Source organism: Cornus florida, unplaced genomic scaffold (genome assembly GCF_030987335.1).
Source record: "Cornus florida cultivar Cherokee Brave unplaced genomic scaffold, ASM3098733v1 CherokeeBrave_3.0.0_Hap2_Chr06, whole genome shotgun sequence".
Lineage (NCBI taxonomy): Eukaryota > Viridiplantae > Streptophyta > Magnoliopsida > Cornales > Cornaceae > Cornus > Cornus florida.
The window spans coordinates 28,532,054-28,604,142 of NW_026775576.1; the positions used below are offsets into that span (position 1 = coordinate 28,532,054).

A 72,089-nucleotide genomic window follows, 5' to 3' on the forward strand; every position below is an offset into this window, starting at 1 on the left:
ACTCCGTTTTTTTACGTCATTTCTTTCGTTATTCATATTTTATCATTTTGAATCTTTTTCATTCACAGAGTTTTTCTGTTTGAGCGCGTTTGCTCAAATTTCACTTTTTCGGACCCGGCGGGGTCCGTTCGGGACACTTTTTGAGATTTTCTATAAATAGGAGGTTATAAAATTGAAAAGCCATCTTATCCTCTCATCAAGCACAACCAGCAGCTCCCATGGCTTCCCAAAGGGGGCTGCCACCCTTCTTCTCTCAAGTAAACCTCTTTCCCTTTGTTATAAAGTTATAGTGTCTTCGCGTTTTGTGCTTGTCTTGATGGCGCGCATCTTTCACCCTTATTAGAACCCGTTTTTGACCATTTCTTGAGTTCGGGTTTGAGGTCAAGTTGTGATTTTGATGGGACTTCTTAGGGGTTCATGTAGATCGTGTTGTCCCCGACAAAACCCGAAGTTTCGTAGAATTTGGAGCGGTTTCATTTTGGTGACTTTTGAGATTTTCATCTCCAATTGAGGTAGGGGATGTCTTAGGTTTATATTATTGTTATATTGATTGTTTTATAATCATATAAAACTTGTGAGCATGCCTTGTTCAAGTTTTTAGAATTTAATTTATTTATTTTCTTTATTTAGGATTTAATTCTAATAATGGTATATAATTTAGAATTAAATTGTGACATACTAGTAAATTAGGCCTTGGTGAGTTGTGTAACATATATTAAATTTGGAACATTTGAATAAGAATTGCAAAACTTATTTAATAATTATCTTTTGTGAAAGATTAAATTGCATAGTTGAAACAAACATGAAATCAACTTGTATTGTGATATTAAAGTAGGCCTTGGTGAGTTCTTTTACATATGTTAAATTGAGGTTATTTGGATATGTTTAAAAATCTAGAGAAAAATTAATTAATTAGCTTAATTAATTTTATTTTAAGTGTGTTAGTCACTTAAATTGATATTGGATGTAAGAGGTTGATAATTCCTTGAAATGTAGTCCGTTTAATTACCTTGTGAGCATACTACTAACTTGTTGTAGAATTAGTACTTATGGGCTTTAAAGATGGTGATTTGATTTAGCATGATATGTGATATCATTGTCTTAAATAGCTTGTTTAAATATATCTTATGTAGGTATATAGCTTGTTAGAATATTTCAATTATTTACCTTGAAAGCTTGTTGCTAAATTGAAACTTATTTAGTACTTGTGACTTAGAATGGTAATATGGATCAATTGTTGTAAGATATTCTTGCTTTTATATATATATATTGTATATTAAGGACATGACATGTCATATGCTATTTAGACTTGAATTCTAGGACATGATTTGTGTAGATTCAACCTTATTTGTGCGTGGAATGTGGTAACTTGCATTTGATTTTGTATAAGTTTTGAACTTATTGATTTTAGAAATCTTGTGAGGACATAATTTATGTGATGGCTAGGGTTTGGCTCTAGTACGTGGACAAGTGTTCTCTAAGTCATAAATGCGTACTAGGTGGTACCTTGTGGGTCGTAATAACCCGAAAATACCTGCTTGGTCTAGCAACCACATGTCCTAGTTTTTCCACTATTTGATTTCGCATTTAATTTCAAGTTGTTAAGCATGGATTACTTGTAACTTAAGAATTGATGCTTACTTGGGTATTTGAATCATGTTTAGTATACTTGAAACTGTATACTTGTTTTGTGTATTTAGATCATAATTAGTATACTTGAAACTGTATACTTATTTTGTGTAATTAGATCTCATTTAGTATACTTGAACTTGTATCATTGGTTGTGTATCTAAACCCTAATTAGTATACTTAAGCATTGCATGTTTGATTTGTGCAATCGGACTTCATTACGTATACTTGTGTCGTGTATGCTTGCCTTATGTGTACTTCATTTAGCTTAGTATACTTGTGCCTGTATACTTTATTCATGAGTTTTCCATGTAAATTGTATGTTTGTATATGCATGCTTAGACAATGCATAACTTGTTTAACATTGTTTAGTATACTCGAGCATGTATACTTGTATACCGTTGTTCACCTTATATTGCATGAGTAGCTTAGGATGCTCCCTGAGTCTCACTTTGACATAGGCATTAGGTGGCATAAGCCCCTATAACATGTTTCACCTTAAGGTGATATAATTGTAAAACGGTAGGTCGATGCATGCTCATTTCCTACGAGTAGCTTTATGTTACTCACCCACGTAGTGGGGACATTTTTCAGGTACAGGAACCTTGATTTGGGATGCACATTACGCTATGGAAGTTCGTAGACTTGAAGTATCATTTTCATGAAAATGTTGGCGTGAAATCCTATTTATAGCCTTGTATGACAAAACTTGTATTTTTGTTCCAAATATGTAATGTATTTGACATGTGTAACATGAGGCCAAGGGCCAAGCATGTTTATAATTGCACTTGTGCTCATTTGGTGCTAGATTTTGTCTAAAAATGTAATTTTCCCAACTTCTGAGGATTGACATGTCAAATTTTGTAAATGAATTGTAATAAGGCCATGGGCCATTGTAGCATGTCTAAAATATCATATTACACTTGCGTATATGTTCACACCATCACACAGTAGCATATAATGCAATTTGATCATGCAATGGGGGATTCATTCAAGACTTAGGAATTTCTCTCCATTTTTAGTGCATAGCAGGTTCATTCTTCACATTTTCAACTTGTTTCGGTCGACCGGTGGCTTGTTTTGGTCGACCGATGCTCTTTTGGTTTTAGTTGCACAGTAAAAAGTCCAATTCCAATAGCCATTTTTCATCTCGAGCCACAAACTAGTCGACCGGTTTGTCATTTCGGTCGACCGAAATGAAGGCTCATTCTTCTCCTTTCTCCTGGCTTACTTCGGCCGACCGAAGCTCCATTTTGGTCGACCGAAATGGAGCTGGCTTATGGGTTTTGTTTGGTTGGTTGCCTAGGCAGGTTAACTTCATTTGTTTGATTCCACAGGACCTTGTTGATCATGCTTAAGCCATCTAATGGCGTATATGGTCGAGTTTGAACTAGATCTTGCTCCTTTGGTTGTCATTGGTACCATAGGGTACTAAGTGTAATAATCCTAATTTTAAAAGGATAGTCTCAGTATTTATTTATTTATTTTAATTGTATTTTTAATTATTTAATTGATTATTTGACTAATTGTTTATGGGTGTAATTGAATTAAGTGTTACTTGAGTATTTGATTATGTGTCTATGTGTTATTTGTACTTGTCTTTGTGTTTATGTGCTTAAATGGTGTTTTGATTAATTGCAAATTAAATGTTTTCATTTATTTTATTATTTTATTTTATTTTTCTTTTATGGTTATGGTTAGTAATAATGGGCCAACCAATTGGGTCCCATGGACTAATTGGATAAGAGATTGGATGAGTACGGATTATTACCCATGGATAGTTGTGTGTGTATATATATATATATTATATATATATATAAAAGGAAAAATAATTTATTAATTACTTTTATGATAATTTGGGTGGTAATATTTAATCTGATGTATATGTTTTATATTTAAATAATAAAAATATACATAGATTTGATACGTGTTATGTTTTAAGTTACTTTATAATATTATGATAACTTAAGTATTATTGGATAATTCATTAATAAATAATGGGTAATTTATTAATTACTTTTATGGTAACTTGGGTAGTAATATTTAATTTGATGTATATGTTTTATATTTAAATAATAAAAATATACATAGATTTGATATGTGTTATGTTTTAAGTTACTTTATAATATTATGGTAACTTAAGTATTATTGGATAATGCATTACTAAATAATGGGTAATTTATTAATTACTTTTATGGTAACTTGGGAAGTAATATTTAATCTGATGTATATGTTTTATATTTAAATAATAAAAATATATATAGATTTGATACATGTTATGTTTTAAGTTAATTTATAATATTATGGTAACTTAAGTATTATTGCATAATGCATTAGTAAATAATAGGTAACTTATTAATTACTTTTATGGTAACTTTGGTAGTAATATTTAATCTGATGTATATAAATTATATTTAAATAATAATAATATACATAGATTTGATACGCGTTATGTTTTAAGTTACTTTATAATATTATGGTAACTTATGTATTATTGAATAATCTATTAATAATAATGGGATGTGTATAATTTATTTATTTAATAAAGATATACATAAATTATATACGTAACATATTTTACTTACCTTTTTAATATTTTAATATATATATTTTTTTAAGTTGACTTGGATTAGAAAAAGGGATATGGTTATTTTATTTAGTTTATAAATATATAGCTATAGCTTGTAAAAGGGGATTAGAAATATTCACGTGATATATTCTAGAGAGAGAGTTAGAGAAGGAATGAGGAAAATGAAGGAAGGAGGAGAAAAACCCTATAGAGAGAAGATCAAGGAAGAAGAAATTTAACTTTCGATCCGAAAGTTTAAGGCAAGTTCTTCTTCTATCTCTTTCCCTTTGATTCATATTTTTGTACATGCCTATGAAATTCCAAGATTTATTAAACATATAAAATTAAATAATTATGCATGTTTAATTGGATTAGAACATACGTTTATGAAATTGGTTCATATCTGTTCTTGTATTATGAATTGATAAATGCATGATTTTGATTCGATTTCTGGTATGAATTTTTACATGTTTAAATTATGTATTTTTCATATCTGTAGAATGATGGAACGTAGAAACATGCCTAGGATTCCTGAACATTAAATAGAGACTAAGTTTGGGTTTAAATAAATTTAAATAGGCTCAATCATAATGATGCTATTTGAATGTTTTAAACAAACGAATGGATTTAATCTTTTAAAATGTTTTAGCAATTGAGATTAAATGTGTAAGATGAATTGGATATAGAGAATGTTTATTTGACGGTATAATAAAATATCATCATGTATAAGATTCAGTTTGTGTAGAACATATGATATAGTAAGCTTAAATAAATAATAAGTCATTCCTATTTTGTAATAACTTGATATCATATTATCATAGTTATTTCTGAATTGTTTGATGTATTTCCTTAATCGTTACATCAATTGTTGGATTGTGTGGTTTAATGCACCGGTATGGGACGGTGGCATTCTGGGAACGGATTAACTTATCAGTTAAGTCCTACCTATTTTATATAAGAGAATGGATTAACTAAAATGTTAAGTCATACTTATATTCAAGTCAGGTCAGCTGAACAAGTTGAATGACTTATGGAGGATTAATTTATTATATAAGGGAATGGATTAACTAAAATGTTAAGTCCTACTTATATTTAAGTCAGGTCAGCTGAACAAGTTGAATGACTTATGGAGGGTTAATTTATACTGGATAGGATGGTTACCAGATTATATATATATAAGTATGGTGCCATGATATGAGCTTGAGTCTCAGGATCAGTGGTTAGGGCGCGTATAGCGTCAGGGATGTGTAACTAGATATAGTGTAGTTGTGTACCCTGGTAGGTTTAGGTACTCATGCCCACTATATGTACGTTTTGAATGTTGTCTACTATTCAGGTTGAGATAACCCTATAGTTTAGTGAGGTTCCTTTAGTGTGTGTATATATATATATACGGACTACTAGTTACTATTGAATTGATTAGGATGTATACGTGTATTGGATCTCTACTTGAACTATAATAGAGTAGAACTTATTTATGGGCCTGACCCACCATTATTTTTCAGGTGTTCGTTAGGAGTAGATGTTGTTCGTGCTGAGCGGGGATCAGTCTACTTCATTCTTCCGACTCTACATAGGAGATTCTTTTATGCTTTGTTCTTCTGTTGTAGATAGTTATTGCTGTCACTTGTTCAGATTGGTTTTTAGGGGTTCTCACAGTATGGATTCCCAAGTTGTATTAATGGAGGATTTATTGTATCAAAATGATTTTATTATTAATGAAATTTATTAAGAGGTTTAATTATTGGATTTTTGTTTTAGTTTTCTTTCAGCAAATTATTTATTCCTATTTATTCTTTTATACTCTGTGTTCGTTTATTGCTGATTTTGTTTTTGATATCCTCGGGTATTCGGGCGTGGGTCTGGCCAACCCGCATTTAAAAATCCGGGGGTATCATACCAAGTGACCTTTTCATTCTAACTTTCGCTTCCGGTTATTCCTCTGGGTTCCGTGACCTTATGGAAAGTCATCTTATGGTCTTAGAGGTGTGATATGCCTTGAGAGACCATTGTTTTGTTTCTTTTGCTTCCGCATTTGGATCCGTTATCGGGTCAAACTTCCGGGTCATCGCTGGCATACTGGGTTGAAAAATTCGGGTCACTACAAGACTCTTTACTGGTAAATTCTTGTGAGAAAACATACTTATCAATTGATCAGTGGCCTGCAATATATGGTTAGGATAATCTACAGTCTTTGGCTAAAATGTTAGGATTTAAAAACAAAATAAAACCCATACATAAATACGCGTGTATATATATATTTTGCAAATCTTTGTAAAAGTGCATTTGGGAGATCGTATTTTCCAAATAAAACTATTATCTTGTATCATATTTTCAAAAAGTATTCATATATTCTAAATAATTATATATCTGAGAACAAATATAATTCCCTAACGTTATATTTTCTACAAAAGGAATCATACATTTCTATTTTAAAAGGTCATGTTTTGTAAGACAAAGTCTTTTAAAAAAAATGAAGCATTCCAGTAAATATTTTTCTTAAAATTTTTATCCTTAGAATTCATACGTTTCTTAAAAAATTGTACCCTAAGGATCATTTTCTTAAAAGAGTTCAAAATTTACTTGTACAAGGATGATCAATTTTTAAACTTCGGATCACATAAAAATTAAGAAAAATAATCATTTTGTCTTAAACAATCGTCTTTTTAAGATCCTATTTTTCTAAAAAAGATGGTTACGTTCTCTGAAATCAAAATTTTCAAATAATCACTTACATTTAAGTCATCATTATCATAAAGTATTTTCTCTAGCTTCAAAATGTGCAAAAATAATTTCTACATGAAGTATATATTTTTGAAATCATATTTTTCAAATGAAGTAAAGCTTTTTAAAAATAAACTGCCCCAAATATCACTCTTTAAAAAAAGAAATCCAAATAATGCATCTTTACTAAAAAGTGTATCTCTCCTTAAAAATCATATCATTTCAATAGAATTATTTTCTAAAACTGAAGTATTTCTAAAATTCATTTTATTAAAATTAAGCCTTCCTATAAACCCAAACACTATTCCTCTAAAATTAAGGCTTTAAGAAGCTATTTTCCTTTTAAAAAAAAAAAAGAACAAAGCTTTTCTAATAATCATTTCACTTAAAGTTTTCTGAAAAGCTTGTTTCCTTAAAATCAAGCTTTACTAAATGCTATTTTGAAAATAAAGTCATGTTCTCAAGAGCCTTCAAGATTCATTTCTTCATAAATAATTGATTCTTAAATCAAAATTAGATATTAGTGATAGGATCTAAAATTTTATATTTTATGTATTCTAAAGATATAGTATTTTCGGAAAATTATATACTTTTCCTAAAGAGTATTTTCTTTAATTTCCTAAATCATATAGGTTTCCTTAAAAATACCAATTCTTCAAAATACGAGTTTCTTATAACTTACTTTTTAAAATATAGGTTTCCATTGAAATAAAATTTTATTTTAATACATATTCCGTTAATAACAAATATATTTACTCAAACTATAAGTTTCCTTAAAAATATATTTTATATAGATTTCTTTAGAAATAAATATTTACTTTATTAAAATATAAGCTTCCTTAGAAATATATATGCATATATTCTTAAGTTTCCTTAGAAACACTTTAAAGATAAAAATTCCTAAGAATATATATTTTTTTATTATAAGTTTTTTTTATTAACATTTCCTAAATTATAAGTTCCTTTAGAAACATTTTTATAATTTCTCTTAGAAACATTTCTCCTAAAATGAATGCTTAGTTGAACTACATTCGACCTGATCCTCACCTTTTATGAAATGAGGTATGTAGGCAACCTAGGTCAGTCTTAGGTTCGATCACATCAATATCTAAAATATATAAAATTTATATGTTTAAACATATATTTCTCAAACTATGAAAACATCTTATTTTCCTATAGATAAGATTAGAACCTTTAAAGCATTATTAAATAAAATATCTTTTAAAATTACACATATTCATCTTTAAGAATGCAATATAGAAATAAGGTAACCGTGTTCCACGGGTGTCATGGGGTGCCTAACACCTTCCCCATGCACAATCAAACCCCCGGACCCATCAATCTGCTCTGGTTTCGTAGACTAAAATGGATGTCAAATAAATAATTCTTAAATATCATGTTTAGTCCTTAGACATTACTAAGGTGACCTAACACACCGAAATCCTATGTTAGGTGGCAACTCCAAAATAAATAATAATTTGACCCTAGTTACTTCGTTGCATTAAGCTCATTTTTTTGACCCATCGGTGTTTAATATAACTCTTGGAGAGGCGGTGGAAAATCTGGGTGCGGCAACAATATTATGTAATTGTAGCTTGTTGTTTGGCATTGAATGTTCCAATTTGTTTAAGTGCATTACTTGTTGTAGACTTCGTTTAAAAAGCTTCTAAGTTAGTTTAGGACGATTCCTTAATTTCACCCTGAGACTAGATGTTAGGGGGCATGATCTACATGTATTTAATTATATTACACTTGCAAAACCTTCGAAACTTTAGGTTATACGCATACGCATTTCCTATAGAGTAATTCCAATTACTCACCCTAGTTGATCATTGTTTTTCAGGCAAAGAGGTACTTTTCTTGGATACACATCATCTTTAGCTCGGACTTGTGTTTACTTTTTCAACATCTGTTGTATGTTATTAGCATGCAAGTGTTAGCATATTGTACTTGTTTTTTGAGGTTGACAATGTGCCGTATATTTAGAAGCTTGCATAGCTTCCTTTTGTATGTGTAATATGTACCCAAGCACTCTCTTTTGTATAAACTTAACATTATGTAATAAGGCCAATGGCCAAGCACTTTCAATGTATGTGAATCATGTCATTTTGTAACAAGTGTTTATCTTTTGGGCATTTCATACACTTGGGGGCATTTTCATTTTTTTATTTAACTTATCATTCTTGGTTCGGACTATATGGGATCTAAGGGTCAAATTTGAAGGGGGGGGGGGGGGGGTGGGTTGCTTCACAATTTATTTTCAAAAAGTCTCATCTTTTCAAAGAATTTCAAAAATTACAAAAGTTGCAGGTTTCAGGTGATCGCTTGCAGGTGCCTACGATCGATCGCACCTGAGAAATATTGGTAGTTTTCATCGTTCGTAACCTTACGATCGTTCGCACCCTTAGTGCGATCGATTGCACCTGAGACATTTTGGTTGTTTCATCGATCGTGCACTCTACGATCGATCGCACCTAGGGTTATCTTGCAGTTCCATCGTTCATGCACTCTATGATCAATCGCACCCTTAGTATGATCAGTCGCACCTGGGCCTTCTTGGCACTCCATCGTTCGTACATTTTTACGATCAATCACACCTATAGTGCGATCAATGGCACCTGGGGCCCCTTTTGGCAACTTCTTTTCCAAACTTTGAATTTGCATATCTTACTCATTCTAACTCCAAATTAGGTGATTTTTAAGCTTAAGTTTATCAATTTTTCATTGGTTATCCAATGGTATGCACCGTAGCATCCAGTTTTGTTTTAAAATGACCATTTTACCCCTAGTTCCATATTTGGTATGTTTTAACCTTAGCTTCCGCGTTTGTTTCATATTAAGTGTCATTACCTCATTAGAGGATCTTCCTTAGTCCTAGAAGTGGCATTCGCCTCTAGTGACCTTTTCTATTATTTCACTTCCGCATTCGTTTTCTTCTAGAAACTTACGATCTCTCGGGGGGTCATTTTGTTGTCTTAGAGGTAGCGTCTACCTCTAGAGACTCTTCTTTTTTCTTGTTTTCGCATTTCAGACTTGATATTGGGTCAGGTTTTAGGTTACTCGCTAACACACCGGGTTCTTAGAATTTGGGCCGTCACAACAAATAATGGAACTAATATCTATATATAATGTAGATTATATATATGATATATATAGAATGTATATAAAATTTATATTTGTATATATTGTCATCCAAGTATTGATTCTAGGGGGAAATAGAGTTTATAGCAAACAATGGTTATTTTTTTGGATTAAAATATTTAAGCAAGACTATGCAATATCTATATAAATGTGCAAAAACAATATATAAAGATAATCAATACAAACACAATTTAAATAAGATAACGGAAGAGAAATTCAAACACAATTGATATGCCGATTTAGCGAGGTTCAGAACTCCTACTCCTCGGCTTAAGATACCTCTTGAGACTTTTCCAAATCTACAGTGGCTTCTTCTTTCAGGTGGAGAGCAAACCTTTACAAGAAGCATACTTATTTCTCTTTTCTTCTTACTAAGAAAACCTCATTCTCTTGTACTTTCTTTGGTATAATTTGGTAGGAAGTTTAAAGTACAAAGATATATGTCTAAAAAGATTGATGTTCATATCAAAGATCACAAAACTAAAGTATTGAATCAAGTTGAAGCTCAAGTCTATGAAGTGAAATGAGTGAGACAATGAAGAGTGTATTGAATTCTCAAATGATAGCACTAAATTGCTTATAAATGTTTTTCACTTGTTGTATGTTCATTCATAAATGTATAACCCTTTATATAAAGGTTTGGAGCCAAAAAATAGCTGTTAAGAGTTGTTGGGACTGTATTTGGTGCAATTATAGCTATTATGATTCAAATCTTGCATGAATAGTAGTCGACTAATACTTCAAACTAGTCGGCTGATGCTTTAAATTAGTCGGTTGAATAAATTACACTCTTAAACTCTATTCTGTTATAGACAAATGATCAACTTGGTAGTCGGCTGGTTGAACTTGAACTTTAAATATAGACCCTTTTAAAAGTATCTTTGACCTTGGAGTGCATTTAGGTCTTTGTATGTGTTCCACCGATGTTCAAGACCTTTTTCCTAGGTCGTATAAGGATCAAAATGTGAAATATGAGTGCATATGCATGCTTATATAGAAGTGAGCTTCAAAACGATTCAAAAATACTTTGACAATGAATTATAATCACTCATCAATCTATCTACCCCATTCTTCAAGCTTTAGCATTGATCTTTGAGCTTTGAGGCTTTTTCTCGCTCTTTGAGTTGCAATCTTAACCTTTGAGTTAAATTTTTGGTCATTGATGTCCAAGTCAACTTTGAATGCTTCTAGCATTATCATTTTGCATCTTCAAGTCATTTCCATGTCCATTACTTTACCATTGATGTCTTCATATGCTTTGGAATGTTTAGAACATGACTTTAATTATCTTTGCTTCATTGAGGGCTATCTTGAAAATACGATTATATCTTGCACAACACCTAGTGTAGACATTAGTGTCTAAACACCATTAAGGGTTTGTAAATATAAAAAATATTGGATTCCTCTTAGGTCAAACCCTTTAGGTCAATAATCTCGCCTTTTTTTATGATGACAAAACACTAATGTGTTCGATAAACATGTGCAGTTACATTTGAAAAATACTCTTCTCATCAATATGCATATATTGAACATAAGTATGAAAGATGTCATTTTAAGCATGCTTTGATGTTTTTCAAGATATTTCAATTGAATCTTAGCAAACATGCACTTTGAAATAATATTCTTATATAAATAGTGAAGAGATTATCAATAATCTCTCCTTATTAGCATGCCTTCATATATTAACATATTCCATTGTCGATAATGAGCACAATATATTCAAGATATAGAACATGTAGCAATAATAGTAATAAGAGTGATGATATGATTAAGATAGTGCATTTGAAGCAATTCATATTATAAAAGCCTTAATTTCATTGATAAAGATGAATCATTACATCATTGAAGGTTCATAATGCTTTAAAATCATACAAAAGACATATAAAACATAAAAGGTTTCTTATAAAGCATAAATACAAATAAAGCATAATGAGAACCACAAAATTAGAAAAAATTAGTATATAAGCATAAGCTATATCAATAAATGTTTTCCTGCTTTGTCATCTCAAAAAGTGGGAGGCCAAAAGTATTACACAACTTCAAGAAGTTGTTCTTAAGGGACCGGATGTTGGTAGCAACTTCTTCAAGTTGATCAGGTAAACTATTGACTCTTTCCACGTTTCTTCGGGAGATGCCCACTTATTGTTGCATCATCTCACAGATAGATTGCAACAAGGGTGGGGTTTGCATCCACATCTATAGGATCAATTGTGGACTCATGCTCACCTTGCCCTTGCCCTAGCCCTTGTTCACTCTAACTCGAAAACCAAACCCGAAATGTGAAAATGAATACAAAGGGAAACGTCACTAGAGATTAATACTATTCTCAAGACAGAAAAAGGAATTACAAATGAAGTCAACAAGACTCGTACTCAAGAGCAACTGCCGAAGCTAAGGACAAAAGAATCAGAAATGGTCACAAATGCGAAAGCGAAAACCTACATTAGCCTACATAGCTAATATGACCATGAATGATGCGTCAAAAGAAGTTCACTAACATCATAACATCCATTTAATAACATCATATGAGGTCCGAAACATTAAAGGGATGGATTAATCATAAAAAAACATTTTTAGATTATGAGATTTCATGAGCTTGTATCACTAAAATGGCCATAACTCATTCTCTATATGGAATATCCAAGATATATTGATACCATAGGAAATTTGACTTCAAGATGGTTAGTTTGAGTACAAATTTGACCCTACTTGGATTAAAAAAAATGACAAAGATATGACTGTTTGAAAATAATAGAACAATGCTGATGAAAAATAAAAGTCAGACAGCTATAGAGGAATGTTCTATGTGGTGTTCATTGGACACCAATTAGGCATATACACCGTATGGGCAGATTGTCAGCAACAGGTGCAAGGATTTCTTGGTTTGACCTATTACCGTTATGTGACCTATGCTGAAGCATATCCAGCCTTCACTAACTAGAACAACTACAACAATGTTCCCAATATTCCTATCCAAAATAATGAAGTGGTAGAGGAGAATCTCCAACCCCGGCCCCAATCCTAGCCCCAAGTTTGTGTTGAAATGATTCGTAACCAAATAAATATCATTCACAGGTCAACACTGATTCATCTTGTTTGGTCGGTTTTATGCTTGGTTTACTTGTAATGGGTGTGAGATGTGCTTTTAATTATGTGTTGCTTCATTTATTGTAAGAGATCCGCTATGTTGGATAAAGTGATATTAGTATGGTTAAGAATTTTTATTTATTTATTTATCAAAATTCATATTTTAAGAAGAAATGTTTTGTCTCTGCAGTTGATGGTTAATGAAATATGTTATTTGACGTACACTTTCTTTTCTATTTCAATTTGTGGATTATTATATGAATGATATTTTAACTTTCTATGTATAAAACATATATAGAAATGAGTTCAAGGGGCAATATGATGTAGGACAGAATTCTGAATAGTTCGACAAGCAGTTCGACAAGTCCGTTTTCGACAAACCAATAGTGTTTTTTGGGTGAAAACGACGCATTGAAAAAAACCCACTAGTTTTAACTTGTAGGCCATGTTGATTTTCGGCTGAAAACCTCGTTTAGGGCTCTGAAATTTCGTTTTATTGTGTTATAGGAGGCTTGCCGATTATTTCGGGATTTTTGTTTGAGGCCTTAATGAAGTCTGAATGCTCTAAGATTTTATATTTAGTAGTTTTATTTGATTATGATTCTTTCTCTATTTTTTCATAATTTTTAGAGAAAATTTATTTTTAGACTTATTTCTAGGATTAGTTTCCTTATGTTTTTAGTTTCCTTTTAGTGTTAGGTTTTCTTTATTATAAATATTCATGTATTGCAAAAGCAAAATTTAACCTTTTATCAATAATATTTCTGAATTATTTATGAATTTATCTCTTGTTTTGTAGATTCAAAACACCTACTTTGTGGATTCAAAACACCTACTTTGTGGATTCAAAATAAATTGTTCCTTGTGAACATTCTTTCACTTCCGCTTACGTCAGTTGGTATAAGAGTCTTGTCTTTTCCTGATCTGATGGCAGGTGATCGTTTTCGTGGCAACCTCGCTGGCGACGAAGATCGACAGAGAGTGGCTCCTTTTAGGGCCGAATTTCAAAACTATCAACGTGAAGCCCAGCAAACATTATAAGAAGATACTCAAGCAATGCTTGCTAGGCTTAAGTTATTACGCAACGACATAGATCGTGTTCATCCTATTCGTAATATTAATCGCTTCCCTCTGCATAATCAGACAGCCTATGAAGAAAAGGTGTTTGGGGCTCATAGAGACGCACGGAGATATCATGATTATGAGATTATAATTCTAGGAATTTTCCTCCTAGTTTTGATGGTCTTTTTCATGTTAAAGATTTTTTAGATTGGTTGGAAGATTTTGAGGAGTTCTTTGATTACATGGGGATTGAGGATAGGAAGGTGGCACTCATTGCATACAAATTAAAGGAAAGAGCTTCTATTTGGTGGGATTAATTGCGGGTTACTCGTGCACGACAAAAAAAAAAACACTAATATAATCTTGGTTAAAGATGAAACGTCTTTTGAAAGCTCTTCCACTAGATTATGAAGAGTATGAGGAGATCCAATTTCAACCATACCAAGATTACCAATTGCGGTGTACCAAGGTTCAACCTTATATCGATTTATTGTTATCTTTAAATCCTGAACCTCCTCCTACAATAGTAGGATTTGCACAAGAAGCAAAAATGTACCGAAAAAGTTATATGTGTCCAAGAACTAGAATCTCATATTAGTTCCTAAGAAGAGGAAAAGAAATGAGGAGATTTAAAGAATAAAGAATTGAAAAGTGTTCTTTCAATTGTTGAAAGTGAATAACATGAATTTGTGGATTATAGGCCAACATAATTTCTACTGTACATGTTCCGAATAGTATGAAAGAGTTGGACCATCAGGTTGAAACAAAGAAGGCTGATTCGAGGGATGAGTTTATTTTAAACATTAATTATAGCAAAAATGGATCATTGAGTGTGGGGTGCGCATATAAGATTCTTGTAGGAGGTTCGATGTTTAGTGTGGATAAGAATGGCTTTGGAATTATCACTTGTTATAATGGCAATTCAAACAAATCTAATGCTCCTATTCTTAGTCAAGGTGGCTGGATTACTCACTATGCCAATAGAATTGCTAGATATATGGCTGGAGAAAATAACTGTGAGTTAGATGGTGGATTGGGAAACAATAGTGGCGCATCAAACGGTGGTTGTATGAAATTTTATTCATACTCATATATGATCCATACCTAAACTCGAGGACGAGTTTTTTTATTTTAAATGGAGGGGACTGAGACGACCCGTGCTAACCGAAGATGGGTAAACTTTACAAAAACTCGTTTCCACAACTACTTCCCACACACCATTCTATCCACACCAACACCATGCTATGGAAATGTCATGAAGATGCATTATAACAATTTTAAGACAACCATGCATTCCATCATCAACACAAAATTACAATTAGAATAATATATATGTTTTTGCTTATAAATCATCAAGTTCATATTGTCTACAAAATCATATAGCATTTAAACTTCAATGCAAGAGGTAGTCTAATGTAAGCAAGTTGTCATATAATAACTATGCAAGATATGGTTTAAATCACAACACTTAACATTTACCCCAATTAAACCACATGCAATACATAAGCATACACATAGTTAACACAATCCTCCAAATTAGCACACTTACCAACCTAAGCCTCACGCTTTATAATACATAAAGTAACATTAATTTCAATTCAAGCCACAATTAAACAATTTAAAATCATGTTTAAAACCCTAAAATACAAATTACTCAAATTACACCATAATAAGCATGCTTTCAAGAGGAAAACAAGAAATTGATTACAACAACCTAAGATTACACAAGTTAGACAACTGCTACCTCAAAGCCTTGAAAATTCACCAAAATGAAAGCTTGCACCATCAAAATAAAGAGGAAGAGAAGGGGGAACAACATTCCCTCTTGGAGCTACCCCAAAATCTCAAGCCCAAGCCTAGGTCGAAATCTCCAAGTGCTCCAATGGCCTCAAATTCACATCATTGCGTAGATCAAGAGATGCTTTACAACTTCCCTAACTAGCCATCATTCCAAATCAAAGCTCTAGGGATTTCGAAAATCTCAAGGTGGTCAAATATCTAATTTCTCACCATAGTTGTGTAGAGAAAAAGAAGAGGAGCAACTTTCCTTTCTTGGGTACACTCAAAATCAAAGGTTAGAGCCCTCAAAATGAAGCTTTTTAAAGCTTATACATAGTGGTGAAATATCTATAGATATAGAGAGAAAATAAGATGAAGAAGACAATAAATAGTGGGGGAAAATAGCCAAACTCCTCCTATTTATACTTCCCTCACAACTTTACTCTATTTACACCACTTTACCCCAAAATTAATAACTAATTACTCCCTTCCTCTAAGCAACTTCCATGAAATTTCTCTAAGGCAACAATCCACCTAAAATATAAAAATAATGCCCTCCAATGGTCTTTCAGTTAGGCCCTTTCCATTATCGTGCACTTAGGCCACCCCAGACCCACACGGGATCCCCCCGGTCCAAAACTCAAAATTGTTTGGAATGACTCGGAATGCATTTCTAAGAGTTCTAAATTCCTAAATGACTCTCAGGGCCCACACGACATGTTAATCGATGACAACACGTAAAATGAGGTGTTAGAAAAATGAAAATCGAAAATCCGAATAATCTGGGGCGTCACAGAAATTTTCCAATCACATTAATAGAATCCTAGAAATCCTAACAACTAAATTTTTATTTTTTTAAAACTTTGGTCGCACTTATTGCATTCCTTTATTACTTTCGTTCATTACCTGTTGAGTTTGTTCGAGCTGCTCCAATGCTAGCTCTAATCTGGGATTGGGCTTGCGAGGTGGAGACTGGTGGTTGAACGCGCGCTGCTCCCTAACCTCTTAAGCTTAGCAACAGAGCCCTTGAGTAAGGCTAGAGAAAGGACCTTTGGGAGGTTAATTTCTTACTCTCTGCAATTGCTTAAATTCAGATAAGGTGTCAAAGACCGTGCACCTTTGCAGTCTTATAATGTTAGGAGTTTTGCTTTGTAGCACTGGGGACAGGCTTCGCCCAGACCTATTGCAAGTACCGGACCGAAGAATAGTCCTGGCATGCCCGTGCTCGCCCACGGTTTAGGGGGCGACCTACGGCTCAGCAGCAGCCCACCGATCACACCTTCCCGCCAAAGTACCATGTAAGTAAATAATAAAGGTACAATTGCAGTTCATAACTTAACACAAACTCCAGTAAAGCACTAGAACACACACTAAAGTAAAATGATAATTTTACTTATTTATGAATGGTGAAATTGTAATTTTGCCAACCCATGAAGGTATTGATTTTTTTTTTTTTTTTTTGTTTTTCCTGAGAAATTAATGTGAGATATAATATTTTGTACTTGGCAATATTCAATGTCAAAACAAGTCCTAGTCAAGTTGTAACTTCAAGTTACTATATCAAGATAGACATGACTGTAGAATTGGAAGGTTGTTCGAAGAAGAAATAATGAGATCATCAAAAAATGAAAGAACAACACTTTTAGGTTGTCGTTTCCCACTTAGGACACAATACCTACATGGTATGTTTTCCAAGTTACCAAAAACAGAGTTTTCCAAGTTCTTTTTGAATTCTGTCAAGTGGGAACCGGTACCACCATTTGGGAACTGGTTCAAGAACAAGGGATTTTGAAGGAAACCATTATGTCTAATGGGAACCGATTCCACATCTTGGCTACTACTACTATTTCAGATTATGGTAAGTTTTATTCCTGTTCTGATTTCCTTCCTAGTTGGTTTAGAATATTACCAAAAGTCCTATGCACGAAATTTCCTTTATTTTCTCAAGGATTAGGTTTCTGAAAATTCTATATAAACCCTGATACACATCTAGGTTTAGAATGAATTTTGCACTACAACTTTATTATTCATAAAAGCCTTAGGAAGATTATTTTTGCAGAAAATACAAGTTGATTTCTCCGTCAGTCTTTCTAGGACATACACATAAACATAGAGTGAGTTTAGAGTATTATTCAAATCCTGATCGTGATCAAAGTCTTGCATCTACAATGATCAAAGAAAAGTAGATCTACTTTTACATCGAATTCAGATATTGAAGAGCAGAAGTAAAAGCGATCACACTTCGAAAGGGTCAAAGCGTTCGTGGAGTGTTGTTTGATCTACCTGCTACACTTCTACAGAGATCAAGCATAAGCTTGATGTTAAGTTGCTGTTGGACGGGATGTTGCAAAGCCAGAGGATTATCAGCTATTGGTGTTTGGTAAAACGATAGGGTGTGAGTCAGAGTCAAAGTTCAGTATACTTTGTTTCAAATATAGTGGATCGGTTTACTTTGGATTGCATAATCCACGAGATTTTTTTCACGCAAACAGTTGATCTATTTTATCAATTGGGGTTTCCTCGCTAAAAATCCCGATGTCATCTCTAACTCTTACGTTGCTTTATTTTATCTTGCATGTGATTAATTATTTAATTGTTAAAATAAGTAAAGTTAGAAAGATATAGATCTGTTTCTAAAAGTACAAAACTCTCTAAATATTCCATTGCGTACGACTCACAATTAAATGGAGGAGACTCGAATACGGGCATACCTGTTCGAGAGCTGGATGCTTTACTCATTAAGCCACTGAATAATGCCTGTTAGGTAGGAGTGGCAATTCGTGTTTGCGGGTTATAACCGTGTTGTGTCGACCTAAATGTATTCTACTAAACAGTTTAACCCGAACACGACCCGTTTAATATTTGTGTTAGGAACTCTCAACATTAACCCGACCTTTTTATTAAACGGGTTACATGTGTAACCTGTTTAATGACTTATTTAATAAAATAAAAATATATATATTATTTCAATTATTAATAATACTCAATTAAACAACAAATACTAGAAAAATATAAGTTTCAATCCAACCAAATTACTAAATAGTCTCTAGTCTACAAAGAGTAAATTATAAGACACAAGTTTAGATGTTATTTTGAAAGTTAAATATAAATTTGTTTATGACACGTATAGTTAAATGAGTATAAACGGGTTATACGGGTTGAACCACCTTTACCTAAATACGATACGATTAACTAAACGGCTTAATCGTGTTGACCCGTTTATGACCCGAACCCGTTTAAGGTCAATCCAAACTTGTTCAACTCGTGTCGTGTTCGAATCGTGTTGGTGAGTCGTGTCAAACTTTGCCACCCCTACTAGGGAATGACAATTTGCCCCGCGAGGACGGGTACCTGTCCAACCCCCGCACCGTTTATAGCAGTTTTGGAGGACCGTTTAGCTTATTCGGATGGAGATGGTTTTTATTAGTGAAAACCAGTGTGGGTTTCAGGCAGGGGCAGGGGGAGGTCACCCGGCCCAATCCTGCGTCCGTTTAGGTTGGCAAATTACTAAATTACTTTTATTTTATTAGTACATAAAGTTAGTTCTAAAAACCCTAAATCAGATTCATTTATTTTCCCAGTCGTTCTAGAGATCAGTAGAGTCCTACTAACTAAGAACATTTATACTCTTGAATTTTATGTTAAATTATTGATTGACCATTTTTTTATGAATTTTTTCAGTAGTTTTATAATTGTATTCGTAGAAAAAAAAAATAAAAAGGAGGAAAATTTTTGGGACTATACAGGTGCCCACCGGAGATAAAAAAAATTAAACGAGGCGGAGATGAAGTGAAACGCCCAGTTTAGGCTGGAACGGGACGGGGAGGGTTCATCAGGCATAAACCGCCCCCATTGCCATCCGACCCCTACTGTTAGGTCATATTTTATGATTATTTCAAATTTGATTTATATGACTTGTCCACGTGTTAATCAACAGGTTCAAGAATGCCTAGCGAGCAATTCTACATTTCTACGTTTCTGATTCTTCTACTCCAACCCAGAACTCTCTCTTTTTAAACTCCTAAACTCTTTTGTACCTTCATTTATTTTTGTTCCCAATATATAAAGTTAAATTGCTTTTTCTTGAATTAGATTCGTAATCGTTGATTTCTCAACTTTTCTGCTTCTGGGTATTCATCTCTTACAATAGGTTAGTAGCACTGCTTCAATTTTCACTATATATATTTGATATAGTTCTCGAGTATGTACAAATGTATCTCTGCGTATGTTCTTCGTTTTGTTTTCCAAGCACTATATATGGGTTTTTTTTTATTTTTTATTTTTTATTATGTTGTTGATCAGAACTTTATATCTATCTCCGATTAAGTTTAGAATGGTGGATGATTTGAGTTGAAACAGCTGTGTAGTTCTTATTATAAGCATCGTATGAATTTATGGTACTTTTCTTGAACCCTAGAATTTGGGTAAGAGTAGTTTGCTTTGCTATAGTTTGTACACATTAGAAATTTAGGAAAATTGTGGTTTGGAGTATGGGAATTCGTCAAACATGAGAAAGTTCAAGATTGTATTTGTAGAACAGGGGGAGTATCAGAAAATATCCAAACTAGGAAAGATTCTCATACACACGAGAAAGCAAAATAAGAAAGTGCCCTACACTTTTACCCTTCAAAATTATGTTTAAAAGGTGCTCTTCAGATGGACCATTGATGCATAAAGGCTCTCAATCACAGCCACTGTAATCTCTCCCCTTCTTTAGAGTTTTTTACTTCTCTATCTAATTTATTTAAAATATAAATGAATTATATCTTGTGGACTGGCTGATAAAATTCATGTAGTTAATCTTGTACATAATGCAGATGCATGTACACTCAAACACATATAGAGATAGCGCTCTAAGATTTAAAATCTATTTACTCAAAGCATTTTAGCTTGATCATTTATAACTGTCACATGGCTTAGATTTTTTTATTTTTTTATTTTTATATATTATGTTTTAAAGGGGAAAAAAAAAATCTATGTTTTCAAGCCCACCATTGGATCTTATGTGCAGCCTCTTATTGGGGTCAATCCTTAGATCTCTCAAAATACTTCCTATCCTTTGTCATGACTTGATAAGTTATAGTTGTCAATTAACTAATTAATTGACATAATGCTAATTAATACCGCATGCTTTAGGATCAATTATACAAAAATATGGAGAGATTGATGATGATGTAAGTAGTAGAAATAGAATAGGTTGGACAAAGTGGAGGAATGCTAGTGGGGTTTTATGTGTTAAACAAATACCAAATAAATTAAAAGGGAAAGTATATAGAACAATGATTAGAGTGGCTATTTTATATGGGGCGGAATGTTGGGCATTAAAAAAGAAACACAAACGACACATCCATGTGGCAGAAATGCGGATGTTAAGATGGATGTTAGGAATAACTAGGAAAGATAGGTTTAATAATCGAAGGATTAGGGAGAAATTCGGCGTGGTGCCTATTAGCGAGAAAATAAGAGAGAGTAGACTTAGGTGATATGGGCATATTCAATGCTGACCTATAGATGAGGAGGGAAAGATTGATTTGCATAGAGGGTAAGAGACAAAGATGTCGACCGAAACTAACAAACAAGGAATGAAGTAATAAGAAATGACTGTAAAAAATTAAATCTAGTAGATGATACGACTTATGATAGAAAAGAGTGGAAAAAGAAATTCCATATGGCCGACCTTGTTGTACAGGACAAAGGCAAGGATGATGATGATGATGCTTTAACACCAGAATATCAAAATATTAGTAATTAAAATAAATTAAAAAACTAATTCCAAGAAGTTTTATAAGACTTAAACTGGTTTGGGCTATTGAAATGGTCACAACTTGTGTTAGTCTGAAACCTCGTGCAAACTGGTGAAAATTGAGGCGCAGTTAGAGTATGTGATGGTTTTGAGGTGTGTTAAATAGAAAGAGAGCCTACCAGCACCCATCACCTCCTACAGCTTAAGAAATGCTCCCTGCTCCAACTTCTGATTAAGCACCCCTGCTTTCTATTTAAAAACTTTTAACAGTAGGAAAGTAACCCAAAGAAAGAAAAGAACGTGTTACCATTGTTGAAGGATATACATATTAAAGTTTCACCCTCTCCAACAGCTTAAGCTTGTGGAGTAGATGGTAGTTAACATGGTATTAGAGCCAAAGGTCTCGAGTTCAAACCTCACCGTCACCCTAATTAAAAATTGAAAAACATGCTTTGGATAAAAAAAGAAGGCCACACGTGAGGGGGGCATGTTGAAGGATATAAATATTAAAGTTGCACCCTCTCCAACAGCTTAAGCTTTTGGAGTAGATACAACCATAAACGGGAAAGAGATGAATTTATAGAGTGAAATTGAAGAAGAAATTTTAGGGAAAGAATTTAGAGAGAGAATGGAAGAGGTACATGTATGTTTCAGAAGTGGTGGAGACCTCATGCAGTAATATAAGAATCCAATTGAGAGTGCGAATTTATTCCTTGCCATGATATCTTGAGCGTTTAAACACCCGAGGGTAAGGTAAACGGTAGTTGAGATATTATATGGAAGACGTTAACAACCAACTATTCTAAAAGCTTACCAACTGGCATCTGCCCATTTGTATAACCTCCCCATCCTCAAAGAAGAGGGGATGGGTTTGAGTCCAAGTGCGAGCAAAAAAGTGTGTTTGATTGTGTTTCTTGCCAATGTCAACTTCTCTAAAAGCTTAAGCTATTAGAGAGGGTGTACCTTTAATATTAAATCCTCTAACAGAAGATGATACTTTCAGGATGCATAGTTGGGGATGTTTTGAGGTAGTTCCATACCACCACGTTGTTGTCTTGTGATTTTGGGGTGGTCGTTTGGATTACAAGGCAGCGATTTGGATGGGACATGTAGGCAATTCTTGTGAACTTCTATGTTGTTATTGTGGTGGGTTTGGATGAGGGTTGCTGTGGTGAATTAGAGTCAGAATCTGTTTCCATTAAGCAGCGACAACTGCCACCACTGGCCTTGTTTTTGATATGGACTCTTCGTCGTCTTCTTCCCTCTTCCCAGCTTTTTTAAACCCAATTTGGACCTTTACAAAGGCATCAACCTTGTTAAATCACCACCACTGTCAACTCTATTTGAATTCCTCTCTTGTTCTTTTTCTTCTTCTTGTCTCTCCATCCTTTTTCAATCCCTTTTGGAACCTTGTCAAACCTCCATCTCTTTCAACTCCCTGAAATCCTCTTTCCTCCTTCTCCCTCCAACTCCTTCTCCTTCTCCTCTCCCCATATTTTAGTAATCTCATTTTATCCTTTGCATTTATCATCATCCTGTCAAACCACCATAAAAGACAACTATACCCATCACTACAAACCCCATCTACCCACCACCACCGACCCCATCCAAAGCAATCAAATAAGAAACTTGGAATAATAATAGTTAAACACAAGATATTAATCAATAAATATGAGAGCTATTTCAGCTTCTCTCTTTTACGCTGATTTTTTGTGGCTCATCTGTTGCTCTTATTCTTGATTCTCTGGTGGTTCTTGATTATAATATCAGAAAGAATTGCTCAATATTTATAACAGACTATGATTTATAGGGAACCCTAGTTTCCTTATAAATTTGTCTAGATGGATGGCTTGAATTATTCAGATTGCTTCTAGACCATGCAAGAGGAATGTTAGTCATATTTCACAAAGTTGCAAGTTGGTGGCCAAATGAACTGGCTGTGTATGCTAGTTTGGAAGGGTTGGAAGACATCTTCTGCTTTGGGGATGATTGGGTTTGTCCATTTTGTGAAATGATGTTATATTTTCTTCATGTACTCTTTTGTAAACACGGGTCTACTTTTCAGGATTGAAGCATTGAAGGCTTTAAATGTTGAAATAACAAGACATTGGGCAGAGTTAGCATGGTCCAAAATGGGGTGTCTAGAAGATAACAAATGGGACCTTGCTTCTGTACTAAATGTATATGCAAATACAGTGAAATACCTTGATCTTGATTCCCAGACTAGTGATTTTCCAGTTGCTTTTTAGATTGATAATGTCAGAGCAGTTATTTTCTCACATCAGATGAACTCGGTCAGGACTGTGTGTTGGTGTGGGTGGGAACTACTTGAATATATTTTCTGTATCTGGCTGTGGTTGGTCATTGAGATTCTTTTTGTAGGTCATTATGTGAACTATTTAGTTAGTAACTGATGCATTTTTTAGTTTTCAGTTAGAATTCTCTGTTTTATTTACATGCAATTATAAGTAGTATATAGCCCTGATAGAATTTTCATCTTAATTTTTTGCAGTTGATGAGTAGCACCATCTTGAAGTAGAAATTAAATAAGAACATATGACAGTGTAACACTATCCTATCGAGATTAATTTATGATCACCATGGAGTTTAAAGGTATAACCTGGGTTGGGAATATTTACCAAAAGTTTGAAGCTATGTGCTTGGAGGTTGAAGAAGTTATATGCCAGGTATGCACTTTTTTATTTTTCCTCCCCGCATCCTCCCTTTCTTTTTGTCTTTTGTAATCTAACATTGACCCTATGTCATTGTAGGCTAGGTTTCTATCCATCCCCTTTAAGCCGTAAGGGTATTTTTAAGGACTTGATCACTAAACTCTCTAGTGGGAGGTGGCTGAATTTGTTGTTCTGCAAGGCTAGTGTTATTAGAGTCACTGTATTACAACTATGACTATGACAACTGTACTAGCGCAGTACTTTCCCTCCCTTTTGTACTGCTATATGCCCTCAGCATGTTATTCTCTTGAGATAGTGCTTCTTTGCCATATTTTATCTTTCTTGCAAGGAAGGAATTGTGGCATTGTGTGAAACATTTTTTCATCTCTTTTTGTAATTTGAATGAATTTCATGTGATACTATTCTCATCATATAGTTAATATTATTAGTTTTGAGACTACTGTAGCTGACACTTTTTCTTCTTGTTGTCATCATAAAACTATTACTTTTGGAAAGGACACAGTTAAGTATGTTGAAGATCAGGTGCAGATGGTCGGTGCTAGTGTCAAAATGTTCTACTCAGATGTTATGCATGATTTGCTTCCTCCATCTTCTATAGATCCCATGAAAGTGGCTACTGCTGACTTGTCTCTGAACCCAAATGCTGACATTGGGATCTCTAAGAAACCAAAAGCAAGCATCAAGGAAGAGGATATAATGGTTGAAAAGCAAGTGACTGAGTACTCTAAAGTGATTGTTGGTGTGGATGTGGACCGTTCCTCATCTTTCAGTGACCTTGGCGATCTAAATCATTTTCCAGCCCCATCTTCTAGGGGCTTTGTGAAAGGAGCATGCTCTGACTACATCTCGGGGCAAAATAACAATAGAGGAATTTGTGAAAATTCAGATATGGGTATCAAAATGACAAAGTCAGTTTCTCCTGTGTCGAAAGATTTGAGCAGGGCGTTATCATGCTATGAAATAAGTGAAAAGCATAAAGCAGCATGTGACCAGATAGCTATGATATCTCCGCGAGCTTCAGATGAAGTTACAGGATGTGGCATTGGAGAAGGTCGGAAAGTTCATAACAGTACTGTGGAAACAACTTCGTTGATAGTTGATGCTTCAATTGATTTCCCAATGTCAGATATGATTCTATCAGATGAATCCTGTGGGAAGAAAGATAAAAAAATAAGATGTTCTTACTCCGACGGTGAGTTTGGTGGCTTCTCAGCAGAGTGAAAAGGCAATTTTTTTCATAGATATTTTCTATCTTATTATTCTCTTACTTCCTCTAGTTGCTGACTTGCTGTTTGTTAACTTCCTATTTTGTTAGTTGCAGGCACATGTACAGATTGTGAGTTTGTTCCAGGGTCATACATTACTAGGGATGCGCATTACAATCAATCTGCTGGTGAGGAGTTTTTTACATGCCATACAGGTATTCTCGTCTTATAAAGGCATAATTTGACTTCTCTTTCCTTTCCCCCCGCCCCAACCCAAATTGGAACATTATTAATTTTTTGGGTTATTGATTAAATTGGGAAAATGAAATTTGTTGAGGCTGGGTCATTGTGACTTGCCTTGTAAGTACTGCATAAAAGAAGGGGGGTGCTTGGTGCTGCAATGATAAAAGTTTGGATTGGGAAGCTTAAAAATGTTGGTTCAAGTATGAGAGCAATCACTTGTGCAAAAACACTTCAAAGTTTTGGGTTTGCTCGTGTTTCTCTCCTAGAACCCCATGTAGGTAGGACTAGCACTAGATAATGATTGATTGAGATTGTGAAGTAATGCTCTAAAGAAATGATGAATGCAGAACTGACTCAAGTTGCAGGAACCAAAAAGATTCAGGACAAATCAGTACTTTCCCCACCTCCCAATATCTATAGAAAGAAATGCAGCGCATCTATGATATTCTATTTGTAGGGCAGTAACACCTATGAAGCATGGATTATTCTAAGGATGACCAGTGTTAGACTCTAAATTTTCTTACACTCACAAACAAAAACAGATGTAAGATCAAGGAGGGTTTATCAAAGGACTGAAAGGAGTTGGTATAGGAGTATAAGAAGAGTCTATTCATTTTTACAAGTACACACAATCCTTCCCTATGTACACCAATGTTGTGTCGTTGCCATGTGTTTGTAATGGTCTATGAAGCATGGACATGGACACGGACACGGACACGGACACGGGACACTGATACGATATGACACAGACACGGTGATACGGCAAATTCTTCAAAATAGGACACGAACAAGGCAAGGATATGGCAATAAAATAATATTGTAATTTTTATTATATATAAATTTTTTACTTTTATTCAATTTCTAATTTATATTAGTAATAAACATAACCTATTTTAATTAGACCCACAAAATAGCCCACACTTTCTTTGAAAAACAAAATAGCCCAGATTTTATTAACATATACCGTATATAAAAGATAACATACATATATATCTATTTGTTGAAGACAATTTTTTTTCTTTCTTGTATCCAAACAAGGAAAACAAGATAAGATTTTGATCTTATCCCCTCACTCTTTCTTTCACGGCATTGTTAGTCTGGCTTCGACCTCTTCTTTGTCTTCTCCTTCTCTTCCTCACCCTTATCTTTCATTCACGGAATCACAGCTCTCAGTCACTTTCTCTCTTAATGATTCCTCTCTCATCCCCTCCATCTATTAAATCGTTCTCTCTCTAATCTCAACTTTATACATCTATTTGAATGGATACACATATACAAATATATTTATATATCATCTACATCCTCTGTCTAACAAAACTCCTACAGCCGTGTGCGGAGCTGGTCCATATCATTTATTTATTTTTAGTCACATTTGAAGGCTTAAGTTTATCATTTTCAGTGGAGTTTGAACTCAAAGAAGCAGCAGTAGTGATTTAATGTATAAAAATTGTGAAGGCGTCACTTGAATTCTTAAAATGATTTGTGCATGCAAACTAGACTCTTATATACCATATGACATGAAAATCAAAACGGTCTTAGGGCCTATTTGGATTGACTTTTCTAACGCTGTTTTTGACTTTTTGGACTTGGAAGTTGTTTTATATAGTGTTTGGCTTGCTTTTTTGAAAGAGCTTTTGCTCTTAGAAGAGCGTTTTGAAGAAGCTGAGGACCTCGGCTTTTCCAAAATGCTCTTTGTTACTCCCTCCGTCCCAAAATACTTGTCCATCTTTTCATCTTGGGATGTCCCAAAAAACACGTCCCATTCCAAAATTGAATGTACTATTTTTTATAACATTCCCAAACTATCCTTTTAACTAAACAATTGCACTAATTACGGAGCACTATTTTGTCTTTTAGTAAGGGCATATTTGAAACTTCACTCTTATCAATACAATAAAAAACTATTAAAACTCCACTACCAAAAAAAGTTGGGTTCCCCATGGACATGTATTTGGGGACAAAGGGAGTAAAAGACACGGGAAGGTGATTTAACTTTAGTATAACTTTCATAATGGCAACATTACCCTCATATTTGTGAACCATAAAATAAATATTTCACCTGTATCCCTTTATATACAAAGAAACCCTAATCACATCACAAATCCGAGCTCTTATCTGGTTACAGTTTTGCACTGCAGTAGGTTCCCCACCATCTCCTTTCCTCATCTTGATCTTCTCACCATCTTCCTTCCACTCAATTAGTTCAAGAGCGTTGACGAGCTCTGATGGATAAGTACTGCAACAATTGCTTCATTAAAGACAGATTGCAAACTATATGGCCAATTTCAATAACTTCATGCACACTTTCAATTTTTGGATCACTATTACTGCAAATACATATATAAATTTGTTTCAAATCTCTTTTACGACTGTTTTCTTCTAGTACCCGTAGCTCTTTTTATCCAATTTTAAGAACATCTATATATATATATATATATATATATATATATATATGTATATATATGTGATGTTGTGGCCTGAGTTTGGTGCCGAGTCGCATTGCGATCTGCTTTCAACCTGACGACCCATTGGATGAGCTTTGTCTCGTTTTTGCTCATGGGTCATGGATCCTAATTAGTATTCTTTTGTAGCCCGATATATAAGGGCGTTTAGGGTTTGGAGTGAGTTGTGAAAGAGACACTGAAATTCGTATAGAATAGATAGGGGTTGAAACTTGTAATCTCCAATTTTACACATAGTGAAGACTTTCGTCGGATCTCCACCATGGATGAAGCTTTGCTGAACCACGTATAAATTTTTGTGCTCTTTGTGTGGTGTGTTTATTTTTCTGTTGTGTTATCGTAATTGTTGCTTGGTTCGTTGCGTTTGTCGTAACAAATTGGTATCAAAGCTTTCGGTTCGAAGCAGGGATGGCGTCTAAGTTTTTGGCAATCGAGAAGTTTAAAGGCAGAAACGATTTCAACCTGTGGCAAGTTAGGATGCAGGCTCTATTGGCTCAACAAAGGTTATCCAAGGTGTTGAAGGGGAAGGATGCACTGCCAAAACAGATTAAGGACAAAGATGAGGTTATGGAGAAAGCACATAGTACAATTTTGTTGTGCTCGAGTAACGAGGTTCTGCGAGAAGTTGCTGTAGAGACTACGACAGATGGGCTGTGGAATAAGTTTGAGTCCCTTGTATCTAAAGAAACGGTTGTTCACTCTCCAGATGCGCGAAGGTTTGTTTATGAAAGACCATCTTGACGAGGTAAACAATATCATCATGGACTTGAAAAAATATTGATGTCAAGATAGAGGATGAAGATCAGGCTATTATTCTGTTGTGTTCTCTACCACCCTCGTATGAGAACTTTGTCGATACAATGATGTATGGCAGAACTACTTTGTTCATGGAAGATGTGAAGGCATCTTTGAATTCCAAATAGTTGCATAAAAGGGCGTTTAAGGGCAATACAGAAAGTTTGGTAGAAGGGCTAGTTGTCAGAGGAAGAACAAATCAGAAGGAAGGGTCTAGCAGCAGAAATCGTTCTAAGTCTAAGAAGAGAACAAAAGTGTTGAGATGTTACATCTGTCGCAAGGAAGGGCACTTCAGGAAAAATTGTCCGTAGCGTAAAAAGGGAAAGGAAAAATCCTCTTAAGTTGATAGTTTGGCTGTTGTAGAGGGTAATGATTCAGATGGTGGTGACATTCTCACGAATTCTGTCGGCAGCTCTTGCGATGAGTGGATTCTTGATTCGGGTTGCTCATTTCATGCTTGTCCAAACTGGTCTACCTTTTATCGATTTATTGATGGAGGGGAGTTCTGATAGGGAATGATGTGGTGTGCAAAGTTGTAGGTATTGGTACAGTTCGAATCAAGATGTATAACGGCATAGTGAGGACATTGACTAATGTCAGGCATGTTCCAGAACTGAGAAAGAATTTGATTTCCCTAGGTATGTTGGATTCCATTGGGTGCACTTACAAAGTTGGAGGTGGAGCCATTCGGGTTTCAAATGGTGCTCTTGTGGTGATGAAGGGACTGAAGAAGCATGGTATATATGCTCTGCAGGGTATGTTGGATTCCATTGGGTGCACTTACAAAGTTGGAGGTGGAGCCATTCGGGTTTCAAATGGTGCTCTTGTGGTGATGAAGGGACTGAAGAAGCATGGTATATATGCTCTGCAGGGTAGCACAATTACGGGTTCAATTGCTGTATCGTCCTTGGATTCGAATTTAGATACTACCAGATTGTGGCATATGCGACTTGGGCATATGAGTGAAAGGGGGATGGATGTTTTGAGCAAGCAAGGTTTGCTTGGTGTTCAGAAAACTGGGAAGCTGGATTTTTGTGAGCATTGTGTCTTTAAGAAGTAGTGCAAAGTGAAGTTCAGTACAAGAATTCACATGACCAAGGGTACGGTGGATTATATTTATTCTGATCTTTGGGGTCCCTCTCAGGTTACTTCACATGGTGGTGGTAGATATATAATGACATTGATTGATGACTTTTCTCGAAAAGTTTGGATTTACATTCTGAAGCACAAGAATGAGGCCTTTGTTACATTCAAGCAGTGGAAGACCTTGATTGAGAAGTAGACTGCAAAATGAGTCAAGCTATTGAGGACAAATAATGGCTTAGAATTTTGTGATGGAGAATTTAATGAGTTCTGCAAGACTTCTGGGATTGTGAGGCACCACACAGTGAGGAAGACTCCACAACAGAATAGAGTTGCAGAACGGATGAACATAACGCTATTGGAGAGGGCACGGTGTATGTTGTTCAATGCAGGGTTAGACAAAGGGTTCTTGGCCAAAGCTATTTCTACAACTAGTTACTTGGTGAACCAGTCTCCATGGATTGCTATTGATTGTAAGACTCCAGAGGAGGTATGACCTGGTTTTCCTGCTAGTTACAGTAATCTGAGAATATTTGGGTGTCCAGTGTATGCTCATGTGAATGAGGGGAAGCTTGAACCGGGGGTTAATAAATGCATATTTCTTGGTTATCAGTCCGGGGTCAAGGGATACAAATTATGGTGCCTGGAGGCTTCGAGAAAGAAGATACTTGTTAGCAGGGGTGTGACATTTCATGAGTTTGCGATGCCTACTCCGTAGAAGGAGGTAGTTGATTTAGGGAGAGCTCAAGGTGTTAGTGAGCAGGTAGAGCATGTAGAGGTTCAGTTAGAGAATAGTCCTAATCGGTAGACTAATAAGCAGGTGCAGTTTCGGGCTGAGGGAGATGCACAGTTGCAGCAGTATAGTGTGGCTAGAGACAGGCCTAGGAGGGATGTTAGGCCACCTGAGAAGTATGGGTTTTCACACGTTGATTTGGTTGCTTATGCACTTAGTGTGGCATAGGATATTGATAAGCAGGTACCATGTACTTATCATGAGGCCATCACAGGTAGAGAGTCAGCACAGTGGTTTGTTGCCATGAGTGAGGAGATTGAGTCTCTTCATAAGAACCAGACTTGGGAGCTAGTTAAGAAGCCTAAGGGATGGAATATTGTGGGCTGTAAATAGGTCTTCAAGAAGAAAGAACTCCAGTGGTGGAAGATGTGAGGTACAAGGCATAGTTAGTGGCGAAGGGCTATACACAAAGGGAAGGGGTGGACTTCAATGAAGTATTTTCTCTTATTGTGAAAACATAGTTCAATCCGGGCATTACTTGCTATGGCTGCTCTGTATGACTTAGAGCTCGAGCAGCTTGATGTCAAGACTATTTTCTTGCATGGTGAGTTGGAAGAGCAGATTTATATGCATCAGCTTGAGATTTTGGTAAAGGAAGATCATATTTGCCTACTAAGAAGTCCTTGTATGGGTTGAAGTAGTTTCATAGATAGTGGTACAAGCGATTTGACACCTTTATGGTTGGGAGTGGATACTGTAGGAGTAAGTTTGATGGTTGTGTGTATCATAGGAGGCTCTTAGATGGTTCGTATTTGTACTTGTTGCTGTATGTTGATGACATGTTGATGTCAAGGAACACGATGGCTATGTCAGAGGCTTGGAGAGGGAGACTAATGGGTAGCGTTTGGTGGGGGTTGTGGCACGAGCAGAATAGGAGATCTTTCGATGGAAAGGAGTCGTCGGCTTGGGTTATTAAGTCGAATATTTTGCATTCTCTTTATTCTTGGGTTAGTGGGAAAAATTGTTCATCTTTGGACAGTTTTTTGGATTTTGCTAACAACTTATCGTTGTAATGGAGCCTTTTGCGTCTTTTGTTTGCTTTGTTAAGGGTTCGCTCCCCTTTGAGCGCCTTTGTTAATATATATTTACTTATAAAAAAAAAAATGTTGATGACATGTTGATAGCTTGCGAGAATATGTCTGAAATCAACATGTCGAAGGCTCAACTTAGTGGTGAATTTGAGATGAAGGATCTTGGTGCTGCAAAGAGGATATTTGGTATGGAAATTCACAGGGTTAGAGGAGCGGTAGATTGTATTTGTCACAGAGGAAATACATTGAGAAGGTGCTGGAACGCTTCGGTATGCAAGCGTCAAAGCCTGTGAGTACTCCTTTGGTGCCCACTATAGACTTTCAGCACAATTGTTACCACAAACCGAGGAGGAGTTGGAGCACATGTCTCGTGTTCCTTATGCTAATGTAGTTAGTAGCCTCATGTATGCTATGGTGTGCACTAGTCCAGACATTTCACATGCAGTTAGTGTAGTGAGTAGATGTGTGGATGGACCTGGGAAGGTCCATTGGCAGGCTGTGAAGTGGATATTGCGGTACTTGGGAGGCACTGCAAATGTTGGCTTAGTTTATGACAGAGGCAGCATCACATGTGGTAGTGTTGTTGGATTTGTTGATTCGGATTATGCTGGAGATCTTGATAAGAGGAGGTCCTTGACAGGGAACTTCTTCACTCTTTGTGGGAGTGGGATCAGTTGGAAGGCGACTTTGCAGCCCGTAGTTGCATTGTCTACTACTGAAGTTGAATACATGGCAGCCACAGAGGCAGTGAAGGAAGCTATATTGTTGAGAGGCTTGGTTGGTAATTTGGGCTTGCAGCAGGATGATTTGACTGTGTTTTGCGACAGCCAGAGTGCTTACATTTGATTAAAAATCAGATGTTTGATGAGAGGACCAAGCACATTGATGTTCTACTGCAGTGAGGAAGATTGGGACAATAGAAAATCCGGCAGATATGATGACTAAGGTCATTCCTGCTCTCAATTAATAATTAAATGAGAGTTCAATTAATGATTGGGTGGAACTATTTTGTGAATTTTAATCCTAGGATAGTTTCATCTTTTTGTGAGTTAAAGAAAGTTTAGCATGTTATTTGTTTTCCCACTGTAAAGAAAATAATTAAGGATTGTTTTTACCCCCTCACTGTGAAGACAAGAATGAATTCAATCAGTGTGTAACCGTAGAGAAAAATAATAATAATATGGCAACAGGATCATCACAATGCACTTTGTTCTTGTTTGATCATTGTTGATATCTTTCTCTCTCTATACCATAGTGAATATCATGCCGTGGTTGCAACTCATAAACAGTGTTAAAATAGTTATTTAAATAGTAAAGAGATTTAGCAAATGTTTTGCCAAACATAAAAAAAGCCTCTTTCGACACTACAAACTCTTCTAAAATATAGTTTCCAAACACTAACGAATAAGCTAAATGGAAGTGATAACTTATGCTTTTCTTTTTCTTCCCTGTAAAAGCGGAAGCAAAAGCTATGCCAAATGAGGCCTTGTTTACAGTTGTAATTTTCCAATGGGCAATGATGCGTGTCTGAAGCACGTCCACTGTCCCTCTGAAGTGCGTTCAAACTTTGTGTTACCAAGTGCCAATTTTTTGTATTGTTACCTATTGTTATTTCTTCAATCTATCTACTGATTTTGTTGAAACTTTACAGGAACATTAGGGGGGTGTAACATGGATGTGATTGAGAACAGTGTTATTGTTGAGCCAGGGATTGAAACAATTGAACAATTTGATACATCAAAGATTGAAGAAACTTGTGTCTTGGTGGATAGAGATAAACTTTATTTTGTTTCTCATGGGGACGGCAAACATCGAACATACAAGGTACTCTCTCATCTCTCTCTCTCTCTCTCTCTATATATATATATATATATATATAATATTCATTGTCATTAATGAAATATTTTCTTTTAGATAAAGATTCAGGAAGCTCTCTCTTCAAAAATGAGGTTAACAAGGAAGCAGGAGTATGAGCAGCTTGCATTACAACATGGAGATGTTGATGCAGGTTTAAACCAAGAGAATGTGGAAAGTTCAGTGCCTACTGTTACAACAGACGCGGACGCAGAGAATTTAGCGGCTCATGTGTTCTGTGAATCTGAGTGGGAGCTTTTGTAAATACCACTATTGACAAAGGCATCTGTAAATAAATCTCTCTTAACTGTATCTGCAGGGCTGACCTTTGAAGTTGAAGGATGCCGCGCTGGATGTCAATGCTCACAAAAGCTAAACTCATCTATAGAACAACATTACCCCAAGTGGTAAATAAGCATACCATTTACTTTTTAGTGGTTTAATTACCGAAAATAGTAACAATAATGATAATAGCTTATAATTTGCCCCTTTCTATTGCTATTTGGTTGATGCATATCATCGTGCTTCATGTTGAATTTGGGAATGGAAGCTTTTAGCCTTTTGAGCAGAGCTTGAAATTTGAAGAAAGTTGCACATAACGGGAAATGGCTGAAAATAAAGGTGGAACTTAGTCAAGAACGATTATCTAGTAGGGAAAGTTTTTCAACTATAGTCAAGCAGATTGTTAAACTTTGTCACAATTTTGCATTCCTGGGTGTTTTCAGTGTCAATATCATCTATCATTTTTTTTTTAATATTCAACTGTTTTTTGTTTTTTGTTGTTCACTTCTTTTTTATTAGTTGACAAAGGTCGCCTTCTGGGAAATGGAAATTGGTTTTTCTGGTAGATGGCCATCATTGCAAAGGATGACCGTTTGCTAAAGTTCAGAAAGAAAGTTGAAACAACAATTGCACTTCTCAAGAATTGCCAATCCACATCTGTTTTCCAAATTTTTTTGGAGTTTCTTACTTATTTCCATCTAACCAAAGGGAAACCATATGGTTTCAAACAAAATCAGAGGAAATCCTTGTTCTTTTACTCCATTTCTCCTTTCTTCTCATCCGCCCCTCCTGCTCCTTTGCCCTCTCTATTCTTTCCCTCCTATTCCTATTATAGTTCATACAATTATTCCTATTATACGTCTCTATCAACCATTATTATTATTATTTTTTCAACTGTTTCCCCATAAGTTGAAATGCATGCACACCACCGAGTTCCCAAGGGGAGAGGAGAGATCAGAGGAGAAATCATATCAACCGAGCTAGCCCAAACTAAATAGGAAAAGACAAATAAACGCTCAAATCTGAAAGGGCACTGGAGCATAATACTTGGCACCAGCTTACCTTGCAATTGCCTGAAACAGTTCTTTCAAGTGTTTCTCCAAAATAAGAGATTGCAGCAGCTGATAACAATTCTTTCCAAGACCTATCAATAAACCGATCATCAAAAGATGAGGATTCTATCAGCCTTGGAGGTAGTTTCTCGTATGCCATTCTGGGGATGAGGGTTAAAGTCTCCCTCGACATTGAGCACACCTTCCTCGGGTGACCCCAAATCGCAGAACAAATAAATTATTAGTAATCCATTAGCACTTCAGTATATATATACACTGAATATATGTATATATATATATAGACACACACACACATACTGCCAAACCATGACATACAAAAATGTGCGCAAACTAACAGATGGGCCCAGCGATGCAACTGAGACTTCATCACTACAATTACAGAATAGTTTGAATAACATCAAAGATACACCTGATCTGCCAGTACAAACACCAAAAGAAGTTACACAATTTTAGGGTGAGTGGCAATTGTTAGAAATGTGCAAGTGTCACATACCAAATTTACTACAACAATCTACTTGACTACATCTACCACTATTGTACAAGTCCACAAAAGACACCTGTGGAAATAGATGTACACGTTCAAATAACAGCGAAGACCAATTACCAATTTGCACAAAGACAATGAGAGGCATTAAAAAAGATTCCACTATACAACCAACCACAGATTGAAAATCATGTTCTCAAAAACTTCTGATAACCAACCAAAGATTGCCAATGTACTCGACATATGTGATCTGCCAATCAAAAACAACAAATTAGCAATAATGTTTACCAAACCCATTCAACGACTTGGAGAGCAGGTTAATCAGCACATTCATGTAAAGAAACAAATCCAATGTATTTGCTCATAGGCAGTTGGAGTCATTCACTAAGAACAGCGGGGAAAGAGACAGCACCACAAAAATCTCTCATTGTAATTTTTTTGGGGTAAAGAACATAACTGCACACCCTGTGATTCTTATGGATTTTGAATGGAGTTTTATATGGGAAAAACAAAGGGAGAAATAAAGCCCTTGCGTATTTTCCTTGCAGGAAAACTATCATAGGATTGCAAAGTAACCTAAACATAGAGAAGCAAATCAGGTAAACACACAAAACAAGCTAGTAGAGTGGGAGATGAAAAATAATCTACACACAAGTATGTAAGCAATAACCAGAACAACTCGAGTCAATATGGGCTAGGAAAGGTGTATAAGGTAAAAAACTAAATCTCAATTTATTAGCACGAAATGGATGTCTGATGACTCAAACCCCTACTTCCACGCTTAACAGACTGAACTTGAACAACTTAAAATTGTGACTAATCCTCCGGCTTAAATGGCAGAGTGGTTGTTTTCAGTTTCGGACCAATGACTTCATGCTTAACAGCCCGAACTTTTGAGCAATGTTCCCACATAGTTAAATTTTGAATTAGAAACCCAATCGGTGTTTTCATTAGAATTAGAAACCCAACAGTCATTTTGCTTCAACGGTACCAAACCCACTCAGTGGCTTTGGGTGTTCTGTACAGTTATATAAAATAAAAAAAAAGGAATTACGTTGACAGTCCAAATGGTCAAGAAGCTTCTGCAGTCTAGATTTCAAAAAATTGATAAATATTTGGATATAGTTAAAAAAAGGGGCAATTTCTTATTACAGAGGGATTACTTTGACAGTCCAAATCGTTCAAGCAGCTTGTGCAGTCTAGGTTTCAAGAAAGTAGATAAAAATTTGGATATGCTGGGAAGAGAAGGGATCCGCTAGTAGGAGCTTATCTTCCTTGCTGATTAATTATCCTTTTCATTTCTCTAACATTGACATCACCAAAAATGGACAAAAATCTTTTTCTAAAAAAGATTATTGCCATTATGATAGTTACCCTTTCGCATAGAAGATGTAAAAGAGATACTGGGTACATTAGAAAAACAGTTCACAACTAATATTTGAGTACTTCACTGAGCAGGCTCAGGTTTACTTCTATGGGGTAATGCCTTTCATTGAATTGGCTAGCTTGGGATAGCCACCGTCGGCAATGCTACATGTGGGGCCTTACCAGTGATTGGTGTTGAAACCTAGCCCTCTATATAGGAGGGCATATTAAAAAAGGTTCACCTCTAATGGCTTTTACAGATTTGCAAGATATACAAGTAAACCACCATCACTTTGCCAAGATAATATGGCAGGCAGCAGCAGAATGCAATGCCCACCTACAAACCACCAACCGTTAAGCATCTTCTAATTTGTAGTACAGAAATCATCACTGCTACACCACAACTGACTACTGCTATATATTTCTTATTCAATTAAAATCGAAGAGTTATCATTGACACAAAAAGATTAGAGGGAGAAAGAAGCGATTCACGTTAAAATTTGTAGAGGCTCACTAGTTGCTGGTTTTATTTTATTTTAATCATAAAGAATCAACAGTTTCTCATAGTTCTTAAGAAGTTCCATATGTGTGTATATATATAATTTTTTATGCAATCTGTTTCTACTATTTTCCAGTTCTCATCAGATTCATCACTTTGTACAATAAACACAAAGCTGCAGCAAAATAGAGTACTTAGAAATAACCAGAAAATTGTTGGAACCATAGTTCTAAAAGGTTCTTCTGAGGCTTGACTCAAGGTAAGGTGACACTAAAGTGTCTTGAGGCTTTAATTTTTTACAAGGATCCTGGTAGGTACAAGCCACATCAAAAAAGGCATTAAGGGGTCCCTTTTGCTTTTTATCCTTGCACATTGGGCCAATGCCAAAAGTGACCGGATATTTATTTTTCCAATAAATTCTAAAGGGCGCAACAATATTTCTTTTGTCAAAGGTTAAAATATATCAACAATTAATTATATTCATCTTTATTTATGTTTCAATATATGCTTATTTATTCACACTTTCTTATAAATTGATCAATAATGAAAATTATGGAATACGACTTTCCTCTTGGCTGAACCATAACATCCAAAGTTCTCTACAAACTTAACGTATACTTTAAAGTTTACTTGATATCAATTATTTTCCCTCCTCTGAAACTGCATTATTATTTTATTTTTTAATAAAAAATGTAAAAAAAAAAATCTCATTCACATCAGATACATAAATAGAGTATACAAATAACTAAAATAATGTCCTCCAAAAATTTTCAATTTTTCTTAAAAAAAAAGAAAAGAAAAGAAGCATAAACAACTACACAAGCCACCTCCCTTCCCAGTTGCCATAGAAAATTAAAGGAAGTTCTTATTTAGATAGGCAGGTATAAGTGGTACAATGTAGTCAAATTCAACCCATGGTTGTTGCTAACATCTACTCACCTTGCTGGACCACATCTAGTCTGCATTACATACTATGATACGAGTATGCATCTAACTTGGAAGCAAACACAAAAAGGATTTTTATGTATTCAATAAATAACAAAAGATAACTATATATGCTCACCACATCAGTGTTTGGAAGACTGATATCAAATTCAAATTATCAATTGCCTATTCATGCAACAATCTTGATGGCAGCAAAATACCTCCAGGGGTGTGATAATACCACCTGGACTCTGGATCCAAATTCTTATTATAATTATCTTAAGTGGACAGTCAGTAATTAGGATATAAGCCAAGAATGCTATTATCTTTTATCATACTATACCCACTGTCAAGTCTGCCATAATTGTCTCATCTAAAACAAATATTTAGAACATGAATGTGCACAAACAAAGATAAGCATAAAACAAAGAAAAGTGAGTCATTATAACTATGTAACTCTGCAAAAAGAAAAAAGGAAAACGATGAAGAGAAAAATCTAAGAGGATATAATCTAACCTGAACTCAGTGTATTCAAGTTCTAGGTGAGTGTCCTGCATCAGATCCATATCCAGAAGAACTTCCACTATCAGAATCTGTAATTAGAACAAAAAAGCTCAACTCAACCAATATAAATTGAACATCTAAGAAGTACAGAACTTGTCCAACGGTGTCTGGTGTCGTGTATGTGTCAAACACCCATATTTCGCGTACACATCTCCGAAATTTCATGGAGGTATCCATAATTTAAAAAATAAATTTCATTATGTCAGACACTTGGCCAATATATCCCAAATACTTCCTAGGACAAGTCATATACAAACAGAAACATATCTAAAAGTAGTCATGTCCAAATATCTGGGAAATAATATGAACTCATCTCAAATTGTCCCAACCATTTTTAAAAATAAAAAAACTGACATTATACACATGGTCAACACAAGTGAAGCGTGCAATAATAGTTTTTCATATAAGATGAAAAAACAATTGTAGTGACAAAGCAGGAGACTAATAGCATAAATTATATAACTTCTTTTTACAATCTTCACGCAATTTCATCTTTTAAATTATGTCACTTTTAGTATGGTACATAAAAATAGTTGATGCAATATAACTGTCTCATATGTTTACAAATAAAAATTTATATTAATATATAGAAGTGTACATAGGGATGGCAACGGGGCGGATTTGGAGCGGGTTTCCCTAAATCCCACCCTGCCCTTTTTAATTTTTGTCAAGTCCATGCTAGCCCTGAGACCCTCGACGGGTTGAATTTTCATGTCCAGCCCCGCCCCGTTGGGAAATACTGTGCCCCCATGCCCACCCCGCTAACAAATTTTTTCTCCCACTTTTTGGAACTTAAGCTCCTGCTATTTGAATGTGGAAAGCCTGGGAATGGCATAACATAAATGAAATTATGTATCCCAACAAAAATAAAAAAATAACATGCACATAACATAATTCGGATAACATAATAAACAAAAATAAAAGTTTAATACAACCAAATCACAAGAAGTTCTAAGCTCCAACTTCCACCATAACCAAAACAAAAGCAAATTTAATACCAAGTTTACATATATATATATATATATAATATAATATAATATAATATAATTATATGCTTAGCGGGGCGGGGCGGGGCGGGGCGGGGCCCCTAGGATATGTATACTGAACCCTTACCCGCCCCGTGACCCGCGATGGGTACAAAATTTGCATCCATGCCCGCCCCAACGGTATAAAAAGTGTTCCCATATCCGTTATTAATGGGGCGGGACGGGGCGGGGCCCCGGCGGGGCGGTAAAAGTTGACATCCCTAAGTGTACACCCTCCGTCCATGTCCTACTTGTTTATGATTCGGCACGAGGGTTTATCTGTCTCACATCGTGTCCATGTCTCGTCTGTGCACTTAGTTAAACATTAGCGCAACAGAAATAGAAATGGTTTTAAACCAGAAAAGATGATAGAAATATGTTACAGTACCGCTTGAAGAGGAACCAGAATCGCTGCTAGAGCTGCTTGAACTACTTGATTTACTCGCCTTATCACCATGATTTTCTTGAAGAGGAGATGAAGAGGTAGCATGCTTCTCATCTTATAATGAACGAAACAATTACACAATGATCATTGCCTAATATAACATATTGGGACGACAAAATATTATAACATATTGTGACAGAATAAAATGTATTACATCCTCGGGTTCAAAGACTTTTACCTGTTTTCGTTTCGGTTGGCACCTCCACTACAGCTGGGGCTGGGTTCTGCAAATGGCAAGAGGAAATGCATCAATGAACCATTATTTTATTGCACAAAGAGACCAAATATATTATTCAAGGCTTTACCTTTTTCTGGACATTCGGCTCAGTTTCTGCTCTTTCTTGAACTGCAAGTTCAGCCTTTCTCTTATTCTTGCTCAAACTCTTCTTATAGTTGGTTACAAACCTATCGAGCTCCCAGAGAGTTTCTATATCAACGCTATCAATATCCACTTCAATCTCATCATCATGCTGGCAAAGCGACGTATTCCTCTTCTTAATGATCTGGACAATGTTATCCAGCTTTTCAGAAGGTAAACTCTGCAGGTTTGTGCTAAGTTTCTGCTTTTCCTCATATGTCATGTCCCTTTTATCTGGATCTTTGGCCTTGGGCTTCTTTGGGACAGGGGTCCTACCTAAATGAGAAGAAGTCGTGGGTTTTGCTTTGGGATCAAAGGAATGAGTCATCGATTCTGACCTATCCAAGATCCTTCTCATTCCCTGAGGTGACAGTGGCTGCCGAGGATGCTTTCTTGATGTAGGGGTAGGTAAACTTGCTTCATAATCTACTGCAAGCCTCAACTCCCGCATATAATCAGCCTCTATAACAGCCCATTTGTCGTCAAATAAATTTGATAGCTGCTCAGCCATTACATGTACATCCTGCCCTTTCGGATTATAAGTCATAGCATTCCGAAATGTAAGTCTCACATCCTCTGCAAATTCTCTGGGAGACTTGTACCAATTCTTATTCAACCTAGACTTCACAGTTCCCAAATCCATTGGATGCTTAATGATGTTGAAGTAGTCATGCAAACCAAGAGCCTTTGCATCAACAGGGTTATTGAACACCCAACCATGCTTGTGCTTCATCAATTTCTCAAGCAAAGTACTACAACTCTTAAAAACTTGATTCGAGAACTTTCCCAACCCAAACCCATGTCCCATTTCACCCCCTCCATGCTTCTTTCCGCTCGATTTTGACTTCTTGTTGCTCTCAGCAGGTGGAAACTTATCCTTCCCAAGAAGAAACTCAGATTTTCTATAAAACTGATTCGCTTTCGGCGTCCTCTTCTCTTTGTCCACATTATCACTCACACCCTGGCTGTTCTCCAACACTGATATACTCAGCTGGTTTAAAGGCTTCGATTGGCGAGGAGTACTCACCGATGCCACCTCCAAATGAAGCCGCTTCGCCCCACCACCATTTGTCTGCCCATCTTTTGCCTCAATTTTCTTCACCCAATTCCTAACCATATCCAGTTCACTCTCGAGCTTCCTCCGAAGCTCCCGCATTTCCTGCTTCGACCTTGACGACAAATTGATCGTAATGCGATTCTCTTGCCTTGGAAACCCTAGCTTCCCCCCTCCGTTGCCTGAAGGTAGTTCACGAGAGCTACGAGGTACCTGTGGACGGTTCAGAATCGAAGAATCGTCTGACATAGCATCGAAGCGGCTGAGAAGGTGTTGTTGAGACGAATTAGCATCTTCGGAAGCTAGGGCTTCAGTTTGTGAATGTGTTACGTTGTTCTTCAAACCTTTGAATGATTTTCTTGTATAGACTTTGCTATCTGCCCATCTCTGCTTCTCTTTAGAACCCTCACCTCCTTCATTTCCATCTGCTATGGGCCCCGAAGCCATACATGTAACTCCGAGACCCAAAATTCGATCTGTTTCAAAGAAATTAGTATACACTATGCATGTACATAGTAAAAATTTCTCCTGTTTTCATCAATTGAAGCCCTAATTTCTCGGAATCGAATTAGGGTTTTTCTTGGGTCTATAAAATGAACTCTAGGGTTTACACACTTACAGTAGTCACCAGTGAGTAGAGAGAGGTTCGAATTCGTACCTTGTCCAGATCAAATCCCTTCTCTCTCCTCGACTCTCTCTCTCTCTCTCTCTCTTCGGTTTCTCTCTCCTCTGCTTATCGAAGCGTTGAACGGAAGAGCCGGTGTCCTGAAGGCGCAAGCATTATAGGCTTACCCGTAGGCCAGTAGCCCCTAAAATGAGAGGTGTATTCAACGAGACCCACGCGCCATTGTGGAACTTGTATAACACGGAGGAATGAGAGTGAACTATTTAACCCTCCCCTCCTTTTTAACCATTGGGGCTAAATGCCCTTCCAGTATTTGTGAAAAGAAAGTTGATCCCACTTATCCAAATTATCTAGTGTAATTATACATAGAGCATATAATTGTTTTTGCAACTTGGGTAGGGCTGTAAGTTAGGTTGACCCAACCCAATCTAATTTTAACCCAATCTTAACTTAAAATCGGGTTGGGTTGGATTAGTTCGAATTCTAAAAAAAAATAATAATAATAATTATATCCATAACTCAGTCCGAATATTTTGGTCAGATCGGGCGGGTTTCACAAGTCGTCTTTTTTTTTTACAAATATGCAAATTTCCTTTTCCTTTTTCATGTTTGTAACCATCAAAATTTAAAAAGTGGTTCCATTTAAAAAAAACTTATAGAAAATTTTTTAAATGAAAGTTTTTTCAAATTTTTAATTCATTAATATATATATATATATTTTAATCTTATCAAAGTTACTCACACAATTTTTCCAAAGTGGTGCGGAGCTTGGTCCCTCTCTCAAGCTCCGCACGCGGATTTAATTTTTGCAATTTATGAATTTATTTTCCTAATTCGTGATTATTGAACTCCTATATTATCACATAGGAATATGATATTTGCACTGAATACTCAGGCCCAAAATTTAAGCCGATGGTGATGTGTCACTATAGTTGTACTACACTTAGAAAGATAAATTTTTAAAGACAAAACTATCTTTATATAATCTCAATTAGTAAAGAATCTCAATTACCAGTAATATCTTTCTTCATTCATCTTTATCCCATAGTCAATTCATTCTTTATTTTCTTCTCTCACACTTTTCTTCATTACCATCATTGATTCCCGATCAGGATACAAAAACATATCACCTTATTGTTGTTACCACCTCCATTACCATCATCACTTCGCCATCAGGTTGCCCTGAGAGACCACTCGTTCTTTTTCAATTATGGCATTCTCTCTTTCTCTCCTCTTCAAGTTGATACAGGCACCACTTTTTTTTTTTTGTTATGATGAAAATTTTATAAACTTGTTAAAATATTTTGATGATCTCTTTTTAGAAATTTATATATTATTTATTATACAGAGGTAGTGTTTTGATAAAATTTATAAAAGGAATTTAAGTGAATTTTAATGGGAAAATTATATTTTGGTGACCAAAATTAAACATAATTGCTATATCTTGACCTTAAAGTCAAGAAAATGTGAATAATAACCAATCTTGAAACTTAATTGATATTAAGTGACCATTTAAGGATAATTTGGTCAAAAACTTTTAAAAGTTTAATAAACATTTTAAAAATAAATTTTAGATGACAAAATTGCCATCCAATATAAATAATAAGTCATTGAATTCACCCTCCTCCTACTCTCTCTCTCTCTCTAATCCAACGTTTTCTTTTTTTCCTTTTTAGTTTATAATTTACCAATTTAAAAAATTAAGATTTCTTTATCAACATTATATTTTTTTCACCCTTTATCTATTTTTCAAGGCTCTCAACCATCTAATATTTTCCTTTTTAGTTTACAATTTACCAATTTAAAAAATTAAAATTTCTTTATCAACATTATCTCTTTTCCATCCTTTATTTATTTTTCAAAGCTCTCCTGCATGAACGCTCATAACATTTACAGTGGCAAATCATACTTTTGAAACACCTTTTAACAGTTAGTAAAATTATGAAATTAATTAACAATAGTCAGTATTTCTTGAACTATAACTAAGTAGTATTAAAAATTCCTAAAAATTACAATCTTATATCTTAAGGAAGATCTCTCAGACAAATCAACTCGTAAAGTATAATAACTATACCTTGAAAATAATAAATAAGAAGAAAATTTACAATTTTCTCGTCATGTCTCTTAGAATCTTGAAGAAAATAATGTATAATATCCATCATCAGTTCTCTCCCATCTTGATCTTCTCTTCAGAGACTCACCCTAATAATTTGTCGTCTTTTTGTTAGTCAATTTAAGTAAGTATTTATTTAGGTTAATGTAGAGGGTAAATTTGTCTACTTACATAATAATATATTATAAGAAGGCTATTTAGGTAATAAACCATCAAATGGTCACTTAATATCAATTAAGTTTCAAAATTGCTCACTATTCACCTTTTCTTGACTTTAAGGTTACTTTATAGCAATTATATTTAATTTTGGTCACCAAAATATAATTTTCCCAATTTTAATTATAGTTATTTTTGAGTATCACGACTTTACCGTATATGCATTTATTACTTACACTATTACTCAATATATATATTAGTTACTTAAAATATATGCATTTATTTATTACTAAAAAACTTCTCAATTGAAGAATATTACAAGTAAACCACGTATTTATTGATGAGAAAAGTTAACTTATTTATTATATTAGTAGTGTTCAATTGCTCCTGGTGAGGAGGGAGCCATATATTCACTTTTAATTATAGCCTTAGGATTTAATCCAATGACAATGACATAACTAATCTTACTTTTCTCTATTTTAATATAGATACCAATTTTTTACATTATCATTAAATATAATTAGAATCAAATGACAAAACTAGACCCCAATTAAAGAAAACAAAAATGAAAGATTTGCCCAATTAAAGAAAACAAAAATGAAAGATTTTGACAACTCCCTTCGTCGTCGATTTCAGATGAACCTAGGTTTCATAAATATTATTATTATGTTTTTTTTACCATCTCCATTCTCATGGAAAGGAGTAGTAGCTAGAAAATTATTTGTTAAGAATTTAAACAACCAAAAATTTTGTATAGGAGAAACGTCCAGCACCAAAGAAAAAAGACAAGAAGATTTTATTAAAGTAAAAAAAGAAAAGAAAGGATGATTAAAATATTAAAATCAGAAACCTCCACCTGTTTTATAACTTTAAAATTATATACATACAAAAGAAATTTTACAAACAATTAAACGAGAATTTAGAGTCACCATAGAGCAGATGGCAATGAAGGTAAGAACACCATCATTAAGGGAATGTTTGGCAAACGAACACCATCATAAACCTAAATTTCTTATCGATTCCAAGACGCAAACTACTGATCGGAAAACCATCCCTCTAATAAGTGCTGAAAAACTTAATTTAAGTAAGAAATCGATGACGATATAGCTTTGCAAATACAATTTTCATAAATCTGCTAATTTGTTTAACATAAACCCTAAACACTATGAACAGTAGAAAAAGAACTATAAAATTAAAAATTATTATATACCGAAAAATATATATATATATATTGAAAATGCAAGAAATTTTCCCTCTGAAATTAGAAAGAACAATTCTACACTTCAAAATTTTCCAACTCCTTTTCCCTCTATTTTCAGCCTATTTATAAACTGTTACACACCTTCTAGATATTTTCACTAACTTCTTGAGCTAGGCTGTTCTTCTAGGCTTTTCTTCATTATGGGCTCAGCTCCTTCCATCCAAAACCGGGCTTCCAACCTAATTTCATGATCCTGTGCTTGATTAATAAAGACTCGGTCTAAAACGGTAGTCTTTGTCCAACCCACTCACAACCACCCGGATTATACCTGGCCCAAGTTATTTTAGGTATCCTCATCTACCCCCACAATCTCTCCCTAATTAATTAGGGTGGGATTATCGAAAAGACATAACTATGACATGATGGCTCGAAGAAGTGAACGGTCGGTTCAGAGATTGATGCTTTGAGATCTGCTGCACCGTCTTCAACACAGCCCCTTGAAAGTTGAACCACTTTTACTTTAACAAGTCTTAACTCATCATTTCTCGCATTTCTTCAACTTTTCTCACCTCCACCCTCTTCGATTGTTTCTATCATCCACCTGTACTTTCCGGCGAGCTTTCGTAACTTTCTCCGGCGAGTTTTCCCTTCGTGATTTGATTTTTGCTTTGTTACAGAGTATTTTGCAAATTCTCTTTACAAAGTTAGTCCCATCCTTTTGCTACTTTCCTTAAAAGAAAGGAATTTTATACTTGAAAACTTTTCTCCCCTTTTTATGGCTCCCCTCAATTTGGACGCTATTCGCTCGAGGAATAATATTCCCAATGATGTCTCCCTTAGGGTTTACCCTGTGAGTCTGGATGAGAGTACTGGTGAGGGTCTCCTTCCTGGGGAGATTCTCCTCTCGGCACTTCCTTTGAATGTACTTAGATTTCCTTTACACCCGTTTTTCTACTATGTCTTCAATAAATTAGGGCTTTCCCCTCTTCAGGTTAACCCTAATTTCCTTAGGGTAATATCAATCCTTCTAATTTTGAATCATGATAGGGGTCTTGAATTAGACATAATAGACCTTCTCCTTTGCTATCGAATCGTCAAAACCAAAAGCAACGGAATGTATTTTCACTCCCATCCCATCGAGAAACAATCCATCTACACGGACAAGCTCTCATTTGAAAAGGGGTGGAAGAAAAACTTGATTGGGTTAGTGGAAATTAGGGGACTCCACTTGCTTAGACCTTCCCTATCCCAATTACTTTTGGGGAGTGCTTTGTCCTCCAATATAAAAAATTTAGGAAGCATCCCTTTGATTGCCATTGTGAATCCTGTCTTCCTCGTTTCTGTACTTTTCTTTGTAGTTGCCTTCAAATAAATCATGATGAGTTGGTTTACAACGTTTGCAGGACTAGGCTTAACATTTTAAAGGAGAGAGTCTTGAACAACATCCCCTCAGTCACTGACCTGCTCACATCTGCCAACCTCTCTGACATATCTTTCCTTGGGTCCACCATGAATAATATCAGAATTCCCTCTTTCAGTAGGAGAGGGGGTCTTGCCCCCACTCCTTCAGCTGCTCCAGCCACCACTACAACCACTTCACCAGTTCCGGTTGTAGCCCAAGCTAACGAGCATCCAAATGCTGGGCCCTCTACCTCAACTGAAGTTCATCCTATCGCGCTGAACAATGACCCTTCTGACACCACAGCTGAAACTTCCCCACATGGTGCTCACAATATTGGGGGTTCTTCTCCAATTATTGAAGGGTCCTCTCCCACCCGAGTTAATGCTTCAGAGAAAAGATTGGAAAAAAGGCCCATGCCTGAGGGTGGTTCTAACCAAAATGACCTCCCTCCAACCTAAAAAGCTCGGACTTCCTTTAGGGTTACTAATCTTGTCCCATCCCCGCGGCTATCCATTCCAGAGGGTGGGTAAGCTAGAACCTCCGGCTCTTCTCCCAATGTGATTCCATGGTGTCCCTTGCTTAGCCGTGAGGATGGGTCAGTCATTGCCCCCGCAGATTCCTTGTTCAAAGACCCACTCACATCCTTCGCCTTCTACAAGGGCTTCTGGACCCTTAGAGACATTGAAATTCAGAACAAAATGACCTTAACTGAAATGTATCAATGCTTTCTAGCAGCTGCTGTTGAGGAAACTCCGTCTTCCTCTTACTTTACTCTCTCTCCTGTGATTATTTGACATTCATACTTATCAGAACAGTTTTAACTCTGTAACGACCCGGTCATTTGCCTCCTTTCCTTTTTCCTGAAATTTTACGAATGAATTTTTTTCGTTTAATTTTCTTTTCTGGGCTCTGTTTCGTGTCGCTTAGTGTCATCTCGAGTGCTCGGAATTGGTTCCTGAGACTCTTTTCCGTGGATTGACAACTTCCTTTGAGGACCGAGTCATTTTCACATTTTTCGTTTTTCAACACTATTCACTTTTCGTCATTATCCCTATTTCGTCTTTTTCCCTATTTTGTCTTTTCCCCGTTTGACACTTTGTTGGCGTAACCACACTTCTTGTGTTCGGAGTTGGTTTTTGACTTCACGTGCCTTCATTTTGAGTGGTTTCTACGAAATACGTATCTTTACTTTTGCAAGAAAGTACTTTGGTTGCTCCCGGTGTCCATAGGGGCATGGATGCAAAGTTCTTTGAAATTATTTTCTTTTCTTGGGGTATTTTTCGTAAATATCTTTTGAAGATATTTTATTTCAGGGGTTTTTAAGAAAATATTTGTGGAAGATATTTTCATTCTGGGCCATAAGTGCAGTTTTTACTTTTTGGAGGGGCCATTGTGCAATTAATGAAAGTTATTGCAAAATGTCTTGTTTTGAGCCTGGATCCTCGTACAGGATTCATTTTCATATTTCGTCGAGTTGTGTACTCTTGGAATTTCCTCCTGGTCGATGTTTTCCAGTTTCAGGGTTTCTGGCCCCAGTTTTCGCTAAACTTGTTTTGGGCATAACTTTCTGCTCGGGACTCAGTTTTTGACGCTGTTTCTTCCGTTGTTCATATTTTATCATTTTGAATCTTTTTTGTTCACAAAGTTTTGCCATTTGAGTGCATCTGCTTAAATTTTACTTTTTCAGACCCGGCGGGGCCTGTTCGGGGCACTTTTTGAGATTTCTATAAAAGGGGGGGTGAGATATTTCATTTTTTATCTTCTCCCCTCTTCATGCACGACTTGGAGCTCCCATGGCAGCCCAAAGGGTGCTGCCATCCTCTCTCTCCTCTTTTGGTTCACTTTTCTTTGATGGAAAGTCTTCGGCCTTAACGTTTATTGTTCCCCTCGCCGTACTCTACCTTTCCCCTTTATTAGAATTCAGTTTTGACCATTTCTTGAGTTTGGTTTTGAGGTCAAGTTATGATTTTCATGGGGCTTCTTGCGGATTCTTGTTCACGGTGTTGTCCCCGACAAAACCTCTCGGTATCGTCGAATTCGGAGCACTTCTATTTTGGTGGGCCTTTGGAATTTTCATCTCAAATTGAGGTAGGAGATGTTCTAGGTTTAAAGTCTTGTTATATAGCATGCTTGTGATGCTTATACTACTTGTTTGCATGATTAAATATAAAATCTAGAGATTTTATTATTTATTTTTCTTGTACGGGATCTAATTTTTCCGGTTGCTCATAACTTGGTTTAAACATGTAGCATAATTTTATATTGCCCCTTGATATGCTCATTGTCGTGTATTAAAATTGGAACATTTGAATAAGTATTAAAGATTTTATTTAATATTTATCTTAGGTGAAAGATTAATTCACATGGCCTTAACTAGCTTGAAATTAATATGTGTTAGCATATTACATTAGGCCTTAGCATGCTCTTCAACATAGTTGAAATTGAAAGTAATTGGAGGTGTTTTGAAAATTAGTAATTATTAATTAATTTGCCCCGAGTGCCCTATTCACTCCATTCGAATTCTGACTTGATATTCTTGATCTATATGCCATATAGCTTCACATATATTCGATTTAGAATATTCGGTGAGGTTTTGAAACCTTTTATTTAATTAAATTCCATGTTTAAGATTTAATCCTCATGGTGATATACAACTTGGAATTGTATTGTGGCATGCTAGAAAATTAAGCTTAGGTATAGTTGTTCACATATATTAAATTGAGATTAATTGTATGAGAATTGGAACTTTTAATTTATATTTAACTTTAGTGAAAGTTTAATTCACATGGTCTTAAATTAAATGAAATAAACTTGTAATGTGATATTACATTAGTTCTTGGCATGCTTTCCAACATAGGTTAATTTGAGAGCATTTGGTTAAGTTTGAAAATCAAGAGATTTTAATTAAAAGAATTAATTAAAATCTATTTTGTGGTTCCATTAGCTTAATTAAGGTTTTAACTTGATATTTGCATTGGCCATGACTTGTTTACTAGTATATATTAATTTGGGACTATTAGAAGTTGTTTTAGAACCTTGGTAATTAAATTAGCATGATTTAATTAAAGTTCTACTTTGTTGTTCCAACAACCTAATTGAGTTTTAGAATGGATATAGGTGATGACCATACCATGTCTTTTAACATGTATTAAATTGAGGTTATTTGGAATTGAATCGGAATCTAGAGAATTTAATTGTGTTTATCTATTTAAATTCTTTCAAATTGCTCCATGATCTAGTTGTGTTTTAGAAGTGGTTTCTATATTCAAATCATGGACTTAGACTTGTTGTATATTCATTTGGTTAAGTTTTGAGCATTGGATAACATAGTTGCTATGTTTATACTCATGAGAATATGTTTTCCTTATTGAATATATTGTTGCCTTGTGTAATGATTTGCACATTTCGTATTTAACATCATTCATGCATAGCGTGTAACAAATCGCACACTGAAGATTCGACATTCATCACATCATATTAGTTGTGGACTTAGAGCATATATTGTATAGGTTTCCAAATTTGGTTGTGCTTGGTAGATAGTTGATTATCTTGCATATTCCTGTTGATATATGCGTTGTTGCACAACTTGTTGATTTTGGAAACTTGGGGATGTCGTTGTTTGACTATGGCTAGGACGTGGTTCTAGTACGGGGGATAGTCCCTCTATATGGTCTAGTGCGCACATAGGGAGGTTACCCATGGGCTAGTAACCCTAAAGTAACTATGTTGTCGGTCTGATCCGGCGTGACGTCCGAGTATCCACTTTGTTTGATTTCGCATTTCATTTTCAAGTTGATAACTAGATGATGTTGTAACTTGTTGTTTCTTATTTGTCATTCCATTTTAAGTTACAGGATGTTAACTTTGCAAAATTATGCTTTATGCGCTGTATTGGAAGTTCCAATGTTGGTTAAATTGCATCGATATTGAAAATCGTGTTTTGACGTTCTAAAAAAGCTTAGAATTGATCCTATTGATTCATTTATAACATAGACGTTAGGTGGCATGAACCACAACTGTTATTTTGTGCTTTAGATTCTAAGTTGATGGCTTTGAGAACTTAAACCTTGTTGCATTGTATAACATGCTCTTTTGTTGTTGAATTGCGTGGATAATGTGATTCTTGTTAACCTGTATTCAAATATGCTTTTGTCATGTTGTATGGATTACTCTAGACCTAATTCAATTGTATTGAAAATGCAGTTCATGTTAATTTATGCTCAAACATTCTTCTTGTCGTGTTCTTTGGATTATCCCAACCATGATTCGTTTCATACATGTATGTATATCATGATTCTTGTTGCTTAGACTCTAAGGTAGCTTAGGATGCTCCCCGAGTCTCACTTGGACATAGACGTTAGGTGGCATGAGCCCCTTTAACATGTTTCACCATAAGGTGATAAATTTGTAAAATGCTAGGTCGATGCATGCTCATCTCCTACGAGTAGCTTTATGTTACTCACCCCTACGATACTGGGGCATATTTCAGGTACGAAGACTTGGTTCGTGATGCCTAGCATTCCTTGGATGTCGTGTAGCTTTCAAGTTTCCATCTCATGCAAATGTTAGCATGAAATGTCCTTTTGTAGACTTATATGTCAAAATATGTATATTTGATTCCATGTATGTAATGTGTACTTAAGTACACTCCTTTCAATGAATTTGATATGTATGCGATGAGGCCGGAGGCCAGTGACATGTATATTGTATTCTATACAACTTTTTAATTTCATGAAATGTTATGAAAAACTTGAAAAATCGCAAGTCATTGCTTCACCACGGTTGCATCGGGTGTGGGAATTCCATTTTTATTCTTTTATAGGGTCTTATTAATCTTGTATGAAGTGTGGCCAAGGGCCAAACGGTCATTTGATCCCGTTTTGCATTTTTGGATTCCATGTTTTCCATTCCAAGTCCATTTTTGCCTTTTTGCCCGTTGGGGGGTCGAATTTTGCATCGGCTATATTTTTAAGCCATGGACCATTGTAGCGCGTCTAAATAGGTAAGTTACGTTTGCGTGCATAGTCGTTTCCGGGCAAAACCTCATCGTTTGTGTTTTGAGCCTCTTGTGAATTCATTTCGCATTTTTTTTGCATATTCTGATCTAGGGGCATTATGGACCTTTCAACTCAGTTTTATTTTCTTCTTTTGATATGGTCGCTTAGAAAACGTGATTTTAGGGGGGGTTTCTTTTTCATGTTTTTCCAGAAAATGTCGTCTTGGTACCGGAAATCCCTCGTGAAGTTTCAGCTTCCAGTTTTCATTTAGCAGCTTTATGACCCTCTTGTTCAGTTCTGATCTAGGAGCATTTTGGGGATTTCACAGTGAATTTTTTTCGATTCCGTCCGCATTGTCGGATAGAAAACTCGATTTTAGTAGGGGTTTCTTCTTCGTGTTTTTCTAGAAAAACTCGTCTTGACCTCTGTTTCAAGCCTCAGTTCTGGGCAGATCAAAAAAAAAAATGTAGCAGCAGCCAAGGGCTGCCACCAGCCATGTCCTTGGGTGCCGGTGGGCTCGCGTATGGGCGCCGTGTGCGCCATGGCCCCTCGTCGGGCCGCTGCGATGTCAATTCTTCTTTTGGGCTTTTCTCCTTCGTCCGGACTCTGATTCAAGTGAATTTTTTTTTTTAACTTGACTAATTTTTCGCTGTCTTTCCAACGGCGTGCTCGATTGCACCCAGTTCTTCTTGGATAATTACCAGTTTACCCTTTTTGCTTTAAGTGCTCGTTTTTCTTCGTCATGCCGTTTCTTCTTCGTTCGGATTCCGAATCATGCGATTCTTGAGTCCATCTTGATTAGTTTTTCGTTGTCCTTCCAACGGTGTGCTTGGTGGCACTCGAATCTATAGTTTTCAAAAATGACTATTTTGCCCCTGGGGGTTTATTTGTCATATTTTTGATCTTTTGCTTCCGCATCAGTTCTTGTTGAGTTCCACGACCTCATGGAAGGTCACTTTGACTTCTTAGAGTCTTGTTTTCTGTTTTTGCTTCCGCATTCGGATCCGTTATCGGATCATCCTTATGGTTCATCACAGGACACGCTGGCCTAAAAACCAGGGTCGTCACAAACTCTGTGCAGACTCTATTTGGAATGTTCATTTTCTAGAAGAGTATTGAGACTCTGAACAAGAAGCTCAGGTCCCTCTCTGAAGGTTTGAAAAATTCTGTTGAATTAGAGAGGGTAACCGAAGCCAAGAACTCAGAGCTGCTGGTGAAATTGAATGAATTAGAGAAGGAGATTGATGCTCTGAAGGCTGAGAGGGACACTTTGAGAGTTGAGAGGGATACTTTAAGAGCTGAGAGGGATACTTTAAGAGCTCAGATGGACACCTTGAAGGCTGAGCGGGATTCTTTCCAGGATGAAGTTGATATTCTGAAGACAGAGAGGAATGTCGCCCAGACTGAGAGAGATACGCTAAGGGCTGACAAGGTGGACTCTCAGCGCACTCTAATTGTTAAACGGTTGACCCATTCCAACTCTGAGGAGAGGTTTTTAAACAAACGCTTCACTCTGCTAGACATTATAGGCAGATTTGATTGACAAGATGGCCATTCCTACACGCTAAATTGATGTAGTGAATGTGCGGTTCAAGAAAAACCTTTTGGGTCAAGTTTAAATTTATAAAAATCACTACCAACACTACTACTAAAGTAGCAAGAGTGAGTAGGGATCATCCCAAGGGATTATACGTGTTGGAATTTAACTTCAACTCTAATGTGTCACAAGATTGCAAAGAGAGAGATTGGTTTGATTAAACTAAGGTGCAATGAAATTAAAATGCAAGTAAAGTAAACTAGTTAGAGAAAGGGATTTAAGAGATATGAAGAGAGGTCTTAGGGTGTTGGAATCACCACTAAGCTCATGTAATTAACCACTTGCTTTCCATTAATGGGGAATACATTGTTGTAAACAAAATGCGACTACCAATTGCAATATTAAGCATGGACCATCTAATTTATGTATGAATTGTCTACCTAAACTAAGTGTAGCACAACTTATAAATTTTAAGCATGACCCATCTAAGTAGCAACAATTTTAGCACACATCAATATAGAGAATCATGGAATTTACAAAAATAAGCCATGGAATATCTAAGCAAGCATAGATTGTCTACTTACCTACAAGCATGAATTAAATTGTAGAACAACCCATTAAGCATAAGTATAAACCATCAAATTAATTGCAAACCCATTCAATGAAAACCCATGCTTAGCCATCACTAGATTCTTAATTAACCACACATAGACATGCAATTAATATAGAAAAATTAGTGTAGAGATCAATTACCAAATAATCACACATAAGACAACATGTAATCACATAGAGAATTAATAGGAAGAATTAATCCATATGAATCATGTAAGAAATAATTCCTAATTTAATCACACATAGACATGTAAATAAATTAGAGAATTAATAGGAAGAATTAAACCATAGAAATCATAGAAATATACCAAGATTCATTAAATTCACAAGGTTAGAGCACTAATCACAACAATATATATAAATCCCCAAAAATAAAAATACAAGGGTTTAGATTACACAAGACTTAGGGCTCATCTAAGCCCTAAGTATAGATCTAGCCAATCATGGAGGAGGTGGATGTGGTTATGGAATCAAGCTCCAAATATGGCTCCATCTTCTTCTTCCTCTTCTTCTTCTTTGAATCTCTAGAGATGGAGAGAGAGAGTGGTCTAGAGATGGATCTTGAGATGTGCCTCCACTTCCCCCTTTTCTTCTAACCCTAATCTCTAACTTTGCTAGAGAGAGAAATAAAAAATACAATGTAAAAGATAAAAAGCTTCTTTACAAAATGGGTCACTTCCCTTTATATAGAAGGTCATTTTCTTAGTCACTAAGTTAGGAATATAACTCCAAAAATATCTAATACCGTACTATGTGAAAGGTGGACTTTTGGGCGCGCACGGGAATAAGACAGCTCGCTGCCAGCAAAAGTTTGATCGATCAGAGAAAAAGTTCGATCGATCAGAGAAAAGTTCGATCAATCAGAGAAAAGTTCGATCGATCTAACTTTAATTTTCGATCGATCCAACTTTGATCGATCTCACTTTTCTGATCGATCTCACGATCGATCTCACTTGACAGCTTTTCAGGATCAGCCTCTTTTTGCTCCAAATCAGCCTCTTTTTGCTCTGAATCCTCTCCAAGACTTAGTTTGACTCCAAAAAGGCCTTAAGAAACCATTTTTAGCCCATTTTAACATTATTGACCTGAAATAGACAAAAACACAGATAAGTACTAAAACGAGAAAATAAGATAGATAAAAGTACTAGAACACTCAAGCTTAAGGGATTTAAAAGTGCATTCTTCAGCGCTCATCACACCCCCAAACTTAAATATTGCTAGTCCCTAGCAATGAACTACGAAATAAAGAAATGAAATGAACAACTAAACAACTATAACTAGAAAACAATAAATGGATAACGCCACTTTCATAGGGAACACGATTGCATTTAGCATATGTAACAAGCCTTTTAAACCTCTAGGTTACCCCTAGTGGACGAGTGAAGTCTCGTGAGAGTTTCCAGAAATGATACCCACAAACATTAAGCTCATTTTTTCAAAAGAGGCACCAATATTGCAAACAAGTATTGGGAGAAAACTACCTCAAGTATGCAATTTTTCAAACATTTCTAAGCAATCTCCCAAAATCTCAACATCAAGCAAGCAAGTATGGTCCTCCACACATCAAGAAAATGATCATGTAAATCAAAACAATTCTAGAATCATTTTTGAGTGGACAGACATCAAATATGTTGCTATCTTAGCCAACTAAAGAATTAATCACATCCTTACCCTCAAACTAGCACATAAATCTAGTACCGATTATCAAGACAAAAATTGTACCTTTTATTAAAGCTTATTGTTCTAGGTGCGCTTATTCTTTTCACTCATATTTTTTTTTTTTAAAGGATCAAGGATGGAAGCATGGTGCAATGTATTAATCTATTAAGCTTTCTAGCGATTCATGAGATTGAGCGTTAGGTCAATGACTCCCAAACCAGACGGCTTTAGGGCACTAGGTGTTCAAACACTCCTACAGACTTACAAGCTCAAATCAAAATAACCTCCATCTAATCATTTCCCACTTCTCACCTTTTGGGAGAAGTCCTCACCTTTTTTTTATTGCTTTTGCTCCTTTCTTTTTTTTTTTTTTTTTTTTTTTTTTTTTTTTTTTTTTTTTGTATTCAATTATTAACCAAGAGTTTGGGCCTTCCACCTTTCGGCGCGAGAAGTTCAGTACTTGATGAAGCTAGAATCCTGGCTCCTTAGTGAAAAGGGGTTGTTATCCACATTTATCAAGAATGAAAGCTTTCAATGCACTACTAGCCCAATTGGGATATAACCAATTCAATAATCAACAAAGCATGTACCGTACAAATGAATGCTAGTGTGCGTCTGTGCTAGTGTATAATACTAGAGTGAATCTCAAAACAATCACAAAATCAAGATAATGTGGACCACAAGTGCAAGCAAGATATCAATCTTTCGAAAAATTTACCCCTAAATGGCATCCATAAGGCATACAAGGAGTATTGGACTCTCAAGTCAAGTAATTTTTAAATTCTAAGCAATATAGTCCTCAAAAGATCAAAATCATCGCTAACATGGATCTCAAATCTCAATCATGCATTTAAAGTTCAACTTTAAGTAGAATGCAACAAGACACCTTACCCCCAAACTTAAACCGCACATTGTCCTCAATGTGCAATGAGAACAATGGAAAAGATGGAAAGAGTATACCGTGGTGATATAGACATGAAGCCCGGTAGCGATCCAATTCGAAAGACGTCTCCCTCAAACTTGGAATTAACAACCTATTTGAATAACTACACTAGCAAACTCACATCAAATATCAAATGGGATAAGAATAATCAAATTATGCAATCTAAGGCAATATAGCACAAGATGAAAGAGAGATATGAGATCAAGCCCTAATTAAAGCATAAAGTATGCATGAGTACACACAAGGGCACAATGGTGAAACTTTTTTTTTTTTTTAATATTTTCATTTAATGAAAACAAGTATATACAAAATGCAAGAAAAACAAAGAATAAAATGCATGAACAAAATATAAAAAGAAAAATAAAGAAGGTAAAATGCAATTAAAGAATATGTACAATGTAAGAAATGAAAAATAATATGTACAATTCAAGTATATACAATTTTTTTTTTTAATTTTTTTTTACTTTTTTAATTTTTTTTATTTTATGATATAACAAGTATGTACACACACAAAATAAAATGCAAAGAAATAAAAATGCAATAAAATAAGAATGCAAATTTTTTTTTTTTTTGAAAGTATGTACAATGAAACAAAATGCAAGAAAAATAAAGAAATAAAAATAAAAATGAACATGTATGATACAAGAGATAAATGACACAATGTGTTATGTGGGTGCTAAGTTTAATGTCTCTAGTAAGACGGAATGCTACTTTTAAAAACCGTCTTTTTTTTTTTTTTTAAAATTAAAAATGAAAAATTGAAAATATTTTTGAATTTTTGAAAGAGAAAACAAAATAAAGAAAAGAAAATATTTTTGGAGTTTTATATATATATATAAGTTTATTATTATTATTATTATTTATTTTTAATTAATTTTTTTTAATTTTAATTTTTTTTTTATTTTTGAAAAATAAAATAACTAAAATAAACTAAATAAAATAAAAGAAATATTTTTCAGATTTTTGAAATATAAACAAAAATAAAAATAAAAGTAAAAGTAAAAATAAAATTTCAAAACCTGCAGAATTGTTCGATTGATCTGACAAAATGCTTGATTGATCTGACAGAGAGGTGAAAATATGCAGGTTTTTGGGTTCAAAAATTTTCTAAGTGTTGGAACTTAAGATCGATCTAATAATGAAGTTGGATCGATCGAAGAACTTCAGATCGATCTTGAAATATTTTCGATCGATGGGACAAAGAGCTTAAATATGCAGGTTTATGCAGGCTCAATTTTTTTTTAAGTGTTGAAACTCAAGATCGATCGAACTTGATGTTTGGATCAATCGAAGGTCTTCTGATCGATCTAACTAAGAACTGAGATCTGAAGATTTTCTTGGATCAATGAGACAGAGAGTGATTTGGATGCAGGTTTGCTGCAGGAATGAAGTTCGATCGATCGAACTTTCATTTGAGATCAATCGGACTTATGCAAAATGCTCAATTTCAACATGAAAGTGCATGCAATCCTTATCACAGTTCCTAGCAATGAATATGAACCCAAAACCAATATCTAGACTTCGCAAGAAATGAAAAACAGAAAGAAATGAGGGAGGAATAGAGTTGTGAAACTCTACGAATACTAGTGTTTAATGTCTCTAGCAAGACGTTGGGTCAACTCACTAAACAAACGAATCAAAAACTGGATATAAAACATCCTTATTGACCTTCTTTTACATTTTCTCATTTGATGTCCCACTTATGACAATGAAATCATCCTCCAAAAGAATGACTTGGAAAGAAATAAAAGAGATGATATTGTTCCTTTTATCCACGGTCTTGAAAACAAAATCAATCATGGTTAGGCTTACCTCTTTGTTGTGCTCTTGAAGTGTATTCAAAGAATCACTTCCTTTGTGAATTGGCAAGTCAATGTCTTTCAAAGACTCATTTGGAATATCAAGAAATACCTTCTCTTCATCCTTTTTCTCCTCCTCAAAAATAACCATCTCCTCACCTTCCAAGTAAGCTAAGGAGTTCATTAGAGAGTTCACTTTATTTTTGGAGCTTTCAAAGTCAAAACCATAATTTTCATACATTTCAAAAAGACATTCTTCAAGAGGGTCATTAGAGATAATAGAAGGAAGGCCCTCTTCAACAAGTTCCTCCTCCTTCTTTCCTACCTCAAGTGTGGTCAACATCTCCTCACTCTCTAGAATAGCAAGGTCATAGATAAAATCATAATCAAAACAAGGAAAGTCCTCATTAATCATGTTATGCTCTATTGGATTAGCCACTAACTCACTTGCCACTTCCTCCTCTTTACAAGATAGAGTGCTAGGCATTAGCTCACTTGTCTCATCCTCCTTTTCACTCTCATCATCCTCATCTATATACATTAAAGTTCTTGCCATTTTTTCATTTGCCTCTTCCTCCTCCTCTTGACGAGAAAGAGTACGTGCAATTTGCTCAACTTGAGCTTCAAGCTTGGCTAAAGTTTGAGAATGAGAATTAATAAGTGGAATTTGTGAATTATGCACATCAAGTAAAGCTAACACTTTTTCTTTAAATTCGGGTGAGTACTTAGAAGGTGGTGAATTTGGTTCTTCATAAAATGGTGGGGGAGGGTAATAGTCACAAGAAGGATTAAAAGAGTGATTAAGTCCATAATTAAATGATGCATGTTGAAATGAATTGGACTCAACCTCATAAGGATCAAAATATGGTGGAGGGACATAAGGTGAAATGATATAATTTCCCCCCAAACTTGGATCAAACAATTCCTCCATTCACAATTAAAACCCAAATGCAACAAATAATGGCCTCAACAAGGGCCTATGCTTGGACAAAGATAAAGCAATATAATAAGCCTCAACAAGGGCTATCACAAGCATGCAAAGAAGTGAAACAATTAAAATACAAGAGTTCCAAGAATTGCTCAGAACGGTCCTTAAGCAACTTCAAGTTTTAATATTAGCTTTAAGCTCCAATTATTGCTTCAAGTTCCAAAGTTTGCCTTCCTTGTAGTTAAGTACCTAATTGAACAAATAATAATAAGAACAAGAGAAAAGAATATACAATGAAAAATAAAATAAAAATAGAAGCAATCAAATGAACACTATTGTCTAGTTTAATTCCAACAAAACCGTTAATCCCCGGCAACGACGCCAAAATTTGACGAGATGGTTCCTACACGCCAAATTGATGTAGTGAATGTGCGGTTCAAGAAAAGCCTTTTGGGTCAAGTTTAAATTTATAAAAACCACTACCAACACTACTACTAAAGTAGCAAGAGTGGGTAGGGATCGTCCCAAGGGATTATACGTTTTGGAATTTAACTTCAACTCTAATGTATCACAAGATTGCAAAGAGAGAGATTTGTTTGATTAAACTAAGGTGCAATGAAATTAAAATACAAGTAAAGTAAACTAGTTAGAGATAGGGATTTAATTGATATGAAGAGAGATCTTAGGGTATTGGAATCACCACTAAGCTCATATAATTAACCACTTGCTTTCCATTAATGGAGAATATATTGTTGTGAATAAAATGCGACTACCAATTGCAATATTAAGCATGGACCATCTAATTTATGTATGAATTGTCTACCTAAACTAAGTGTAGCACAACCCATAAATTTTAAGCATGACCCATCTAAGTAGCAACAATTTTAGCACACATCAATCTAGAGAATTATGGAATTTGCAATAATAAGCCATGGAATATCTAAGCAAGCAGAGATTGTCTACCTACCTACAAGCATGAATTAAATTGTAGAATAACCCATCAAGCATAAGTATAAACCATCAAATTAATTGACAAACCCGTTCAATGAAAACCCATGCTTAGCCATCACTAGATTCTCAATCAACCACAAATAGACATGCAATTAATATAGAAAAATTAGTGTAGAGATCAATTCCCAAATAATCACACATAAGACAACATGTAATCACATAGAGAATTAATAGGAAGAATTAATCCATATGAGTCATGTAAGAAATAATTCCTAATTTAATCACACATAGACATGTAAATAAATTAGAGAATTAATAGGAAGAATTAAATCATAGAAATCATAGAAATATACCAAGATTCATTAAATTCACAAGGCTAGAGCACTAATCACAACAATATATATAAATCCCCAAAAATAGAAATACAAGGGTTTAGATTACACAAGACTTAGGGCTCATCCAAGCCCTAAGTATAGATCTAGCCAGTCATGGAGGAGGTGGATGTGGTTATGGAATCAAGCTCCAAATATGGCTCCATCTTCTTCTTCCTCTTCTTCTTCTTTGAAGCTCTAGAGATGGAGAGAGAGAGTGGTCTAAAGATAGATCTTGAGATGTGCCTCCACTTCCCCCTTTTCTTCTAACCCTAATCTCTAACTTTGCTAGAGAGAGAAATAAAAAATACAATGTAAAAAATAAAAAGATAAAAAGCTTCTTTACAAAATGGGTCACTTCCCTTTATATAGAAGGTCATTTTCTTAGTCACTAAGTTAGGAATATAACTCCAAAAATATCTAATCCCGTACTATGTGAAATGTGGACTTTTGGGCGCGCATGGGAATAAGACAGCTCGCTGCCAGCAAAAGTTCGATCAAGCAGAGAAAAAGTTCGATCGATCAGAGAAAAGTTCGATCGATCCAACTTTAATTTTGATCGATCCAACTTTGATCGATCTCACTTTTTTGATCGATGTCACGATCGATCTCACTTGGCAGCTTTTCAGGATCAGCCTCTTTTTGCTCCAAATCAGCCTCTTTTTGCTCCGAATCCTCTCCAAGACTTAGTTTGACTCTAAAAGGGCCTTAAGAAACCATTTTTAGCCCATTTTAACATTATTGACCTGAAATAGACAAAATCACAAATAAGTACTAAAACGAGAAAATAAGATAGATAAAGGTACTAGAACATTCAAGTTTAAGGGGTTTAAAAGTACACTTTTCAGGGCTCATCATTGATGGTGGTATGAGGGCTTTCTATGCTCACTTCACCAGGATAGGGGCTTTTAGATACGCCGAAGGGTACAGGGACGGTTTTATTGACCGTTCTCCCCCTGAGGGCGAGTTAAGCTTTTGTGCTGGTTCGGATGAACTGGATGCCTCTTTGGACATCAATCCGCCGAACACCTACCAAGACCCAGACTCTACTCCTGCAGAGGACATTTTTATTGAGTGCAAGGAGATTGCAGCTTCAGGGGTGGTTCCACCTATTCGCCCCACCCTTTTAAGTGTTCCTCCCATTACTGCCATTGTTCCTTCAACATTTGCTACTACCCCTGACAAAACTTTACCAACTGAGGAGATCATCCATCTTGACTCTCCCTTCAGAGATGGTGGAGGAGCCGATGACGGAGGGGAGAACAATGGGCCAGCTGGTGATGATGGGCAGGCAATGGATCCGGCACAGGAGATGATACTGCAGAATAACATTTTGTTGACTTTTGTAATTCCCTTTTTTTTTTTTTTTTTAAATGAAAAAGAATCAACTCATGTACTTCAGGAACCCGTTTGTAATGAAATGACAGTTCTATTTTGCCACACTTCTATTCTTAAACTTGTACTTGAATGATCTGACAGTTTAATTTTTCCATTTTGGTTCTCATTTCGCACAAGCTCGTAGTACCAATTGCCATTTACTTTGCTAAGCGCCTAACGTGTAAGTGTTTGGTGTTTGGCTCATAGTGCCACTTGCCACTTACTTTGCTAAGTGTTTGGTGCTCGGCTGGAATGCCACTTGCCACTCAGCACACTTTTTTGTGCAAGTGTTTGGCGTTCGGCTCATAGTGCCACTTGTCACTTACTTTGCTAAGTGCTTGGCGCTCGGCTGGAATGCCACTTGCCATTCAGCACACTTTTTTGTGCAAGTGTTTGGCGTTCGGCTCATAGTGCCACTTGTCACTTACTTTGCTAAGTGCTTGGTGGTCGGCTGGAATGCAACTTGCCACTCTGCACACTTTTTTGTGCAAGTGTTTGGCGTTCGGCTCATAGTGCCACTTACTTTACTAAGTGTTTGGCACTCGGCTAGACTGCCACTTGCCATTTGGCACACTTTCTTTTATTCCAGTGTTTGGCGTTCGGCTCATAATGCCACTTGCCACTTACTTTGCTAAGTGCTTGGCACTCGGCTGGAATGCCACTTGCCACTCGGCACACTTTCTTTTGTGCATGTGTTTGGTGTTCGGCTCATAGTGCCACTAGCCACTTGCTTTGCTAAGTGCTTAGCGCTCGGCTGGAATGCCACTTGCCACTCGTCACACTTTTTTGTGCAAGTGTTTGGCGTTCGACTCATAGTGCCACTTGCCACTTACTTTATTAAGTGTTTGGCGCTCGGCTGGAATGTTACTTGCCACTCGGCACACTTTCTTTTGTGCAAGTGTTTGGCGTTCGGCTCATAGTGCCACTTGCCACTTACTTTGCTAAGTGTTTGGCGCTCGGCTAGAATGCCACTTGCCACACTTTTCTATGCAAGTGTTTGGTTTAATCAAATTTTAAAACTGAATGAACTCTTTTTATAAATCTTTGAAAAGTTTGTACACTTGCAGTAATGTAACCTCAAATGAGTATTGCTCAAAACACAATTCAATTTCTACTGGTAGTACCTTTTTAGAGATGTGGCGTTCCATGGCTTACTAACCAATCTTCCAGCCATAGTCTCCAAAACGTATGCCCCCTTTCTTATGACTTCTGCCACTTTGTATGGACCTTCCCATGGTGACATCATATTTTTGACAATCCCTACATTCTTTTTCAGAACCAGGTCACCAGGTGCAAAGTCTCTGTGCTTCACCCTTTTGTTATGGCTATTCATAAGTGTCTGCTGATAAGATGCAAGCCTTATTACCGCTGCATCTCTTCTTTCTTCCAGCAGATTAAGATTGAAGTTAAGCATGCTATCATTCTGCTCTTGATCCTATGCTAAACTTCGAACAGTGGGAACTAAGTGCTCGACTGATATTACTGCCTCAGTGCCGTATGCCATAGCAAATGGACTTTCCTTAGTTGGCCGTGTCGGGGTTGTTCTATACGCCCACAAGACGTTTGGAAGCTCATCTAACCATTTTCCTTTTTCATCCTCAAGTTTCTTCTTAATGCAAGCAAAGAATGTTCTGTTTGTGATCTTAGCTTGACTGTTTGCCTCCGAATGGCTAACCGCTGCCAACTTTTGATTAATCTTATACTCTTCAAACAACTCTATCATTTACTTGCTGTGGAGATTAGTCCCGTTGTCCATGATGATTGACCGTGGTACGCCAAAGCGACAAATAATATTGCTCCAGATAAAACATCTTACATGAGTTTGGGTTACGCTAAGATTCGGCTCTGTCTCCACCCACTTGGTAAAGTAGTCTGTCACTAGTAGAACGTACTTGTTATGCGACCTAGTGGTCGGCAGAGGGCCAACCACATCCGTCCCCCACTGCGTGAAAGGCCATGGTTTGGCCATTACATACAGGTCTTCAGGTGGTTGGTGGATCAATGGTCCGAACCTCTGACACTTATTGCATCTTCTAGAGAATTCTTTTGCATCTTGTGACATCTTCGGCCAGAAATATCCTTGTGTCATTGCTTTATGCGCCAGAGATATTCCTCCTAAGTGATTGCCACACATACTCTCATGGATGGTGCGCAAGATATCTCTAGCTTCTGAAGGAGTAACACATCTCAAGTACGGACCTGAGAAAGACCGTTTGTACAACTGATTATGAACAATAGCATACTTAACAGCATTTGTGTAACGACCCGGTCATTTGCCTCCCTTTCCTTTTTACGAATGAATTTTTTTCGTTTAATTTTCTTTTCTGAGCTCTGTTTCGTGTCGCTTAGTGTCATCTCGAGTGCTCGGAATTGGTTTCTGAGAATCTTTTATGTGAATTGACAACTTCCTTTGAGGACCGAGTCATTTTCGCATTTTCACTTTTCGGACACTATGCACTATTTCGTCCTTTTCCCTATTCTGTCCTTTCCCTATTTGTCATATTGTTGGCACAACCTCACTTCTCATGCTTGGAGTTGGTTTTTGACTTCACGTGCCTTCATCTTGAGTAGTTTCCTCGAAATACGTATCTTTACTTTTGCAAGAAAGTACTTTGGTTACTCCCAGTGCCCATAGGGGCATGGATGCACAATTCTTCAGAATCTTTTTCATTTCTTGGGGTGTTTTTCAAAAATATCTTTTGAAGATATTTTATTTCAGGGGCATCTAAGAAAATATCTTTTGGAAGATATTTTCATTCTTGGGCAGTTTCGTGGTTAACCCTTTTTGTCAGGGCCATTGTGTAATTAACGAAAGTTATTGCAAAATGTCTCGTCTGGAGCCTGGATCCTCGTATGGGATTCATTTTCACATTTTGTCGAGTCATGGACTCTTAGAATTCCGTTCTGGTCATTTTTCTCTAGTTTCAGAGTTTCTGGACCCAGTTGCGGCCGAACTTATTTGGGACATAACTTTTTGTTCAGGACTTGGCTTTCGACGCCGTTTCTTATGTTGTTCATATTTTCTCATTTTGAATCTTTTTCATTCACAGAGTTTTTCCGTTTGAGCACGTTTGCTCAAATTCCACTTTTCCGGACCCGGCGGGGCCCTTTCGGGGCACTTTTTGAGACTTAATATAAATAGGAGGACTTAAAGTGAAAAATCAGATTTTCACTCATCTTCTCCATCTCTTGGCCGGCAGCTATGGAAGCTCCTTGGCTGCCACCCTTTGACCTTCTCCTCCACTTGATTTCCTTGGTAGAAATCCTTCGGCCTTAGCATTTGTTGTTCGCCTCGTCGTGCTCTACCATTACCCCTTTATTAGAACTTGTTTTTGGCCAAATTTTGAGTTTGGGTTTGAGGCCAAGTTTGTATTTTCATGGGGCTTCTTAGGGATTCATATAGATCGTATTGTCCCCGACAAAACCTAGGAGTTTCGTCGGATTCGGAGCCGTTTCAATTCGGTGGGGATTTGGGATTTTCATCTCAATTTTAGGTAGGGGGTGTTATAATTTACTTTCTTGCTATATTACATGCTTGTGATGCTTATACAACTTGATTACATGCTTGAATTACAAAATCTAGAGATTTTATTATTTATTTTTCTTGTGAAGGATTTAATTTTCCCGGTTGTCTATAGATTTGTTTAATCATGTGGCGTGATAGAATATTACCCCTTGATATGTAGATTGACATATATTAAATCTAGATTATTTAGACAAGTAATGAAGATTTTATTTAATATTTATCTTGAATAAAATATTAAATCATGTGGCCTTAACTAGCTTTAAATCAACATGTGATAGCATATTATATTAGGCTTTAGCATGTTCTTCAACATAGATTAATTTGAGAGTAATCAGAGAAGTTTTGAAATCTAGTAATATTTAATTAATTAGATTAATTAAATTACTCCAAGTGTACTATTCATCCCGTTGGATTTCCGACTTGAAATTCTTGATATGCATATCATATAGTTTCACATATATTAAATCTAGAATATTTGATTAGGTTTTGAAACCTTTCAATTATTATTTTTCTAGTATTAAAGTTTAATACTCGTGGCCGTACTTTGCATGAAATATACTTGTACCGTGTTTTTAAATCAAGTTATGACATGTTGTATAACATATGTTAAATTGAGGTCATTTGGAGGATTTTCAAAATCTAGAGATTTTAATTAAATGAAATAATTAAAATCCATTTAATGGTTCTATGCACTTGATTAAGTTTCTAACTTTGTATTCATGATTTCCTTGATAAATTCCTTCACGTGTATTACATTGAGCATAATTGGATAAGTTTTGAAACTTATATTTATTCATTTCTTGTGTATGGAACTTAACTCACATGGTTGTATCGTGTATGAAATAAACTTGAAACTTGACATTGAACTTGGCCTTGACATGATCCTTGACATAATTTGTTCGTAGAACATTTGGACTTGCCATGTAACCTTGATAATTTAATCCCTTAAGTAAATTAAATTTCATTTTATGTCTCCCTCGAGTTAATCATGCCTTGACATCATGTATCTAACTTCTTGTATCTTGGTTTCATTAATATGCTTAATGAACATGCTCATTTGTTTCGGAATGATTTATTCACACATGTGTTGTTTAGTATACAATTGAATCATGTATGTTATACTTATGGTATATTTGCTTCGATGGATTCCATGTGTTATTTATCTTGGCTGTGGCCTATATAAATGCACACATAAATTTCTTGACATTTCACATACCATCATAGTTGAGAACTTTTGGCATGACTTGTGTGTTCCAAAATCTTGGTTGTGCATGATATGTGGTTAATGCACATTTCTTGTATTTTAATAGAATCTTGACTTGCACAACTTGTTGATTTTGGGAATTGGATATCAATCAAGAATTGACATGGCTAGGACTCGGTTCTAGTACGGGGAATGTTCCTCTACACTATAGTGCGCACTAGGGAAAGGTACCCATGGGTTAGTAGCCCTAAAGTGATCTCAAGAGTACGGTTTTAATTTGGGCGATATCCAAGTTTCCACATTGGTTGATTCACTTTTTAAATTTCAAGTTGTTATTCCTTGAAGATTTAGACTTGTCGTGTATGTGAAATGCACCAATCTTGTCTCATTGCATTGATTTTATGCTTTATTTGTGATTTAACTCCTTAAATTGCATTGATTTTATGCTTCACTGATGAACGGAGTACTTTATTCTCCCTTGAAAACCGTGGTGGAATCCTCTGATCTGCAGATCTCTTTTCTGAACTTCTGTAGTCATACGTTGCCATTGAAGGCTGGTAGGGTGGATTAAATGATCTCTCATCCGTAAACTCTCTCTACTACGGTGATGTAGCTCCACAATGACCAAACTTTATAGCTTCATCACGCCTCAATCTTCCCTGACTTAGATCAAACGCTGCAGCTCTTTCTCGCATGATCCGCTCATGATGCAGATCCAAGAGGATAAATCCCTCTCGATTTTCCATCTGACGGACATTTGGAGGTAAATCACCTGGCACGATCTCCTCGTGATGAAGATCCACGCGATTGTTTCCTTTCGGATCTCTTTAATGAGCAGCATTGAACTGCAAAGCTCCCTCCCCTACTGGAGGTGGTCGTGGAATGGCCGGAGCCTCCCGATGCTCTATTCTAGCTCGCAATTCTGCATTCTCTTTTCTCAAGTCTTCTATCATGCTCATCAATTCATCGAGCTTCAACTGTTGGCCATTCTCTATTGGATTTGAGCTCTCTCCTCCGATCATCATTCTTAATTGGAGCAAAGTCATTAACCACAAATTTTTGATCAGATCCGAGCTTTGCTAATGCGAACGCACTAGATCTAGACGCAAACTAGCTGAATTCCGATCACAATGGCCGGATCTGTACCACTTTTGCGGTGAGTTTGTCCAATTCAACAATCTAAACAAACCTCAACTGTGCAAATTAACTCTCTGATCTGGATTCAACTTTCAGAGATCGAGCTTCTTCTTCATGAACTAGCCTTGATCGAATTAATCTTGATCAAATACAGATCAATCCTTATCGTTCCCACAGACGGTGCCATTGAAGATGCAAGAAATTTTTCCTCTGAAATTAGAAAGAACAATTCTACATTTCAAAATTTTCCAACCCCTTTTCCCTCTATTTTCAGCCTATTTATAGACTGTTACAGACCTTCTAGATATTTTCTCACTAACTTCTTGAGCCGGGCTGTTCTTTTGGGCTTTTCTTCATTATGGGCTCAGCTCCTTCCATCCAAAACCGGGCTTCTAACCTAATTTCATGATCCTGGGCTTGATTAATGAAGACTCGATCCAAAACGGTAGTCTTTGTTCGACCCACTCACAACCACCCGGATTGTACTCGCCCCAAGTTATTTTAGGTATCCTCATATATATATATACATATATATATATATATATATAAATTATCAAGTTATCATGTTTTGTTATCATGTATTTTCTTTGGTACCCGTTTTTTATTTACAAATTCTCTTTTATTTACTGAATGTTCTCTCATCGTCGCAACAGACTAGTTAAATTCTTTCATTTTTGTTTTCAATGAAGGGTCTAGTTTTGTCATTTCATTTTAATTATATTTAATGGTAATGAAACAAATATGTAAGTTTCTTTAAATAGAGAACAGAAAGGCTTATTAACTCATTGCCGTCAGATTAGATCATAAGGCTATAATTAAAAGTGAGTATACATTTTCTTACTCACCATAGAGCAATTGAACACTATTGTTTATTACATATATCATTAATGGAATAAATAATAATAAATATATTTGCATATGGATTTAAATAAATAAAAAAATACAAAATATATATATGTCATTACCTTATATAATTTTATTTAAACTTAGTATACAGACTAATAAAAAAAATACAAAATATCTATATGTCATTACCTTATATAATTTTATTTAAACTTAATATACAGAAGCTCTCAACATGCTCCCGCTTTATAAAAATTTAGACTTTGACGCTCTCGTCGTTCCCGCTCTATGTGACTTAGTATCAAACTATTAGTATTGTGGTTATGAAGTATTCAATTATTATTTTTTGTGTTTTTTCAACTCTAATTTTATTTTTCTTTTTATTTGTAATATATCTTGCCTTTTAAGCACTCTTCTCCCCAATCCCCAAGTTCATTCTTATTACCTCTCTCTCTTTTTCACACACACACACACGCACAACTATAGCTCTAGGGATGGCATGCTTGAATGTCCAAAGAGAGGTAATAAAATGACAGATTCTCATGGTTTTAAGTTATAATTAACCTCCAAGAAAAAAAAATGAAAAAAAAGAAATACAGAAAAGAAAATCAACTTCCCAAATCTTTTTATTTTGTTAGATGAAAATACAATTTTTAAAGGTATTATTCATAAATTGTATGTAACATGTATCAAAAAATAAATCCATTTTAAGCTATTATATCAGAACAATTATAATATATATATTTTCCCCATATATATGTGTTGCTTTTTTGGCAAGGAGATATTTGATGAGATAGGCAAGAAGATCGAGAGAGAAACCGATGCCTCTTTGGGCTTTGAAAAAAAAATGGAAGTTTTTTTATTTGGGGGTTGGGTTCGGGTTAAGCCCGAGCCCAACCCAAATTGTCTGGGCTTTGAAAGATCCCAGTCTGATTTAGGCCCGATTTGTGAATTTAAAAGTCCAATTTGGACTTGGTTGACCGGCCCAAATTGCACCCCTAAATGTGATGTAGGTACAAATAATATTTTTTAACGAAATCTTAGCACATTTATTTCTATTGTCACCACACAAGTGTAACAGATTGACACTCTGAGATCAGACGGTTGTTCTCGATGAAAAAGGAGATCATGAGGTGGCTTCCCTCGCTACTCGATTGGCAAACTCTCGTCATCTCCAAAGCCTAAACTTTAATTTCAATCGACTTGCACATATGAAAAATATCGATTCTTGCTTGAAGCAGCTCTATAATCCCCAAATTCCTACTAAGAAACCCTCTGATTTGAATAGATTTAGGTATCAAACGCGAATTCAATCTAGTTATATTTGAAAATTTTGGTAACAATAGGCATGTGATTTGGGCATGCATCATGATAAATAGGTATGCATGTAGAGAGTTTTTAGAGATAGAAAGTTGACGTGTTTGGTAAAAGTAATAGGAAAAGGCAAATGCAATCTTATGTGCAATTCGTGGTCACAACAAAAAATTTTAGATTATTTATTTTTAGTTTTAGCGGTTGTTTTATATCTTTTGTGTAAAAATAATAATCAACCAGTGTCATGCGTGGATCCTACATAATTTTTACAAACTTACTTAATATAGGATTGATTCGTTAATGAAATGAGAAAGATGGAGGAGAAAGGAAATATGCTGATGTGGCGGTGTAAAAAGTTATGTAAAATATACAATAAATTTACCCATTGGTGACATGGCAGTGTATCTTAACAGAGTGCTGGAGATAAAAAAAAATTTACACACATGATAATGTGTATTTTACACAAAAGAGTATTTTAACAGACTGCTGCGATACTATTTAGACTTTGGATTTATATTATAGTGGAACCGATGAATTGTTCACAAGGAACAAGGATAACTTTGAATCCACAAAGTTAACAAATTTTGTAAGAATTCTAATATATTATTGATAATTGAATAATTTATTTTTTTGCTCTTTGTAGTACATATATTTATAATAGGCTAAAGTGCAAAAAATTCACCTAAAATATTACCCTTTTGCAAATAACCACCTGAACTAAAAATTGTCTACCTAAACTATTGATTTGTTGCAATCTATGAAGCACGGATACCGACACGGGACATGGGTACGACACGACAAGGATACGGCGACACGACAAATTTCAAAAAAATAGGACACGGACACGGCGGGGATACGCCTATAAAATAATATATATAAAATTATATATTCAATATATAATTACTAGAACCTTGAACATTCATTTTCCTAAAAACAAATAGATATATATAAATACAAAATTGCAAATAAAACAACAAAAAATAACATGACCAATTTCAATAATTTCATCTTTGTTATAAGAAAACATAGACAAGACAAAACAGAAAATAAATGAAAATTAAAGTTGATCCAAATTCCAAATGAAGATGTGTAGAAGAGACATAGTTATAATGGGCTAAATATGTACATGAATAAACATATATACTTTCAGTCTTTCACAAAGTCTTGTTCATGTAACTTTAAAAAAAAAAAAAAATGTTTGTTCATGTACAGAGATAATTAAAGAAGAGGAGAGATTGAAAGAGGAAGAGAGAGAAAATAAATTTATTGTGTAGTACTCTGTTGTTTGTAGTTGTTATTTTATTTTTTCAAAATTTTACTTTTAAACTTCTAAAAAATTTCATTAAGTACCCCATTTATCTTAAAAAAAATTACAAAATATACCTCGCCGTGTCCGAGCCTTGTCCCCTGCGTGTCTGAGTCGTGTCC

The 72,089-nt window shown here is 35.5% G+C and overlaps 2 protein-coding genes across 10 annotated transcripts; one reads left to right on the top strand and one right to left on the bottom strand.

Annotated features, from left to right (window-relative positions):
* Positions 1-19,760: 19,760 nt before the first annotated feature.
* On the top strand, positions 19,761-34,407 carry LOC132311254 (uncharacterized). 6 transcript variants are annotated; one of them, XM_059809091.1, is made up of 7 exons: positions 19,891-20,141; positions 24,247-24,421; positions 24,506-24,663; positions 24,923-25,619; positions 25,743-25,847; positions 33,691-33,863; positions 33,954-34,407. In XM_059809091.1, the coding sequence occupies exons 4-7, from the start codon at positions 24,956-24,958 to the stop codon at positions 34,155-34,157; spliced, it is 1,146 nt and encodes a 381-aa protein (XP_059665074.1). In that variant the 5' UTR covers positions 19,891-20,141; positions 24,247-24,421; positions 24,506-24,663; positions 24,923-24,955; the 3' UTR covers positions 34,158-34,407. The 6 variants fall into 6 exon arrangements, with proteins under 6 accessions (XP_059665071.1, XP_059665073.1, XP_059665074.1 ...); XM_059809092.1 differs by having other exon boundaries at positions 24,511-24,663; XM_059809088.1 differs by lacking the exons at positions 19,891-20,141; positions 24,506-24,663 and adding an exon at positions 19,761-19,867.
* A 1,153-nt stretch (positions 34,408-35,560) lies between these two features.
* LOC132311253 (transcription factor GTE4-like) lies at positions 35,561-42,760 on the bottom strand. Of its 4 annotated transcripts, XM_059809084.1 has the most exons (6): positions 42,625-42,757; positions 40,860-42,442; positions 40,733-40,778; positions 40,498-40,608; positions 39,037-39,113; positions 35,561-35,982 (listed from the first exon to the last, which is right to left on the bottom strand). In XM_059809084.1, the coding sequence occupies exons 2-5, from the start codon at positions 42,411-42,413 to the stop codon at positions 39,052-39,054; spliced, it is 1,773 nt and encodes a 590-aa protein (XP_059665067.1). In that variant the 5' UTR covers positions 42,414-42,442; positions 42,625-42,757; the 3' UTR covers positions 35,561-35,982; positions 39,037-39,051. The 4 variants fall into 4 exon arrangements, with proteins under 4 accessions (XP_059665067.1, XP_059665066.1, XP_059665068.1 ...); XM_059809083.1 differs by having other exon boundaries at positions 40,860-42,757; XM_059809085.1 differs by lacking the exon at positions 40,498-40,608 and having other exon boundaries at positions 40,860-42,759.
* Positions 42,761-72,089: the final 29,329 nt, after the last annotated feature.

Bases quoted from the DNA above. Each gene is read 5' to 3' on its own strand.
- LOC132311254 (XM_059809088.1), top strand. From the start codon at position 24,326: ATGATCACCATGGAGTTTAAAGGTATAACCTGGGTTGGGAATATTTAC. The intron at 24,422-24,922 runs GTATGCACTTTT...ACTTTTGGAAAG, and splicing joins TTGAAGAAGTTATATGCCAG to GACACAGTTAAGTATGTTGA. The intron at 25,620-25,742 runs GTGAGTTTGGTG...CTATTTTGTTAG, and splicing joins AAGATGTTCTTACTCCGACG to TTGCAGGCACATGTACAGAT.
- LOC132311253 (XM_059809084.1), bottom strand. From the start codon at position 42,413: ATGGCTTCGGGGCCCATAGCAGATGGAAATGAAGGAGGTGAGGGTTCT. The intron at 40,779-40,859 runs GTAAAGCCTTGA...TGCCATTTGCAG, and splicing joins AGCCGAATGTCCAGAAAAAG to AACCCAGCCCCAGCTGTAGT. The intron at 40,609-40,732 runs GTAAAAGTCTTT...GTTCATTATAAG, and splicing joins GCCAACCGAAACGAAAACAG to ATGAGAAGCATGCTACCTCT.